This window comes from Ornithorhynchus anatinus, chromosome 1, assembly GCF_004115215.2.
Source record: "Ornithorhynchus anatinus isolate Pmale09 chromosome 1, mOrnAna1.pri.v4, whole genome shotgun sequence".
In the NCBI taxonomy this organism is placed as follows: Eukaryota; Metazoa; Chordata; class Mammalia; order Monotremata; family Ornithorhynchidae; genus Ornithorhynchus; species Ornithorhynchus anatinus.
The window spans coordinates 89,857,229-89,929,317 of NC_041728.1; the positions used below are offsets into that span (position 1 = coordinate 89,857,229).

The 72,089-nt window shown below is 44.1% G+C and overlaps 1 protein-coding gene, 1 long non-coding RNA gene and 1 other non-coding gene across 3 annotated transcripts; 2 read left to right on the forward strand and 1 right to left on the reverse strand.

Annotated features, from left to right (window-relative positions):
* Positions 1 to 12,641: 12,641 nt before the first annotated feature.
* On the forward strand, positions 12,642 to 24,631 carry LOC120638421. The gene is made up of 3 exons (XR_005660080.1): positions 12,642 to 12,720; positions 14,593 to 14,675; positions 24,191 to 24,631. It is a non-coding gene; the product is annotated as an uncharacterized LOC120638421 (long non-coding RNA).
* A 1,382-nt stretch (positions 24,632 to 26,013) lies between these two features.
* LOC114817306 lies at positions 26,014 to 26,150 on the reverse strand. The gene has a single exon (XR_003765167.1). It is a non-coding gene; the product is annotated as a small nucleolar RNA SNORA7 (small nucleolar RNA).
* Positions 26,151 to 32,711: 6,561 nt separating this feature from the next.
* On the forward strand, positions 32,712 to 35,642 carry LRATD1 (LRAT domain containing 1). The gene is made up of 2 exons (XM_029068206.2): positions 32,712 to 33,216; positions 34,521 to 35,642. Exon 2 carries the CDS (start codon positions 34,548 to 34,550, stop codon positions 35,523 to 35,525), a length of 978 nt encoding a protein of 325 aa, XP_028924039.1. The 5' UTR covers positions 32,712 to 33,216; positions 34,521 to 34,547; the 3' UTR covers positions 35,526 to 35,642.
* The last annotated feature ends 36,447 nt before the right edge of the window (positions 35,643 to 72,089 follow it).

Sequence of the window (72,089 nt, forward strand, 5' to 3'; positions counted from 1 at the left end):
TCTCACATATTCAGTCTGTCACCAAACCCCGTCGGTTCCACCTTCACACACTGCTAGAATCTGCCCTTTCCTTCCCATCCAAACTGCTACTATGCTGATCTACATACTTATCCTGTCCTGCCTTAACTATTGCATATCTGTTTCCTTGCTGACCTCCCTGATTTTTGTCTCTCCCCATTCCAGTCCATACGTCATTCTCTTGCTCGGATCATTTTTCTAAAGAAGCAATCAGTCCACATCTTCCCAGTCCTCAAGAACCTCTAGTGACTTCCCATCCACCTCTACATCAAACAGAAACTTCTTACCATTGGCTTTAAAACATTCAATCTGTTTGCCTTCTCTTACTTTACCTTACTGATCTCCTACTACATCCCAACTCATTCACTTGGCTCCTCTAGCACCACCTTGCTCACAGTGCCCTGATCACAACTATTTTTCTGCTAATCCCTATCCCACATTCTCCTCTGGCCTGAAACTTCCTCCCCAAGATGTATGCTAGACAACCACTCTCCCCTCCTTCGAAGGCTTATTATGGTCACATCTCCTCCCAGAGTCCTTCTCCAATTAAGCCCTCTTTTCCCTGATTCCCTCGCCTTTCTGTGTCTCCTGTGCACTTGGACTTGTTCCCTTTGTCTACTTGATAGCCACCCCACCCTCAGCCCCCAGCACTTATGTACCTATCCTTAATCAATTCATTTATGTTAGTGTCTGTTTCTCCCTCCAGACTGTAAGTTCTCTGTGGACAGGAAATATGTCTACCAACTCTGTTGTACTGTACTCTCCCAAGTGTTTCATACAATGCTCTGCAAACAGTAAGCACTCAACAAATACCAATGATGGTTATTGCATTTATTAAGTGCTTATTATATGCCAAGCACTGGGAAAGAGACAATGCAATCACATAATAATGTTGGTATTTGTTAAGCCCTTACTATGTGCAGATCACTGTTCTAAGGGCTGGGGTATATACAGGGTCATCAGGTTGTGCCACATGAGGCTCACAGTCCTCATCCCCATTTTCGGATGAGGTCACTGAGGCCCAGAGAAGTGAAGTGACTTGCCCAAAGTCACACAGCTGGCAAGCAGCAGAGCCCGGATTTGAACCCATGACCTCTGACTCCCAAGCACGGGCTCTTTCCACTGAGCCACGCTGCTTTTGTGTCATATTAGACACAGTTTCTGTCTCATAGTCTACGTGGGAGAGTGAAGAAATACTTTACCCCCATTCTGCAGATGAGGAAACTGAGCTACAGAAAAATTAAATGGCTTGCCCAAATTCATGCAGCTCAAGTGGCAGAGCCAGGATTAGAACCCAGAGCCTTTGATTCCTGGACCCATGCTCTTTCCACTATGCCACACTATGTGATTGTCACCTGGCCTTATCTGGATTCTTAGCTGGCCAGGATTAATCAATCTATTGGTTGATCACTGGTATTTATTGAGTGATGTCATTGGCTTGAGCATCTACTAAATACTTGGTAGAGTATAATGCAATTGGTAGACAAGATGCTGCTGGTAATTATTTCATTTTTTTAAAAAATGGCTCTCATTCTTTTGAATGTCATGAAAATCTCAGAGAAAATAGGTAAACTTTCTTACATTATATTGTAAAGGATGTCCAAAAGGAGGAGAAAGAGCAAGTATAGTTTCCTATAAATGCTATTATATTTAAATAGCATTACTATTCTTTCACTTTGCTGCCGCATTTTTCCTTTTCTCACTGATTATTTGTGATATTGTTTATAAAATGAATTATGTCCTTTAGTAATGATGAAAGAACTAAAACAAAACCATAGTTGTGTCGGTATAGCCCACAAGTCTGTAACCATGGTGTTACCCTCCACTCATGTGTCTCATTCAATGCATAGATTCAGGCAGTAATCAAATCCTGTCAGTTCAACATTCACAGCATTGTTAAAAGCCACCCTTTCCTCTTCATCCAAACTACTACCACGTTAATCCGAGTACTTACCACCCCCCTCCGCCAACCCCCAGACTGTGAACTAGTTGTGGACAGGTAACGTCACTGTTTATTGTTGTATTGTACTTTCCCAAGAGCTTAGTACAGTACTCTGCGCACAGTAAGTGTTTAATACATATGATTGAATGAATTAATTAATTAATTAATTATCCTTTCCTGCCTTGACAGCTTCCTTGCTGATCTCCCTGCCTCCTGTCTCTCTCCATTCAAGCCCATACTTCACCCTGTTGCCTGGACCATTTTTCTACAGAACCATTTCGTTTGTGTTTCCCTGAGCCTCAGTGGTTGCTCATCCACCTCCACATCAAACGGAAAACCTTTCCATAGGCTTTAAAGCACTCAATCACCTTGCCCCCCTCCTACTTGACTTGCATATTTTCCTACTACAACCCAGGTTACACACTTTGTTCCTTTAATGCCAACCTACTCATTGTACTTTGATCTCATCTATTTCACATTCGTCCTGCCTCCGGCCTGAAATGCCCTCCCTCTTCATATCCGACAGACAATCACTCTCCCCACCTTATTAAAACACCTCTCCTCCTCCTTCCACAACTAAATCCTTATTTTCTCTTCTCCCACTCCCTTCTTCACTGTTCTTGCACTTCACCCCTCCCTCAGATCCACAGCCCTTATATACATAGCAGAAATTTATATAAATGTCTATTTCCCCCTCTAGACCGTGAGCTTACTGAAGACAAGGAACTTGTCTACCAACCCTATTATACTGTACTCTCCTAACTGCTTACTACAGTGTTCTGCACATAATAAGTACTTAATAAATGCAGTTGATTAACTGACTGATCGACCATGAAGAAGGATTTGTAAATCACTGACTTTCCAGAATGAGACAATCCCTAACACTTCCATTTCCCTACTCCAACCCCAATGTGTCCTAAACAATGCCACTCAGATATCAAAATAACTGGGTCCATTAATGTCATCTCTGAATTGGCTTTTCTAGGGTTCATTCCTCCTCTCAGGATAGCATCTAAAGACTATTTTACCAAGTCTTGGCTATGGGAAGGAGAGTCAAGCAGAGACATACCCACCCATTTCTAGCTTGGGCAGTGGCTAGCAAGTGGAAGGCAATCTGCTATAAGTCAAAACTCACTTGAGTTGGGTAGCAGTGGCATGGGAGAGATTCAACGGTGGAAACTCAAGTTTACTGCGTAGAAAAAGGTAATGGTAAACCACTTCCATATTTTTACTAAGAAAACTCTATGAATACACTACCAGAATGATTGCAGGTAGAGAGGGAGGGAATTCTGAGAGAGATGTGTCCATGAAATCTCTATGGGGTGGAAATGACTCAGCAGCATAAGACAAAACAAGGGTTTATTATCATTCTGCTTCTATTCTACTTAATCTATGTGACTTTCATATCAAAAGATCATGTATCCTCCCCTCACATACCTATTGGTATTTTGAATTGTACTTTCCAAGGGCTTAGTACAGTGTTCTGCACACAGTACGCTCTCAATCAATATGATTGAATGAATGAATGCATATTGGTAATTGGATATTTTTCTCACCAATATGAATTGCCATATGATGGACATAGGACTTTCATGGGTATACAGCCCACAAACAGAAACACTATAACGAGGCTCCAAATGTGAAAAACTCAGCTATGTATCTTGATGCAATAACAGAACATTAAGGGGACAGGGGGGAATAGAATGCATGCTAAAGATTTTCAAATGAACCATATGGCTGGTTTGGATTTTTTTGTTCACATATTAAGTTTAAACAAATTATCCCCCACAGTATCATTCTGTTCCAAAACTACAACAACTCCTTGCTCAGTAGGGAAAAAAATCCACCAGCGTTAAAAGGATGAACAATGCATACAGTACAAACATTTCAATAAAATTGAAGAAGAAAGAAAATCTGTTTAAAAAAGTAGGAAAGTTTAAATATAAAGGCATAGAAAGTGTGGATTAATTTTTACTACCTCAACACTATTAACAGTCTTCAGGGCCTAGTAATTCTGCATATTTGATTCTGAAAGAGAGGGATTCACCTTATTAAGCAACTCTAGCTGATGTTTTAAAAGCAAACAATATAGTCATACTAGCAACAGATCCCAGCCCTCCCCATAGTCAAAGTCCCCTTAAAATCCTCCCCCAACATGCCTTTTCCAATTTATTCTCCACACTCAAATCATATAAACCTACAAGCCACCTTAATCAATTAAGGATTTATACATTAAGTATTTATTTTGATTACCCTATCTGTCAGAATTTGTATATTTTTCCTGCTCTTAGAGGGTAAGGTCCTTGTGGGCAAGGGACAAGTAGTTTTAAATTTGGGGATTTTATTATAGTGCACTGCAACCAGGTGGGAATTCAAAAATGCCATTACTATTACTCCTGATACTATTAAATTGTAGATTGGAGCCTCTTAGCCTCCGGCCACCCTAGCCTATGTGATGACATCATTCGAAGCCATTCATTAGTTGGACTATTTTCTGGAGCTCTGAGTAGAACAAGGGAACGTATTTCCAAAGAGCAGGGCCAAACGGTAGGAGGGAGAAGAGGAGAAGAACCAAAAGTGAAGATAAAAATAGAGCAGCATACAAAGGAATCATGCTTCTGACACAACGAGCATTTACGAAACCATTTCTTCCCACACCACATCATGGTGTAACTTGGCCATCGTACTTTGTGGGAAGAATGTTCCTTGTCTTGTCTTGTCTTATGCTGTTGAGTCATCTCCGACCCATAACAACTTCATAAATACATCTCTCCCAGAAAGCCCCACTTCCATCTGCAATTGTTCTGGTAGTGGATCAATAGTTTTCTTAGTAAAAATATGGAGGTAGTTTACTATTGCCTTCTTCCATGCTTTAAACTTGAATCTCCACCTTTGACTTTTTCCCATGCCATTGCTGCCCAGCATAGGTGAGTTTTGACTAGTAGCAGATTGCCTTCCATTAGCTAGCCACTGCCCACATTAAGAATGGACTGGGCATGCCTCTTCTTGACTCTCCCTCCAATAACCGAGACTGGTAGACTACTGAAAACTCTCCAGATGCTATCCTGACAGGGGAGAATAGAATAGAGTTCCATTCTATTCACAGTGTGTGATGAAAACAAACATCCAGTGAGAACTGGCTGCATAATGCATAGTAATTGCCATAATACAAATGATAATAGACCATTACCATCAAGAGTGCTTTCGAGTGCTCCAATCAGCACAACTGTGCCCGTGGTCCTAAATTTTCCTAATTTTTAGGATTCGATTAGTACAGGCATGGTCTTGAATAAGGCAAAATTGATATTAACTAGAACAAAGATGTTATTTCTGAAGGCTTACAGAACTACCAGCCCATGAAACTCTGCAGAGCCAAATTTTCCTTATTCTTTGAAACTGGGAAGAATTGAGGGTATTCGGATCACTAAAGGACTGTGTGTCACAATTTGCCTTGTTCTTTGTACTATAGGGACTCTCACACATTTAGAGGATAGGATCCCATTCTGTTGCACTGGCAAAAGTAAGGATGATTTTCGCTAAGGGGGCTGGAGACACTATCATTCACTGCTGAAGGGGAACTGCTCAATTAAACACTCACCCTAAAAGGGGTGGCCCTGGAGCTCCTTTTTAGCTGAATGGGCCGAGCCAGAGGTGGAGACAAGATAGTAGCCGCTACATATTCATCAGGGCTCACTTTCATCTTCAACCTCTACCTAGAGCCCCACTGAACAAGTCATCTGTACTTTGTAGGATGGGACTTTGACCTACTTACGGAGCTAGGAGAGCAGTGCCCCAGACAAAATGTTTTTGTCCAGGCTGGGTAAAGGGGAGGCTTCAAGTGCAAGTTAGATGAGGTTCCTCTCTCCTAACACTTTCCAGTGTGGACAGGTCACTGGGAAAGTATAATAATAATGATAATGATAATGGTATTTGTTAAATGCTTACTGTGTGCCAAGCACCGTTCTAAGCACTGAGGTAGATACAAGGTCATCAGGTTGCCCCACGTGGGGCTCACATTCTTAATCCCCATTTTACAAATGAGGGAACTGAGCCCAGAGAAGTTAGATGACTTGCCCAAGGTCACACAGCAGACAAGTGGCAGAGTCAGGAACAGGAACAGTAACGTTGCTGTTCACATAGTAGAATTACATAGTGGGAGCACAGGAGATCTGATAGGATTACTATGCCAAAAATCTCATGGCAGTCTCATATTTCTATTCTGCTAATATGCATATGTGTTCATCTGAAAGTGACAGGAGTTGAGTAACTTCAAACCTAATTGTATTCACCTTCTGAGATGCTGTTCTCTCTCTAGCCATCTCTTGCCACTGGCTCTCCTGCTTGGATCAGTGACCTTTGGGCATTTGACATTGACCCCTATGGCACTTATGTATATGTCTACAAATTATAAATTAGTTATTTATATTAATGTCTGTCGCCTTTGCTATATTGTAAACTCAGTTTTTTGTTTGTTTGTTTTTAAACGGTATTTGTTAAGTATTTTCTATAATAATTGTATTATTTAAGTGCTTATTATGTGCTGGGCAATGTTTTAAGCGCTGAAGTGGATACATGCAAATTGAGTTGGACACAGTACCTGTCCTACGTGGGGATCACAGTCTCAGTCCCGATTTTTCAGATGAGGTAACTGAGGCCCAGACAGAGATGTTAAAGTGCCTTGCCCAAGGTCAGACAGTAGACAAGTGGTGGAGCCAGGATTAGAACAAAGGTCCTTCTGACTCCTAGGCCCATGCTTTATCTTTTAGGCAACACTGCTTTATTAAATGTGGGGTTTGTTAAGTGCTTACTGTGCGTCAAGCACTGTACACTTGGGTAGATACAAGACAATCAGGTCTAAGTAGGAGGGAGAACAGGTATTGAATCCCCATTTTTCAGATGAGTGCAACGGAGGCAAAGAGAAGTTAAGTGACTTGCCCAGGGCCGAAGTCAGATATATGGCAAAGTTGGGATTCAAATCCGGGTCCTCTGACTCCCAGGCCCATGTTCTTTCCACTGAGCAAGGAAGGTGTCTTCCAACTCTGTTGTATTGTACACTCCCAAGTGCTTAGTTCAGTGCTCTGCACACAGTAAGCACTCACTAAATACCACTGATGATGATTATGATGTTGATGATGAGGAGGAGGAGGATGATTATGTTGGCTCTTATAGTGAAAGTTATAACCATCACTGTAATAGTGGGAGGAAAGGATGTTCTCCTGTTTTCATTCCTTCTCCTGTTATGGTTGTCTCAAAGCCAGTCAGCTTACTTGTAATTCCTATGGCTGTCCATTCTCCTTGGCCTTCCTACAAAGCCGTGATTGTAAGCAGGATGAACACTGCCTCTGGGTTGAACTGACTGGGACCTCAGAGAACTTCACTTTAAACAGGCACATGCAAGCTATCCTTCCCTCTAACAACGTGTGGTATTTGTAAAGCACTTACTATATGCCAGGCACTATACTAAGCACGGGTGTAGATACAAGGTAATTGGGTTGGACATCGTCCCTGTCCCACTTAGGTTCACAGTCTCAATCCCCATTTTACAAATGAGGTAACTGAGGCAAAGAGAAGTGAAGGGATTTGCCCAAGGTCATCTAGCAGACAAGTGAACAATGGTGCCATTTATTCATTATCTCAGGATCTCCATTTTCTTTTTCCAGGACTAGGCTAGGTTCTTGAAGTTCAATTTTGCCTATTAGCCAAGAGTTCGCACCTTTGCCTCAGAGATTAGATCTTCTCCCCAGTGAGGAAGTCTCTTCTTTTTTATGCCTAGATGCCCTTTTTAATCCTGTCCCATAATCTCTGAAATCTTCTAATGTCATTTCCAATCACTCTAATTTAGTGTTCCTATTTTAGTACCGGGTCTCTGCACTGTCATTTTCAGGGCTGATGAAAGGAAAAGCTAATTCATTCATTCAGTTCTATTTAGTGAGCACTTACTGTGTGCAGAGCACTGTATTAAGTACTTGGAAGGTACAACAAAGAAAAACAATCCGGGCTCATAGCGGGCTCTCAGTCTATAAGGGGGAAGGCAGACATCAAAACAAGTAAATAGGCATCAATAGCATCAATATAAATAGAATTATGTATATATATATATATTAAAACAAGTAAACAGGAATTAATATGAATAAATAGAATTATAGATATGTACATATATGCACAAGTACTGTAGGGGGATGGGGGTAGAGCAAAGAGAGTGAGTCAGGGAGATGGGGAGGGGAAGGGGAGCTGAGGAAAGGGGGGCTTAGTCTGGGATGAAGTTAATAAGTTTGTTTGAACCTGATTTGGTTCTTACAAGTGATCCCTTCACTAGGGCAGTCTGAAGCAAAGATGATGCATTGATGGGTGATCTTGAAGCAATAATGGCAGTGGCTCTGCTTTTGTAACTCCATGAAAACAGCCCAACTTTCCTGATGCTACGCAAATCCAGAAATGCTTAAGCATAAAAGCTCCCCATAGCCGCACTTGATATTGGACATTGAATTTCCTTTGTAGTATACCTAAATCTAGTGGTTAGTTTTGAAGAAGCCACTTTATTGCCAATCTTCCATCCAAATTTGGCAAATACATTTTATTACTATTTTTGATAATAATATTAGCAACAACAATTTTAATGGTTTTCATTAAATGCTTTCACAATATTCCTTTCATTCCTTTTACTGCTTCTGTTCTGAACAGGAAATGTTAACCCCATTTTTTTGCTCTAAATTTTGATGAGGATGTGATCCACGGGCCTCCAGTGACTAAGATGAAGCTAGCACATACATTTTTACTTTTGTCTGAAACTAAAATTGGAAGTCAGATACAAGAGATTTGAGACGAAATATTAAATCACTGTTCCTTCTAGCCACTTGACATTTTGGCTGATGCTAAGAGCAATAGTACATGTAAAATAATAAGGGTAAAACTAGAAGGTCGGGCAGCTGGGTAAACTGTAGATAGAGACACATAGGTATTCTCCTTGCTCTAACACAGGCTCCTGATATGACCTTGGAAAAAAATCACTTAATCTCTCTGTGTCTTTGTTTCCTCACCTCAAATTTGCTCCCTATTTATCTTACCAGAATAAAAACCCAAATATATCTACTTTCTAAAGGGAAGCACCTCATCCCTAGATAATAGAAGACACTGGAAAAGCAGCGATTATGCATTTTAGTGTCACTTTTCATTTATTTTCTGTTTATTTTCCTTTATTTTAAAATTCTCAAATGGTATATTTTCTCAAAATATCAGCAAGAGCAAAGGATTATAAAGACAGGAGACCTGAATTCTAGTTCTATTTTTGCCAATGCTCTTAGGTCAGGCACTTTATTTTCCTTTGCCTCAGTTTCTCCATCAGTAAAATGGGATAACATATGCCCCTTGTAGGAATGTAGTAAAATATAAATGAATAGACCCTTTCTGATCTTTAGAATGTTATCTGAAATATGTGATTAGTTGATTTTCTTTTTAAAATGGGGACTTTCCATATATTATATACATGAGAAGCAACGTTGCTTAACAGAAAGAGCCCAGACTTGGGAGTCAGAGGTTGTGGGTTCTAATCCCGGTTCCGCCACTTGTCAGCTGTGTGCTTTGGGCAAGTCACTTTGGAGTCAGAGGTCATGGGTTCGAATCCCAGCTCTGCCACTTGTCAGCTGTGTGACTGTGGGCAAGTCACTTAACTTCTCTGTGCCTCAGTTACCTCATCTCTAAAATGGGGATTAAGACTGTGAGCCCCACATGGGGCAACCTGATAACCTTGGATCTATCTCAGTGCTTAGAGCAGTACTCGGCACATAGTAAGTGCTTATCAAATACCATCATTATCATTATTATCATTATATACATATATAGCCACAAACAAACACACTCTACACCTATGTTACACCATTCCTGTAAAAGGTTGCAGACACTCCCCTACTTCAGGCCTTACACCTCCCATCATGATGAGATCAGATTTTGCTGGAGCTATTCATGTAGGCACAGAACAAATGTTCTCTGTGTGTATGAGCTCAGCAGAACAAAGCTCCAGCCCCATATGGGTGGGAGGACTTGCAGTGGTCAGCTCACTCTTCTAAGATGCAAATGTCATAGGATATTTTTAAATGAAGGCTAAAATTTCAATACGTTTTTGAAAATGGGTACTGAAAACTGCCCTGACAAGATGGGAATATTTTTCTTGCTTATATTGTAACAGGTGCATTGTTGAGTGCGCATTCCCATCTTTTAAAACAAGTTAAAAAAACCCAAAAACTGGGTAGTTGGCATCAATGTAGATGTGTCCATAATTTAACATAATGTTCACTTCCTGAAGTGTTTATTTACTGTCTGTTATTAACACATGAACACATTCCAGAGTTTTTAGTGTACAATACAAATATAGCACACTATACATATTGTAATAAAGCTAATTCTTGAGCTGTAAATAAAAAAACAGACTCATATAGAGTATATTCATATAGAATACATCCATACAGAGTACACCTGAACTCTGTTTGAGGACATGCTGTCCTATCTGGGATGGAGAAAAATGGGTTCTCCCACATGCACAGAGCAAGCACTGCTTTAATTCAGAGATGTGCACCCTAAAAAAAAAAAAAGGCAGTGTGTAGAACAGGGGAGAAACTGGATAGAGTTCTAGTAATTCTCCTTGAACTCTGGCTGTCTGCTCTGCATTACCTCCTTAAATTGGGGCTATCCAAACTGGGGTGAATCCAGATCCCATTATAGCAAAGGATTATTCAGCTCCCATTCTCATCTTTGCCCAGGTAGAGTTCTAGCAAGGAGAATGCTAAGAAGCAGCAATTCAAGATGATGTAAAGATAGGGTCTTCCTCAGTCCAAAAGAGTCGGATTAAATATGTATTCTGAATACTCCCTCCTTCCCCCTCTCTCTCTATACATATATAGATATAGAGAAGCAGCGTGGCTCAGTGGAAAGGGCACGGGCTTTGGAGTTAGGGGTCATGAGTTCGAATCCCAGCTCTGCCACTTGTCGGCTGTGTGACTGTGGGCAAGTCACTTAACTTCTCTGTTCCTCAGTTACCTCATCTGTAAAATGAGGATTAAGACTGTGAGCCCCACGTGGGACAACCTGATTCCCCTGTGTCTACCCCAGCGCTTAGAACAGTGCTCTGCACATAGTAAGCGCTTAACAAATACCAACAATATTATACAGATAGAAAGATATTGGACTATATAGACTACATATTTATGTGTGTGTATATCTATCTATCTATCTATCTATCTATCTATCTATCTATCTATATATATATAATAATAATGATGACATTTGTTAAACACTTACTACGTGCAAAGCACTGTTCCAAGTGCTGCGAAAGATACAAATTGATCAAGTTGTCCCACGTGGGGCTAACAGTCTTAATGCCCATTTTACAGATGAGGTAACTGAGGCACAGAGAAGTTAAGTGACGTGCCCAAAGTCACACAGCTGACAAGCAGCAGGGCTGGGATTTGAACCCATGGCCTCTGACTCCCCAGCCAGTGCTCGTTCCACTGAGCCACGCTGCCTCTCTCTCTCTCTCTCCCCCCCCCCCTTAGTTTTTTAAAATGATGCTACTGAAGGTGAGATTCTGTTCACATATTGGGTAATGACTGAAAAAAACAAAACTAGGATGGATACTTTTGCCACATTGTTTATATGGAAAATTTAATTATTGCTGGGTTAATGTGTATGCCACACCCTGGGTTAGTTTCCTTTCAAAACTATTTTCTAGCCTCCCAATCTTTATGATGACTTAGCTACAGGAAAGGTGTCCTTCTTGCAATTTCTGGCCCTTAGACTGGAACCGCCACTGCAGTGGTATTTCATTCTGTTGTAGACTAGACTTCATGATCTCTTTAACTTTTTTTTAAAATTCCCTCTGGTATTGTTTCTGCCGATTTTCATTGCCTCATACAGAAGCTGTTTGGATATTCATTCTCTTTACATGCTCCACCCAACAGGGTGTATGTAGCTCACCAGTCTCTTGTGGGTAGAAATCACATTTTCTAACTCTATTCTACTCTACTCACTTTAAACAGGTGCTCAATAATTTATTATTATTAATCATTAATAATTATTAATTGATTCATTCTTTGTAGCACTCAGCAGGAACACTGGGACAGGTCAAGTGTACACTTGCAGCAAGGCATCAAATGATACGAGCTATATGGTACTCCCCCAAGAGCTAAATACAGTGCACTGCATATAGTAAGTGCTCAGTGAATAGCATTGATGATGATGATGTTATCGCCCGATGGGTTTATCATTGGATGGTTGTAATCTGAGCTATGCAGGTGTTATATATGCATGCATGGAAGTCAATGAGGTTTAATAGAAAGATTGACCTTGGATAAGTCCCTTATTGTCTGTACCTCAATTTCCTATCCATGTAATGGGGATAGTAATACCTACCTCTTCCTACCTCACATGGGTTTATAAGAATAAAATAAAATCATTGATGTAAAAATCAGTGCCACATAAATTAAAGATATTATTATTATCAATAGTAATTACTGAAAACAAAGAAATGGAGAAAAGCAAGAAAGCATTTCTGAAAAATATATATTCTCTTACTGAAACTGACACTCCAAATTATCCAAGAGATTATATCAACCAAGTGGGGAAGCTTGAACATTGTACAAACAGCAGGTGTTCCTAGAGATTGAATTTATTTTTTGCTTTTCAGTCACCATGCATGGAGGATTCTTAATACTTATAAAATCATTTTTAGATACAATGTTTGAATTTCATCAAATTCAATAAATAATAAGGTAAGAAAAGATTCTATTACTTATTAAAAACATACGGTTATCGTGTGTGCAGGGGGGTATGTTGCAAGAAGGAAGGCAGAGAGATGGAAAGTAGGGGAAGAGGGAGGGAGGGAAAGAGAAAGAGAGAAAGAGAGAGGTTTCTGAGGTAGCTATCATTTGGGTTTGAAGATGACATGGCCAACAGTGAACAATCGGTGCCACGCCACAACAGAGCTGGAGAATATAAATTTTGTTTGTTATGTGACTGGAAAGGGGCAGGGCCAAGTGATACTGCATTTGGGTAGATTGCTAGCTACCTGAAACATTAAGTGAACATTTTGGGTGTGCCTGGTATGCTCCATACTATAAAGACAAAAGGTAAATGTGGATGCCTTTCCTACCAATTTCATGTTGTGGTTTGAGGGAAAATTGGACAAAACAAGAAGAAACAGCTTACAGACCAAAAAAAAAAACAAAATTGTGCTACCCAGCAATTATTTTTCCACCTGGTTTTATCCCCCGAGTCTCACCAAGAGCATAGGAGAATATGAGCGACATTGCTCACGTGACCTTGGGAGGTTCAGGTTTCAAGGTAGCTCAATTAGTGTTTTCAGTTTTCTAAGTTCCAGCAATATGTTCAGAAGTACAAAAGCCAGAGACACACCTCCTCCTCTGATGGTTTATAATCTAAGGTATGTAGAGGAAAAGGTTTTAAAAATAAGGAAAGAGTTTTCAAGTAAAATGGGAAAAAAAGGAATTCTGTTGGCCAGAAGGGGGATTTACAATTCCAAGGGTCTAAAGGAAACCTGGAATCTGACTAGGATGGGACGAAAGACTATAAAGAGCAATTAGGAGACAGAACAGAGGCAAGGGTAAGCGAGCGTAGGAGGAGGTGCATAAATTATGTCCACTGGCCTGGACAATTTAGAAGCAGAGTTTATTTTAATGGGAGTGATGTTTTAAGTATATGGTTTGAATGAAGATCAACACATAACTAAATGAATGTTGTATCTGTAGCTATTTCCAAATGTAAAACATCTTAAAAGCAGTGTTGCCTAGTGGATAGACCAAAGGCCTGGGAGTCAGAAGGACCTAGGTTCTAATTCCAACTCTGCCACCTGTCTACTGTGTGACCTTGGGCAAGTCACTTCACTTCAGTTCTCTCATTCATTCATTCAATAGTATTTATTGAGGCTTACTATGTGCAGAGCACTGTATTAAGCGCTTAGAATGTACAATTGGGCAACAGATAGGGACAATCCCTGTCCAATGACAGGCTCACAATTTACAGTCTAGATCTGTAAAAATGGAGATTAAGATTGTAAACCCTATGTGGGACAGGAACTGTGTCCAACCCAATTAGCTTGTATCTACCCTAGCACTTAGGACAATGCCTGGCATATAGTAGGCACCTAACAAATACCACAATTATTATTATAATTATTATTATGATGATGATTATCATCCCAATGGGAAAGCAAAAAGGACAGGGGAAGGAGAACATGTTTAATGAATTATCACTGTTCTCACCATCAAAATGATTCTTAGATTCTTGGCTAGCCAGAGGCAATGTGGAAGGGCAGAGGTGGAGTGGGAGAAGGGAGAGGAAGGTGGGGTGTAAAAGGGGGAAGGGTGGGAGAAGTTGGCAGGTCAATATCCCTGGACATGAGCTATAAATTGTGTAGACTCATAATGTATTCAGGAAGCCACTCCTCCACAAATCCAAGATGGATTTATCATAAATGCTCAATATTCATCTTGTTATCTGAGGGTAGGGCTTTTTTCCAAACTCTGTTATAAATATAGAAATACTCTGAGGATAAATAAATGGCTTTTCAGTATACTCAAACAGCGATATTAACTAAATAGAACCAGGACTTATTTAACCCATAGATCCCGCCATCTCTGGCAAAACAAGTATCACTAATAGAATGAAGAAAGTAACATCTGACAGAATATGCAGCAGAACAAAAAAGGTAAAAGCAATAGTATAGGAATGATGCTAAAATATGGTATTTTTATAAAATATGCATCCTTACTTGCTTTTAACTCTGCTCTCTCCTCTCCCTGGCAATATTATTTCTGCATCCCTACTGACTCCCATTCCCACTGGCCATGCCACCTGTTTCAGACTTATAACTCCCTCCAAAAAACCCCTGTCACTCTTGCCTCTATTAAACTGGCCATGTACTCTCTTGATAAATTTGAAACAATCAGGTGTGATCTCCCTAAAATCTTCTCTTCAGTCAATTCTGCCATCCTCCTGCCTCCTCTTCAACTCTCTCATTTCTCCAGGAGTATTTCAGGAGGTCTCCTGCCTCTTTGCAAAATCTACCCCCCTCATGCATCTCTGACCCCATCCCTTTGCACCTTATCGAAACATTTGTCCCCTTCCTTCTTCCCTCCATGACTGCCATCTTCTACCATTCACTTTCCAATGGCTTTTCCCCTATGCTTTCTAACATGCTCATGTAATCTCTATCCTCAAAAAAACCTCTTGATCCCATGGCTCCCTCTAATTATCACTCCTTCTTCCTTACTTTTCCTCCCCAAACACCTTGGCAAATTATCTACACATGCTACCTCCACTTTAGGTCCTCCAATTATCTTCTTGACTTCCAGTAATCTGGCTTCTGCTTCCTTCATTCCATGGAAAAGGCCCATTCTAAGGTCACGAATGACCTCATTCTTGCTAAATCCAGTGGTTTATGCTCCATCCTAATCCTTCTCAGCTGCCTTCAATACTGTGGACCCACTCCTTTTTCCTGGTAACATTATCTAACCTTGGCTTCATTGACACTGTCCTCTCCTGGCTCTCCTCCTATATCTCTGGCTGCCCTTTCTTAGTCTCTTCCTCTAACTGTGGAAGACCCTCAAGGCTCAGTTCTGGGACTCCAGTCCATACTTCACTTTGGGGGCCAAACAATCTGTTTTAAAAAAAAAGCTCAGTCCATGCCTCCCCTTCCTCCAGAATCTCCAGTGGTTGCCCATCTACCTGCACATTTAGCAGAAACTCCTTAACAATGGCTTTTAAGCACTCAATCAGCTCTCCCACTCTCATTTTCCTTCTCTGATTTTCTTCAACTCACCTTGCAAAATTTGCTTCCTCTAGTGCCAACTTACTCACTGTACCTGGATCTTGTCTATCATGCCTCTAACCCCTTGCCCATATCCTCCCTCTAGCCTCTGAACTCCCTCTCCCTTCACATCTGACAGACTACCACTCACCCCACCCTCAAAGAATTGTTAAAATCACATCTCTTCCAAGAGGCCTTCCCCGATTAAGCCCTTGTTTCCCCTACTTCCCCTCCCTCCTACTTCACTTATGTATTTGGATCTGAACGCTTTAAGCACTTGATATTCAACCCAGCCTCAACCCTACAGTATTCATGAACCTCTCCATGATTTATTTTAACGTCTGCTTCCCTCTCTAGACTGTTAGTTCCTTGTGGTCAGGGAATGTGTCTTCTAACACTCCCAAGCACTTAGGACAGTGCTCAGCAGGGAGTAAGCTCTCAATAAATACCACTGATTGACTAAAGGTAACATAAGCCACTGTCCAAATGACAATGTCTATACATACAGTGCTCTGCAGAGAGTAAACTCTCAATAAATACCACTGATTGACTAAGGATAACAAAAGCCACTGTCCAAATGACAATGTTTATACTGTTAATCTAAACTTGATTGATTATGGTCTGGTTTTTCTTTGATCTTAGTGGCAAGAGATTAAATTCCCATCCTTTATATCATTAAAAAAACTAAATAACAACTTTGATGAAAAACAAAAATCGAACAATAGTATTTACTGAGTACTAACTCTGTGCAGAGTACTCTGCTGAATGCGCACTTGAAAAAGTACAAAACAATAGAGTTGATAGATATGAATCTTGCCCTCAAGGAGTTTATAGTCTACAGGGGGAAATGTACATTAAAACAAATTAGAGACAGGGGAAATAGTAGAGTATATGGATATGTAAATGAGTGAAGTGAGGCTCCAGGGTGAGTATCAAAGTGCTTAAGAAGTCCAGGTCTTAGTGCATAAGTGGTGCAGAGGGGAGGGTGGAGAGGGAAAATGCAGGCTTAGTTAGGGAAAGCCTCTTGGTAGAGATATGATTTTAGGAGGTTTTGGAAGGGTGAGACAGTGGTGGACCTGCTGTTTTAAAACAAAAGTAGTTATTAACTGCAATAGATTTTACAAGTCATTTGTTTTTCTTCTTGTATCTATGAATTTAGTGATATTAGATTAGCAGTTCAGAAGAGTTACGCTGTTCAATTGTTTGAGTCCTTTGATAGCTGAGATAGGTCTTCAGCCTCATCAATCCCCAAATTGAAGCATCAGTGTTTCATATGGTGATGGGTACTTTTAGACAGGGTTTTGAAGTTCATATAATTCTGGGTGTCATGTTGCAAGTGATTTAATTCTGAAAACCCCTCCAATCATTCAATCATATTTACTGAGCACTTACTGTGTGCAGAGCACTGTACTAAAGCTTGGGAAGGTACATAATAACAGAGTTGGTAGGTATATTCCCTGCCTTTGAACTCCAAAAGAAGATCCATTTAATTTTGAACTCTGAATTCTGTCATGAGTCTGTTTTTTGAACTCTTAATTTACTACCTTCTGTATAATAATAATAATAATGATGATGGTATTTGTTAAGCACACTATGTGCCAAGCACTGTTCTAAGTGCTGGGGTAGATACAAGGTTATCAGGTTGTCCCACATGGGGCTCAAAGTCTTAATTCCCATTTTACAGATGAGGTAACATTTAAAAAAAATTTTTGACTAAGTTTGGAGCGATATTCAGTGTTCACATTCAGTGTTCATTGCATGATATATGTTTTGCCTCATTATTCAATTTAAAGTTGAAACTATCATTTCCTTTTTGGAGTTTATTGAATGCCTATTGTGTGCAGAGCACTGTACTAAACATTTCATTTACTTATAATAATAATAGTATTTTTAAACGCTTCCTATGTGTCAAGCACTACTTAAGCACTGGGGTAGCTTCGAGTTAATCAGGTGAGACAGAGTCCCTGACCCATACGGAGCTCACAATCTAACTAGGAAGGAGAACAGGTTTTGAATCCCCATTTTACAGATGAGGAAACTGAAGCACAGAGATGTTAAGTGACTATGTGCCCAAGTTCACACAGCAGACCAGTGGCAGAGCTGGGATTAGAACTCAGGTCCTTTGACTCCCAGGCCTGCGTTCTTTCTATTAGGCCATACTGTTTCCTAGTATGAACATTTTAACCTGTAAAATTTGGCCATTCATCCTTCAGCAATCTATCTAAATACCTCTTAAGGGAATTTAAACCAAACCCCAATGTTAATTTTCTATTGTGTCTCAGAACACTGCATCAGTCCTTCATGTCTGTCACATCAGTAAAATTATTGTGATAAGAAGGGAATCTTTAAAAAACATTTTCCTTTAGCAATATTTGTAGTCTCCATGCATTTAAAAATATCATTGCCACTTTAAGTTTAATAAAGGTACCTGATTTTCATAATTGCACTAGACACCCATATGGCGTTGGATCAAGTTTTATTGTGTTCAGAGCAAGAAAAACCTTTCCAAAATTTTAATAGGCCATTTTAATTATCTAAGATAGAGCCTAATGAACAGAGTCTTAGCATCCATTTTATATGGCAAAGGGTTTTAATGAAGACTTTTCAGGATTCTGATAAATTGTAAAACATGTAAGTCTCTTAGGTGATTGTCTAACGAAAATTACAAATTTTTAGATAAAGTCAAGACTATCTCTAACTCCACCAGCTTTATTTGTACAGGTCCAAGTGATGAGATTTAACTAATGAGTCTAATAGTGAACACTGATCTACTTTAATTTTTGCATTAAAGCCTGAGTATGTACTAGGAATAATTAGGAATAATTAGCACCATCAAAACATTACCCTTTCAAGCAAATTGCTTATCAGTTTGCTGAAGCTATCTTTTACAACCCAAAACAGTTTTCAGATCTATCCCAGCTGTGCTGTATAATCTCATAAAATAATCTTATTATCTAACCTTTCTTTGCCAACCAACTTCACGTATATATCTGGTATTTTTTCTTGTAGAGCAATATCCCTGGTTTGATGGATTATTGTGGCAAAGAATAGTGACCTTAATTTTTCTGATGATTTGTCTAATAAACATTTTAGTGGTGACCATTGGCAAAATGCATTGTTAATCACACTTGACAATTGATGAGTTAAAACATTAGCTTGGGAGGAGGAAAGAGTGTGATCTGGGATGTTGAGGGAGGACAGTGGTTAGGGTTACTGAATGATGAGGAAACTAAGTTTTATGTGGGAGAAAATAGATAACCACTGAAGATTTTTGAGATCAATCAATCAATCATATTTCTTGAGTGTTTATTGTGTGCAGAGCACTGCACTAAGCACTTGGGAGAGCACAATAGAACAGTTGGTAGACATGTTCTCTGCCCCCACCGAGCTTACATTCTAGAGGCAGACAGACATTAAAATGAATAAATAATTTACAGATAGTTACATAAATGCTTTGAGGCTGAGGGAGGAATGAATGAAGGGTACAAATTCATTCATTCATTCATTCACTCAATCCTATTTATTGAGCGCTTACTATGTGCAGAGCACTGTACTAAGTGCTTAGAATGTACAATTCGGCAACAGATAGAGACAATCCCTGCCCAATAACGGGCTCACAGCCTAAACAGGGGAGATATAAAGCAAAACAGAACAAAACAAAACAAGTAGTCTGGCATAGATATCATGAGTTTGAATCCCAGCTCTGCCACTTGTCGGCTGTGTGACTGTGGGCAAGTCACTTAACTTCTCTGTGCCTCAGTTCCCTCATCTGTAAAATGGGGATTAAGACTGTGAGCCCCACGTGGGACAACCTGATTCCCCTATGTCTACCCCAGCGCTTAGAATGGTGCTCGGCACATAGTAAGCGCTTAACAAATACCAACATTATTATTATTATTATTATTATCATCAAGATAAATAGAATCACAGATATATACACATCATTAACAAAATATATAGAGTAATAAATAATATGTACAAAGATGCACAGTACTGAGGAGAGGGGATGGGGAAAGAGCAGAGGGCAGGAGAAGGGGGAATGGGGAGGGGAGGAGGAGCAGAGAGAAAGAGGGGGCTCAGTCTGGGAGCCCAAATGGTAACACAGAAGAGAGGAGGAGAAGAAGATATGAGATCCTGGTTAGAGAAGGCCTCTTGGAGGTGATGTGCCTTCACTAAGATGATGAATCTGTCAGATATATAGAAGGAGGGCATTCCGGGCCAAAGACAGGCTGCGGGCAAGAGGTTAGCAGTGAGATAGAAGAGATTGAGGTACAGTGAGTAGGTTGGCATTAGAGAAATGATGGGTGTGGGTTGGGGTGTAGTTGGAAATATGGGAGGCAAGGTAGGAAGGGTTAAGGTGATTGGGTACTTTTAAGTCATTGGTAAGGAGTTTTTGTTTGAGACGAAGATGGATGGGCAACTACTGGAGGTTCTTGAGCGGTGAAATATGGACTGAACGTTTTTGTAAAAACATTATCCGAGCAGCAGAGTGAAGTAAGAACTGGAGAGGGGAGAGATAGGAAGCAAGGAGGTCAGGAAGGAGGATGTTGCAATAGTCAAGCCAGGTTAAGACAAGTGCTTGGATTAACATGGTAGCAGTTTGGAAGGAGAGAAGAAGGTGGATTTTAGTGATGTTGTGAAGGTTTACCCCAAGGATTAGGTGACAGATTGAACATGTGGGTTGAATGAGAGAGATGAGTCAAGGATAATGCTGAGTTTACAGGCTTGTGACACAAGGAGGATGCTGCTGCTGTCTATAGTAACAGAAAAGTCAGAGGAAGGACAGGGTTTAGATGGGATGGTAAGGAGACCTGTTTAGGACATGTTAAATTTGAGGTAATAATAATAATAATAATAATAATGGTATCTGTTAAGTGATTATCATGTACCAAGCAGTGTTCTAAGCACTGAGCACTGTTCTAAGCACTGGTGTTGTCAGGACATCCAAGTATAGCGATGTCCTGAAGGGAGGTGGAAATGAGAGACTACAGAGAAAGAGAGAGGTCAGGGCTGGAGATGTAGATCTGGGAATCATCCCCATAGAGATGGTAGTTGAAGCCATGGGAGCAAATGAGTTCTCCCAAGGAGTGGGATTTCCACTATTAGGGGGTCGGAGGAAGAGGAGGAGCCCACAAAAGAGACTGAGAACAAGTAGCCAGAGAGAGAGGAGGAGAACCAGGAGAGGACAGTGTCAGTGAAGCCGAGGTTTGGTAATATTTCCAAGAGAAAGGGGTGATCAACTGCATCAAAGGCAGCTGTGAAGTCGAGGAGAATAAAGATAGAGTAGAGGCCATTTGATTTGGCAAGAAGATCAGTTGAGCTATCTGAGAAAATGGGTTCTGTGGAGTGAAGGAGATGGAAGCTAGATCATGGGGAGGGTCAAGGAGAGAACTGGAGAAGAACTGGAGATAACAGGTATAGGCAACTTGCCCAAGGAATTTGTAGAGGAATGGTACAAGGGAGAAGGGGTAATAACTGAAGAGAGCTAAGGGACCAAGGGAGGGGTTTTTTTTGTATTTTTTTTTAGGATAGGGGAGAAACAAGCATGTTTGAAAGCAGTAAGGAAAAAGCTACTGGAGAGTGAACTGTTGAAGATACCGGTCTGGGAGGGAAGAAGGAAGGGGGCAAGTGCTTTGATAAGGTGTTTTCGTAACTTATGGAGTCAGAAACGCAGATGGGGATGGCAGGAATTTAGAAAGAAGGCAGATGAGATGAGTGATGTGATCTAAATGGTGTGTTCATTAGAACAGTGCAAGCAGCTGAACGTAGGTTAGAGTGAAGAGGGGAAAAGCTAGTGGCAAGGTGACCTGTGATGAGCTTGGAGCAGCGTGACTTTGTGGAAAGAGTCCGGGCTTGGGAGTCAGAGGTCATGGGTTCAAATTCTGGCTCAGCCACTTGTCTGCTGTGTGACCTTGGGCAAGTCACTTAACTTCTCTGGGCCTCAATTCCCTCATCTGTAAAATGGGGATTAAGACTGTGAACCCCATGTGGGACCACCTGATTACCTTGTATCTACCCCAGTGCTTAGAAAAGTGCTTGGCACAGAATAAGTGCTTAACAAATACCATTATTATTATTATTATTATTGGAGATGATGAGGTCTTTATGATGGTGGTCTTTATGATGGAGAGGAAGAGTTGGATCTATGACATATTACAAAGGAACAACTTTACTGATTTGCTGCTATAGCCCAGTCTGCACACTTAATTCTTCTAACACCAACCCACTCACTGTAGCTCAATCTCATCCATCTTGTCCATGACCCCTTGCCTACATCCTCCCCTGGCCTGGGACTCCTCCCCCTCCATATATAACAAACCACCCCTCTCCCCACCTTCAGAAACCTTACTAAAATCACATCTCCTCCAAAAGACCTTCCTCAACTGAGCCCTCATTTCCCCTATTTCCTCTCCCTTCTGCCTTACCTATGCACGGCCACTTGTCAGCTGTGTGACTGTGGGCAAGTCACTTAACCTCTCTGTGCCTCAGTTACCTCATCTGTAAAATGGGGATTAAAGACTGTGAGCCCCACGTGGGACAACCTGATCCCCCTGTGTCTACCCCAGCGCTTAGAACAGTGCTCTGCACATAGTAAGTGCTTAACAAATGCCAACATGATTATTATTATTATTATTATTACCCTTTAAGCACTCTATATCCATCCCACTCTCAGTCCCATAGCATTTATGTAACTTATTTTAATGCCTGTCTCCCTCTCTAGACTGCAGGCTGAGAACATTTCTTCCAACTCTGCTGTACTGTACTGTCCTAAGCACTAGAAAAATGCTCTGAACACAATAAGTGTTCAGTAAATACCATTTTTGCAAATCCCATGTTAAGGACAACTCATTGTACAATACTCATAGTTCTCAATGCCTTTTATATTCAAACACACACACTTGTTCACACACTATGTTTTCTATCAAGCTTCTATGATCAGAGAAACATTCCCTAATCCATAACTATGTTCTAGCCAAAATGCATAGTGAAAACATGCATTATTTTGGCAGAGTTGAGCCTACTAAATGTTTGGGAAAATATAACAAAAGCAAGTGACATGCCACATTCCCAGGGTTCAAAGAGCTCACAATTTAATGGAGAAGACAGGGAGACACAAACTATCTTCAAAATGTGGGAGCAAGAAATAGAACAATGATATAACTGTGTTAGTAGGAGTATGGCAGAATAAATAGATGAGTAAGTGTAGATCAACCCGAGTCAAAATGTATATATAACTGCTAAGGCTAGGGGTAGAAAAATAAGTGTTAAGTGTGGCTGTTCATAATCTGGCAAGGTGGATCTTAAGCAGGCAAGGGCTCCTTTTAGAGCCCCAGAATGGGCATGAATAAAGACTGTGGAAACTGGAAGTGATATGAAGGGACTAGAAAAGACCACGGACATTCTTGGAGCCACCTGAAGAATCTCAAGGCTCCCAAATCACCTAATGGCCAATGAAAAGTTGAGAAACCCATTGCTCAGAGCACCTCTGTGGTCCAGTGTCTGACAGGACAAAATGGAGAAGAAGAAAATAGTTGCATCACTCCATTAGTCTGAAACCTGCTGGGATACCCAGTGTTCCTGTAAACAATATACACTCTCCGCGAGGACATTCATTCAATTGTATTTACTGAGCACTTACTATGTGCAGAGCACCATACTAAGCACTTGGAATGTACAATTCGGCAACAGATAAAGACAATCGCTGCCCAATAACAGGCTCATAGTTTAAACGAAAAAAGAGGTCAACCAGCCAGGCAGGAGTTGAACCTACAACCTTCTGATCCTGGCTTATTGTAGGGGAAAGAGTATGAGACTCAGGATCAGGAGACCTGAGTTCTAGTTTCACTCCGCCCCGGCCTGTTGTGTAACTTTGAGCAAATGACTTAACCTCTCGGTGCCGCAGTTTTCTCATCTGCAAAATAGGGCTTAGATACCCTATTTAGATACCCTATTTAGATACCCTATTAGACACTCGTGCTCAGAGAAGCAGCGTGGCTCAGTGGAAAGAGCATGGGCTTTGGAGTCAGAGGTCATGGGTTCGACTCCCGGCTCTATCACTTGTCAGCTGTGTGACTGTGGGCAAGTCACTTAATTTCTCGGTGCCTCAGTTACCTCATCTGTAAAATGGGGATTAAGACTGTGAGTCTCACGTGGGGCAACCTGAGTACCCTGTATCTCCCTCAGCGCTTAGAACAGCACTCTGCACATAGTAAGCGCTTAAGAAATACCAACATTATTATTATTATGCCAGTTTTCCTCTCCCCACTGCCCCCTGCTTAGACTGTGAGCTCCATGAGAGATAGGGACTGTGTCTGATCTGATTATTTCACTAACCTCAGTACTTAGTACAGTGCTTGGTATACTGAGAGCACTAATAAATACCCATAACTGACTACCGATTTTTTTTTTTGTAGGTTGAAAATGGCCTGGAACTTTGGTAGTCCTTATTAGGCAGGCGACAACAGTTCATTTTGGAAAGTTTTCTTCCAGCTGCCATAACGTCGTCACAGTAGCTGAGTCATTCATCTGAAACCGCTGCTGGTATAATATGATAGCCATATATTCCTGAATCTGCACCTGTATTGTGGAGCCCCTGAATCTGGGCAATTCAGGAGGCTCTCTCAGCCACCTCAGCATGCCTTATGAATTAGGCATGAACTCTTCTAAGATGTGATCAGGAAGAAGGCAGAGGAAAAAATCCTCCTGTGTAATGAAAACAATCACTCCAGCAAGCCTAAGAGCAGCCTCAAGTCTCCACTAAGTTCAGGATGGAGGAACAGATAAAGTGGATGACAATATTGTCAGCTTTGCCGCCTACCTCACCGCAGTTTGAGCTGTTAACTTTAAAATCGGGTTACGCCATTTAAAAACCTTTAAATGGTTAAACAAATGTATAATAAATAATTTAAGTGAACAGGAAGAGAATGGACTGCATTATTGATTAGTTCAATACTGTACCTCGTCCAGCGCTTCATTCAGTGGTTGGGATGTAGTGCTTGGCACATAGGGGAAGCAGCATAGGGGAAGAGCCCAGACCTGGAAAACCAAAGCCCTCGGTTCTAATCCCAGCTCTGCCACGTGTCTGCTTTGTGATCTTGGACAAGACACTTAAATTTTCTTTGCCTCAGTTTCCTCATCTGTACAATGGGAATTTGATCCACTGAATTCAGTTCATACTTGGATCAGATGCCCGGATCACTTTTCCTACAAAAACTCTCAGTCCGTGTTACCCCAATCCTCAAGAACCTTCCATGGTTGCCCAACCACTTCTGCATCAAACTGAAACTCCTTAACATAAACTTTAAAGCACTCAGTCACCTTGACCCTCCCTACTTTACCCCACTAATTCCCTACTATAACCCAGCCTACACAGTTCCCTCCTCTAATGCCAACCTACTCACTAGACCTTGATGTCATCTATGTGGCTGAAGACCCCTCACCCACTTCCTGCCTCTGGCCTGGAACGCCCTCCCTCTTTTATCCCACAGACCATCACTCTTCCCACCTTCAAAACCTTCTTAAAAGCACAGCCCCTCCCAGAGGCCTTCCCCGATTAAGCCCTGAGTTCCGCTTCAACCACTTCCTTCTGTGTGACTCTTGCATTTGGATTTGCACCATTCATTCACAGCCCCTCAGCACTTTTGAATCTATCTGTATTGTAGTTATTTATCTTCATGCCTGTCTCTCCCTCTAGACTCACCGTGAGCAGGGAATCTGTCTATCCATTCTGTTACACTGTACTCTCCCAGGCACTTAGTACAGCACTCTGCACAGTGTTGTGCATCGTGTTTTATGCCCTCAAATCATCTCTGACACAGAGCGACACCATGGACACATCTGTCCCCGAACGCCCCACCTCAAAAGAGCCCGGGCTTGGGAGTCAGAGGTCATGGGTTCTAATCCCGACAAAGCCGCTTGTCAGCTGTGTGACCATAGGCAAGTCATTTAACTTCTCTGTGCCTCAGTTACCTCATCTGTAAAATGGAGATGAAGACTGTGAGCCCCACTTGGGAGAACCTGATTACCTTGTATCTACCCCAGAGCTTAGCGCAGTGCTTGGCACATAATAAGCACTTAGTAAATACCAACATTATTATTATTTTTATTAGTGGATCCATAGAATTTTTGTGGTAAAAATATGGAAGTGGTTTATCACTGCCTCCTTCCATGCAGGCAATTTGAGTATCCACCCTCGCGTCTCTCATGCTGCTGCTGCCCAGCACAGTTGATCTTTTTGACTTGTAGCAGATTGCCTTCCACTGCTAGCCACTGCCCAAGCTAGGAATGGAATGGGTAGGCCTCTGCTTGACTCTCCCTCCCATAGTTGAGACTGGCAGAGTATTGGAAACTCTCCAGGTGTGACCCTGAGAGGGGTTGCACATAGTAAGCGCTCAATAAATATGATTGACTGGTTGATGATTAGATACCTGTTCTCCCTCCTAGACTACTTATCTTATATCTAACCCAGTGCTTAATACAGTATTTGACACATAGTACACAATTAACAAGTACCATTGAAAAAAATAGTGAATGCTTAAATACTATTAGTATTATTATTACAATTCTTTTATTTCAATGAAGTGTTAATCCATAAGAAAGAGCCTGGCCTAATAGAAAACACTAGGAAAGAAATGGTTCTAATCCTAGATCTGCCACTTGTCTATGTGACCTTGGGCAAGTCTTTTAATCTCTTCATGCCCTAGTTTCTTTATCTGTAAAATGGGGATTCAGTATCTGTTTTCCATCCCTCATTAGACAGTGAGCCCATGTGGACAGGGGTAGTGTCTAACCTGCTTACCTTCTATCTACTTGTAGAACAGCTCTTGACAAATACTACGTGCTTAACAAATGCCGTAACAAACAAAACAAACTGACTGACCTGCTTGCATTATATCTTCCCTAGCCCTTAACAAAGTGCTTGACACATCTGAGCACTTAACAAATACCACAATTATTACTGTTTTAGTAAAGTGAAGCAAAGGTTAGATCTATCAATCAAGCAAAGATACCTATCTAGTCAACACTGTGTGCAGAGCACTAAAGTAATTGCATAGGAAAGTACTATAGAAGCAAAAAACCTGATTTATGCCTCTGGGAGTGAACAAAATACATAGGCAAAATGAAGTTGAAAGTTGAGGCAATTTTCTGAGCATTTGAGAAAGAAAAAGAGCTATTTAGAAAATGGAGTATATTTCATTGCTGAATGTGTTAGTTGAACAAATTTACTAACAATTGTCCAGCTTTTCACATCACTTCATCTGTGAAGACAGAACAAGAATGATCGAGTCATTATTAGGATTAAATTTTGCCTTTTTAAGGAGACATAGCACAGTCATGAATATCTCAACTAAAATATGTGCTAGCTAAATATTTAGAAGAAGAGTAGACAATGAGCTTCCCCTCCTAGCAAATGAGTATTTATATTCTTCTATATTTTAAATATCTTAGGGGAATTTCTACTCATAAATACCCAGTGGAAATGCTTATTTGAGAGCTGAGGACCACCTCTGGTTGGAGATTCTACTCCCCACCCCTGACACACTCTCCTTTTTGTTGGTATTTGTTAAGTGCTTACTAGGTGAGAGGGCTCTTCTAAGTGCTGTGGTAGATATAATTGAATCAAGCCAGTTGCAGTTCCTGTCCCCCATGGGTCTCCCAGTCAAGTAGGAAGGAAAACAGGTATTGAATCCCCATTTTGCAGCTGAGGAAACTGAGGAACAGGTCACTCAGCAGGCCAGCGGTGGAGCTGGCATTAGAACTCACATTTTCTAGCTTCCAGGCCCATGCTTCATGCACTAGGCCATGCTCCTTCTCTCTTGATGAAAGCTAGCAGTGGACCCAGAGTCGGGAAGCATTTGAGGCAGGGTGGCAGGAGAGCTCAGGAAGATCCAGCCTAGGGGAACTGTGAAGAATTTGTTGCTCCCGGGGGCTAAGCCTCTTCCCAGCCTTCCTGTGTCTCCTTCTCCAAGCTCTCCTAGCTCTCTCTCTCTCTCCAGTCAACTCTGTCCCTGCCACTGTCCCTGCTGCTGGTACAATTGTTCACTCACCACCCTCACCCTCTCCTCCTTCTCCCTTCCCCTTCTCCCCCCACCCGCACCCTCTGCCCTCCCCCCTTCCCCCCAGCACTGTGCTTATTTATTACCCTATTTTGTTAACGAGGTATCTATCTCCATTATTCTGTTTATCTTGATGATGTTGTCTTATTTTGTTTTGCTCTGTTTTGCCTTGCTGTCTGTCTCCCCTGTTGAGACTGTGAGCCCGTTATTGGGCAGGGATGGTCTCTATCTGTTGCCGAATTGTATATTCCAAGTGCTTAGTACAGTGCTCTGCACATAGTAAGCGCTCAATATATATTATTGAATGCATGAATGAATGAATGAATCTGGCCGCACCCTTGACTGGAGGGATGTGGAGGAGTCAGTTTTTCCTTCAAGAATGGCTTAAGCATCAGTCTTAGTTCAACGACTTCTAGGTCCAATTTTTTACCACAGTTCAATCACAGTTCCACATGACAACAAGGAGATATGAGCTTTCCTCTTACCTCCAAATTATTTTCTTCTCCAGAAATCAGAGACACAATATGTTCCTTCTTGCATGATCTGTCACATGGATCTATTGATCTTGAGATCCTCAAAACTCAGTCGCTGGCAAAAATCCCCACTATGATCCCTTCTCCAGTGCATATGTTCATTTGAGCTCCAAATTCTATTAGGTTTAACTTTCATTACTTACTCACCACTGAAATATACTCATCGCCTGTGAAATTGGCATGAACAAAGAACAAAAGCTCCAGTGGAAGGAGTGTCAAGGAAATGGTAGTACAATACCGAACAGATTTCTCAGGACAAAGTGTTTCCAGCAAATAGCTCGGAATTACTTCTTCAAATATGACTCTGATCTCAAGGATGTAAGAAAAGAGTTGTTGGGGTCAAGCAGCTGGCTCTTTGTTAAAGAAGTTAATTTCAGGTACCAGTAATGAACTCCTCAAGATACCCTTCATCCCAGAAACCACTTAATCCCAGTTCATTACTAAACCAATAAATCATTTCTGGGTCCTAGAAAGCTCTTATTTAACCCCGTGGTCCATACAACCAAAGCTGAGCTGTTCGTCATTAAAAGTCTGTAATTACACCACCAGCTTTTGTTGAGTCAATTACACTTTTTGTAGAAGAGGAATGTTAATTGATTCCCAAGTTGGATAAATCTTAGTGTTATTTCCCCTAATATCAGTGTCAGGGAACATTCATTCAATCACTGAATTCCTACCCAACCATCAGATAGCATTTATTCCAGACCCGGAGGGTTCCCAGCACTGTATTTGAATGTGAATGAAGATGCAGTCTTGATTAATTAGCCCATTTTATGGATTTCACAAACTGATGCACCAGAAGGGAAAACAATTTTCAAAAACTCACATGGCAAATTAGTGTTCTAATGGGCAATGGGATTGTCAACTACTGAATTTTCAGGCTCGTTTTTAGTTCATTGAACCCCTCTCTAGAGTTTTAAATCTCCAAGGGTGAAACCTCAGGCTGGTGGCTTGTCTGACACTTGACTGAAAGTGAAGGTTGGAAAGCCTGGGGAGGGAAGCTGGCTTCCAAAACAGTACCAGGGATTCCTCTTTCAGGCGCAATGGGAGACCCACTGTGCATAGGGGGTAGTTGCCTCTTTTTCCCCAGTGCTTAAAAAATGTTGAAATGTAGTCGAGTGTTGGGTCAAGTGACTATGAGCTTACGTGGGGGACACAGAAACTGATAATGATCCCTTTCAAGTAAATTAAAAGGAATCTAGCCAAAGAACCTAAACCCCTTGAAGGAAATGTCTAATGCCGGTAAAGAACAAGAAATGCTGCAATTTAGGACAGTGCTTTGCCCACAGTAAGTTTACAGTAAATATAATGGAATGATTGAATGAATGAACTACCATTCTATATGGCTGATTCTCATATCTACATCTCCAGTCCCGATCTCTCCCCTTCTCTGCAGTCTTACAATTCCTCCTGCCATCAAGACATTTTTACTTGGGGTGCCCCACCATCACCTCAAACTTAAGCTTAAACTGCCCAAAATACAACTGCTTATCTTCCCACCCAAACCCTGCCCACCCCCCTGACTTTCCCATCTCTGTTGATGGCACCACCATCCTTTCGGTCTCACAAGTCCATGACCTTGGCATTGTCCTTGACTCCTCTCTCTCATTCAACCCACATATGCAATCTATCAAAAAATCCTGTCTGTCTAACCTTCACGACATCACTAGAATCCGCCCCTTCCTCTCCCTCCAAACTGCTATCACATTAACCCAAGCACTAATCCTATCTCACCTTGATTACTGTATCAGCCTTCCCGCTGACCTCCCGGCCTCCCATCCCTCTCCACTCCAGTCCATACTTCACTCTGCTGCCTGGATCATTTTTCTGCTAACAATACTCAGTCTGCCTTTCCCCACTCCTCAAGGACCTCTAGTGGTTGCCCTCCCACTCCCAAAACAAAAAGAAACTCCTTAACCATCAGCTTTAAAGCACTCAATCAGCTTGCCCCCTCCAAACTCACCTCACTACTCTCCTACTCTCCAGCACACACATTCACTTTGCTCCTCCAATGCTAGTCTACTGACTATACCTCCATCTCGACACCCATCTCTAGCCCACATCCCTGCTTCTCGACCGTTAATACCATCCCTCTTCATATTCGACAATTACTCCCCCCATCTTCAAAACCTTCCTGAAAGCACAACTCAATAAGCCCACATGTCCTTTTCTCCCCCTCCCTTCTGCATCATCCTGATTTTCTCCCTTTAGTCACCCTCCCTCAACCCCAAAGCACTTATGTTGTTAGACTGTGAACCCATTGTTGGGCTGGGATTGTCTCTATCTGTGGCCGAATTGCACATTCCAAGCGCGTAGTACGGTGCTCTGCACATAGTAAGCGCTCAATATGATTGAATGAATGAATATCTGTGATTCAGAGAAGCAGCATGGCTCATTGGAAAGAGCCCAGGATTGGGAGTCAGAGGTCATAGGTAAAAACCCCGGCTCCGCCGCTTGCCAGCTGTGCGACTTTGGGCAAGTCATTTCACTTCTCTGTGACTCAGTTACCTCATCTGTAAAATGGGGATTTAAACTGTGAGGCCCACGTGGGACAACCTGATCACCTTGTATCCCCCCGGAGCTTAGAACAGGGTTTTGCACATAGTAAGCCCTTAACAAATACCACCATTATTATTATTTATTTATAGAAATGTCTGTTTCCCCCTCTAGACAGTCTGTTCTTTGTAGACAGGGAATTGTGTCTGTTATATACTCTCCCGAGGACTTAATACAGTGCTCTACACATAGTAAGGGCTCAATGAATATTCATTCATTTAATCGTATTGATTGAGTGCTTACTATGTGCAGAGCACTGTACTAAACTTAAAGAATGTTCATTCATTCAATCGTATTTATTGAGCGTTTACTATGTGCAGAGCACTGTACTAAGCTCAATGAATATTCATTCATTCAATCGTATTTTGACTATTGAATGTACAAATGCTTGGAATGTACAAATCGGCAACAGATAGAGACAGTCCCTGCCCATTGACGGGCTTACAGTCTAATTGGGGGAGACAAACAGACAAAAACAATAGTAACAGATAGAATCAAAGGGATATACATCTCATTAACAAAATAAATAGGGTAATAAAAATATATACAAATGAGCGGCGGAGCACAGTGCTGAAGGGAGGGGAAGGGAGAGGGGGAGGAGCAGAGGGAAAGTGGGGGGGGAAAGGGGGCTTAGCTGAGGGGAGGCGAAGGGGTGGGGTAGAGAGGCAGCAGAGGGAAAAGCGAAGCTCTGTCTGGGAAGGCCTCTTGGAGGAGGTGAGCTCTAAGTAGGGCTTTGAAGAGGGGAAGAGAGTTAGTATGGCGGAGGTGAGGAGGGAGGGCATTCTAGGACATAGGGAGGACGTGGGTCACGGGTGGACGGCGGGATAGGCGAGAACAGGGGACGGTGAGGAGGTGGGCGGCAGAGGAGCGGAGCGAGCTGGGTGGGCAGTAGAAAGACATAATGGAGGAGAGGTAGGAGGGGCCAAGGTGATGGAGAGCCTTGTAGCCTAGATCTTCAGGGCACTGTACGAAGCGCTTAATATGATTGACTGATGAGTGTAAGAGGTGGGAAAAGTCGTGCAGAAATAAGGACTGAAGATCAGTCACCTTCCCAATTAAACGGAAACCACCACAGTTCTATCCTCCGTGAAATTTTGCTTAGAATGATGACATTACACGTCGATCAGTCAACCGCCGGGATTTATGGAGTGCTTAATGTGTGCAGAGCACTGGGCTAGTCGCACCGCGTGCCGAGCAGAGCAGTAAGTGCCGGGGAGGGCGCAATCCAACCGTAGACTGCGAGCCCGTTATAGGGCAGGGATGGTCTCTGTTGCTCTGGTGCTCTGCACATCGTAAGTGCTCGATCAATAGGAGCGAATGAATGAATGAGTGGGCCTATTCGTTCCCCGTCCCCCGGGAGCTTAAGGTCTGGAGGGGGAGAGGGACCCTAGAAAAAATGATGGATGCACGCCCAAGTGCTGCGGGGAAAACGCTTTATCCCTCGAAGATGCTCTGTGCGCCGGGGGTAAGGCGTGAGGACGGTACCCCCGTAACCCTTCCCGCTGCGTCCCTAGCGCTTAGCAGAGGGCTCCGCACAGAGGAAGCGCCCAACAAATCCCATTGTAGGGAGGAATGAGGAGACGACGATCAGGGTGTGATTCAAATCCACGACACGGCCTTCCTGCTGTGTCATTTGAGCCAGGCCCCCCCCCCCCACCTCCCTCCCCTCCACCGCCGGAGAGGAAAGGCAGGACGACGGCAGCAACGTCATGGCACGGTGGCACTTCTCCTCGGGCATCTCTGCCCCTCCGCTGGCGCCGGCGGAGGAGCCCGTGGGTGCGGGAAGGGGAGAGGGGAGGTGGGTGGAGGTGGGGGAAGGAGACACCCAAGCTGGACTCCCCTCCCCGCGATTGACACCCCCATCGGCCAGGCCCCGGCTTTCCGAGGGGAGCGCTCCAGCCAATGGGCACCGTGCGGGGCGGGTTTTGGAGCTGGGAGGTGCTGCTACTTAGCATCGCCGCTCTGGTCGGGGCTGGCCGGGGGCGGGGGAGTCCAGTCCAGAGCCGGAGAGGACGTCCAGGGGCGGGGAGAGCGGCCCGCAGAGGACCGGACCGGGGTGCACCGGACAGGGGCGCATCCGACAGGGGCGCATTGGAGAGGGGCGCACCGGAGAGGGGCGCGCCTGGCACCGAAGCCACAGCTCTGGGGGGGCGGAGGCACCCAAGCAGCGGCACCCAAGCAGCAGCAGAAAGAGCCGGCTGAAAGGCCAGGGAGGACTCCTTCACCTCCGCAGGACCGATGGGGACAGGAAGACTTTAAAGGAGTTTGGCGTTGCCAGGAGCGGGGAGATCACCGGTAGGGAGAGGGACTGCTTTGTTCTTTCTGGTTTGTCTCTCCCTCTCCCCTTATGTCGGATTTTTGTGTGTGTGTGTGACCTGGTGAGGGTGGTGGTCATTTCTGCAACCCCCACCCCACCCCAAAAAAGAAGAAAAAATTCCCCCCTTCTTTTTCCCCGTCTCAGGGCCGGGGTGTTTGTGAGCAATGGGCCGGAGGGAAAATGCTCCTCCCTCCCTTGTTAAGCAGCAGGATTTTCTCGTTTTTCGTGCGAAGGAGGCGAGAGGAGTTGGAAGGGAAGGAAGGAGGAGAGCGAGAGGGGCAGGCAGGAGAAAAGGTGCACGTTATAGCCGGGTGCCCGGGGAGCAGGAAAACCCAGAGCTCTGGACAGTTTGGAGTTTACTCTCCACGCGGGGACTTTCCTCGCCCCCCCCCCCCCCCCCATCCCAAGGTGCCCACCTTCCTACCCCCCACCCCTCCTTCCCGCGGACCTCCCACGGCTTTATTTTCCCTTTTTCTTCCCGCAGCTCCGTCTTGGATGGCCAAGGCAGGTGTCACAAACCCGGGAGCCGGCCGCTCCCTGCGCCGCTTCTTCCTTTTGTCGTTGCATTTTCGGGCAGGTTGGACGGTGCCCTCCACCCCGTGCCCAGCCTCCCCCACTCCCCGGCCTCCATCCCCAGCCTCCATCCCCTTCCCACCGGGAGAGCCCGTCACTGGGCAGGGATCGTCTCTATCCGTGGCCGAATTGTACCTCCCGAGCGCTTAGTACAGCGCTCTGCCCAGAGTAAGCGCTCCACAAATACTACTGAATGTAGTGAATGAGAGGCCCGAGAGGCTGGCTGGCGAGGGGCGTGCGGTCTCCCGGCTCAGGCTGGTGCTTCACGGGGGTTACCTTCCTCTTCTTTCCAAGGCCGGGGACGGGATCCCGCCGAGAGAGAGGAGGAAGGGGGCTGGGGGATGGACAGGAGCCCCCTGGCAGCTCGACCTGGGCAAGGTGGGGAGAGGAAGGGAGGGAAGGCGAGGACGGTCGGTCCTTGGTCTGGAGGTCCGATGCAGCCCCAGCGCTGGGCGCGCAATGTCCAGCGCCTTAGAAATGGTCCGCGTTACCATCGCTGTCGGTCGTCAGCGTTGTCCGGAGAGATGCGAGGGAAACTTTTAGTCGGCGGGGAGGGGGGGAAAGGGGGGGGGGAGGTGCGTACGACGGTGATACTATGATTCGGATGATTTTTCCTTGCTTTTTTTTCCCCCTCCCTCCCCCCCCCCCCCCCCGACCCTGTTTTTCCTCCCGCCTCGTCTCCTCGGCCTCCGTGTCCCGTCCTTCCCAGATCCCGGGCCTCCTCGCCCCGGCATTGATGGGCAATCAACTGGATCGCATCACCCACCTGAGCTACAGCGAGCTGCCGACGGGGGACCCCTCGGGGGTGGAGAAGGACGAGCTGCGGGTGGGCGTCGCCTACTTCTTCTCCGATGAGGAGGAGGACCTGGACGAGCGAGGCCAGCCGGAGAGGTACGGCCTGAAGGGCCCGGGCCGCAGCCCCGGCCGCGACCTCCCGGGGCCCCTGCCGCACCCCTGCCACCTGCACCTGCACCTCCAGCCCCCGTTGCACCACCCGCTGCACCCGCTGCAGCAGCTGCAGGAGCAGCTGCACCCGCTGCACCCGCTGCAGGAGCAGCTGCGCCGGCTGGTCCTCGACGAGACCCAGGTCTCGGCCTTCCGGGGGGAGGAATGCATCTTCTCCAAGGCCCAGGGCGAGGCCCTGAGCGTCCTCCCCGCGGCCTCCCTGCCGGCCCTGTGCCAGCCGGGCGACCTGCTGGAGCTGCTGCGGCTGCGGCCGGCGGCGGCGGCGGCGGCGGCGGCCTGCCCCGATGACCCCCCGCACTGGGCCGTCTACGTGGGCGGGGGGCAGATCGTCCACCTGCACCGGGGGCAGATCCGCCGGGACCGGCTGCCCGAGGCCGGGGCGGGCCACGTGGGCCGCGTGGTCACCAGCTGGTACCGTTACCGGCCCCTGGGAGCCGAGCTGGTGGTGCAGAACGCCAGCGGCCACCTGGGCCTCGGCCGACACGAGATCTGCTGGGCCGACTCCGAGAGCTTCGCCGCCTGGTGCCGCTTCGGCAAGCGCGAGTTCAAGGCCGGGGGCGAGGCCCCCGCCGGCGCCCGGCCCCCGAGGCCCCAGTACTGCCTCCAGGTCCAACGGCCCGACGGGCCCCTGCGCACCGCCACCTTCCACAGCCTGGAGGACCTCATCCGAGAGAAGCGCCGCCTCGACGCCGCCGCCCGCCTCGGGGCCCGCAGGAGCCTCGAACAGCTGGGCGACCCCAAGGAGTAGCCGCCGCCCCCCCAGGACTGGCTCGTCCACACCGCCCTGCCGCCCCCTCTCCTCCTCTCCCTCCCTCATCTCCCGTCCGGCTCTCTGACAACCTCCCTCTCTCCTCCTCCCCTTCCCTGATCCCTTGTCCCGCTCCCTGACATCCTCGCTCCCTCCCTCCCTCCCTCTCTCTGACCCTCTCCCTCTCGACCCCTTCCCCTCCCACATCTCCTGTCCCGCTCCCTGACATCCTCCCTCCCTCTCTCTGACCCTCCCCCCTCGCCCCCTTCCCCTCCCACATCTCCTGTCCCGCTCCCTGACATCCTCCCTCCCTCTCTCTGACCCTCTCCCTCTCGCCCCCTTCCCCTCCCACATCTCCTGTCCCGCTCCCTGACATCCTCCCTCCCTCTCTCTGACCCTCTCCCTCTCGCCCCCTTCCCCTCCCACATCTCCTGTCCCACTCCCTGACAACCTCCCTCCCCCTCCCACATCTCCTGTCCCACTCCCTGACAACCTCCCTCCCTCCCTCCCTCTCTCTGACCCTCTCCCTCTCGCCCCCTTCCCCTCCCTCATCTCCTGTCCGGCTCTCTGACAACCTCCCTCTCTCCCCCCCTCACCCTTCCCCTCCCACATCTCCGGTCCACCTCTCTGACCCTCCCTCCCTCCGTCTCTTCCTTTCCCCCTTCTCCCCCATCTCATGTCCAACTCTCCGATAACCTCCCTCCTTCTCCCTCCCTCCTCCCCTTTCCCCTCCCAGATCATATGTCCAGCTCTCTGACAACTTCCCTTCCTCCCTCTGTCCCTCTCCCCCCTCACCCTTCCCCTCCCAGATCTCATGTCCTGCTCTCTGACAACCTCCCTACCTCTCTCTGTCCTCCTCCCCCCTCACCTCTCCCCTCCCAAATCTCAAGTCCAGCTCTCTGAGAACCTCCCTCTGTCCTTCTCCCTCCTCTCCCATCCCCACACCCAATCTCATGCCCAGCTCTCTGACAACCTTCCTCCCTTCCCTCTCCCCACCTCTGCCCCCACCCCCCCCTTGCAGCCTGCTGCTGCTGATCTGGGCCGGTCACTCGGAGGCTGCTCTAAGCGAAGGGGCGACTGGAATGCCCTCCCACCCGTTGAATATTAGGAGCTTGGGCAAGGGAATGTGTCTGTTGCTGGGGGAAAGATGGGAGCAAGGACCAGCACCAAGGTGTGGGGTTGTGTGAGTGTGGGGGTAGGGGCGTGGCAGTGGGGGGAATGAAAGGTGGAGGGCTACTGCCAGCTTCCTTCCCCTAGGAGAGCCCCCTTAGGGAGGTCTACTGTGCCAGCTTCTACAGTCCCAAATTGGGAAGGGTTGGGGGGGGGAGGGGGTTATTGGGGAAGGGGCAGAAAGACACCCGGAGACCCCCAGGGCACCGATCCCGGAGTCCCGTAGGAGAGGGAGGGGGAGGAAGGTGCTGGGGAGGCGCTCAAACAGTACCAAGGAGCACCATGGCCAGCTCCCACATCCTGAGTCCAACGGGCAGGCCTGAGGCCTCCGAAAAAGATAACGGATGGGGGTGGGAGGGGTGGATCTCCCTCCTCCTATCTCCCCTTTCCCTTTCAACCCGCATCCCCAACCCCGTCCTCGATCGAAGAGGCTATCTACAACAAGGGTCATTTCGAATGGGGGCCAAGGAGAGCGTCTCTCCCCTCCTCCCCCCCCCCCCCGCGAACAATTCTATTTTTCAATAAAAGGTCACCGTCCGTCAGGGTGTCGGAGAGCCCGGCCGTCTGGGCTTCTGAGATTTCCTCTAGAACTGTTTTCGTTGTTCGTGTTTTTTTGGTCTGGCTTAGTGTCTGTCTCCCTGGGTTTCCCTCGGATAACTGGGGTACATCCTTTGTTCACCGTGTCGTTTCCCCACCCCCATTGGTTTTCATTCGATCATATTTCTTAAGCGCTTACTGTGTGCAGAGCACTGTATTAAGCGACCGTACTAAGCGCATCTCATCTGAGCCCTGTTCCTCCTCCTCCTCCTCCAGCTCCGCTCCTTGGGTCTCGGTCTCCCATTCCTGGCCCACTTTTCCCCTTCTCTTTCTGCCTCTGTGCCACTGCTCACCCTCTCCTTCAGTGTTCTGCCAAGCCTGGCAGTGCCAGCTCCCTCCCCACCCGCAAGCTCTGGGTCTCAGGATCCATCATTGGTAGTTATTGAGCACTCAATAGCCATATGCAGAGCACTGGGCTGAAAGCTTGGGAGAGTACAGTAGAATAGAGTTGGTAGGCCTGTATTTAAACATGCAACTTTTTCAACCTGTCCCCTCCATCCCGAGCCTGTCGCTCTGTCCAGCGAGGCTTTCCCAGCTCCCTGCTCCTCATCCCAGGTGTGTTCGTATCCCTCTGGACCCTAGACATTCTGCTAATGGCCTCGCTCTCTTTTCCAGGCCGCTGCTGGCACCAGCAGGCAGAACAAGCCGGGGATCTCCTTTTTGGCCAAAGCTTTGAGGTGGGGCAAATTTGGGGGTGGTTTTTTCTTTTTTTCTTTTTGTTGTTGTTGTTTGGAAGGTACTTTGGGGCCCTAATCAGAGAAGCACAATGGCAGTTTCCTCACTGTGCTTCTGGATGGGTTACCTGAGTTCAGATGTCTTTAAGGATGCCGGCCCCGGTTCTAGGGCACAGCCCCTGGACTGAGTTTCAAAAGAAAGGAGATGTGGGTGGAGGGCATGTGTGTGTGGGTGTGGGTGTGGGTGTGTGTTTGTGTGGGTGTGCTGGGGGAGAGGGGGGCGGGGGGAGTCATCGTGGCAACATTCCAGAAACCAGCATTAAAAAGACATTCATTTGTTCATTCAGTCATATGTACTGAGCGCTTACTGTGTGCAGAGCACTGTACTGAATGCTTGGAAAGACATCATAGCCAGTATGTTTAGCTTGTTCTGACATGCAAGTATTAATGGGCTGGGCTGGGCAGGGAGGAGGGAGGGAGGAATAAGGGAGAAAAGAAATTAAAAAAAGAGCAATTTCCAAGTATGTCAACAAAGTCTACAGTGTTGATGTTTATTGACCATCTTAGCAACATGCTAATAAAATTTCAAATTGAAATTTTTATTTTCATGGCTTTAATCCATGATAGTTTAAATACTGGGGGCCATAAAGAATGGATTTAGCTGAGAAGCTAAGTGAACATGCTTTTTTACTCTATTTTCTCAAATCTTCTGGAAGTTCCATATTTGAACAGTGTAGTTTCTTTGGGGCTTTTACCCGTAGTCCTAGTATTGGTGAATTTAATTCATAGGTAAACTATTCAATTTGTCAGTTGAAGGGTTACTGTTACAGCTAACACCGCTTGTGGACTAGATTATTGTCCTCTCACCTATTTCACATTCACATGCTCTTCTTCCGCACAGTGCTGAGTGCTGTTTGTGTTCCATATTTGCATTTAACATTTGCTTTTCTCTACCTCTGATTCCTCCTCTCCACCCCAGCCCCCACTCTTCAAAAGGTATTTAGAGTTGGCAGCTTTTTTTTCTAAGGCAACAGCAAGTCTTCAAGCTAAAAGCAAAGGGAAACCATAAATGATGGGATGGATGCATAATCCCTGTGGTACTGGTCAAGGGCTTAAGGTGTAGGGGCCAAGCGCTATACTATAAGCACTAGGATAGATGCAAGAGAGTCAAATTGGACACGGCCCCCGTCCCACGTGTGGCCCATGGTCTCAGTAGGCGGGTGGAGGATTTGTTTCCCATATTCCACATGAAGAAATTGAGGCAGGGGAAAGTTAAGCGACCTGTCCGAGGTAATGCAGCAGGCAAGAGGCAAGAGCTCTTCTCAGCTCTTCCCTAAAACTGGAGATCAGCTCTTGGGCAGGGGATTGGATGGGCGTGGGAGATCATCAGGGAAGCTAACTGGATTTTGAGTAACGGCTGTGTGCAGAGCCTATTTCGACGCAATGAGAAGTAAGAGGAAGTTAAGGCCACCCAGGCACAGAATGCTCCAGAAATCAAGATGCCAGGCTCAGGGTTCAGGTCTGCACCATGCATTGGCATGCCGTTGCATCCCCGAGTCTGATTCTGAACTCACTGTATTAGTCACAGTACCTTTTGGAGGAACCGGTTATAAGAGCATCTAATTGATCTGGTTAGCAATTTGCTCTATGCAATGGCGGACCAAATCAACACTTCTGATTTAGTGACTTAGTAAAAATACATTTTGATGAGGTTGCTTTCTGCAGTTTCCAAAGGCAATACAATAAAAAAATAGTATCTAAGCAAGGGCAGCTGACCGTAGCAATGACTTCTTCATGTTTAAATGAACTGCTTTTCATAGTCTTAATTTTCGTCCCATTTCCATCCATTGTTTATCCCTAATCTGGGGTCGGAAGTTCTGAAGATGAAGATTGAATCATGTATGGAAATAAGTGTATCTGGAGAATTTCCAAAAATAATTTAAAATGCATATGCCATTTTCTTCTGGTGAACTGCAAAGTTTCTGTCATAATTCACCTTTGGTGAACTGCAAAGTTTCTGTCATAATTCACTTACCTTTTGCATGCATCAGGACCTGAAAGATGTTTGCTTTTTCCCCGCTTCCCTCACTTTTAAGGAACACTGGCAGACTTTAGTCCCAAATCTTTTATTGTACAGGCACAATTACTGTATCTTGGTTCCCTATTTAATTAAACATGATCTTAAACACTTGTTCCAACAGTAACTCCTTTTTAACATCCATATCTGGTTGGTTTCCATCCATGCTAATCTGAGTATGAAATTTTACCAGAAGAAAGGCGTCAAAGTATCTTTTACTGTCTGACTTTGGGCTTTGTTTCCTGTAGTGGAGTATGCTATGACGATGTATTCCCAATAGTACCGCTCTAAAAGAAGGATAGCTATTGTTGGGGATTTTTTTTATATATTTGTTGATCCTGGGCTGGCAATAAAAATACCCATTTTTCAGTCAAAACGTCACTTCTTACTCTAGTAGCCCACTGAGAGATAGTATTAGAGGAAGTGGATACACAAACCTGTCTCCAAATCATTCAGTTTCAAACTGCAGTAGCGTCTTTTCATTTAATGGGAATACTATTGGTGAGATGAGGGCTTGCTTGTTCTTTGTCACGTTAATAAATATCAGATTCATTTTCAGTCACGGTATTATGGACTTAAATGTGAGACCTGTAAATTCACATTGAGAGCACTTTAGTCACCTAACAAGTTTTACGTTCTTGTTTTGCCAGGATGGGATTGTGACCGGATGTTATGTAACGTAAGGCAAAACGAAAAGTGTATTATTCAGCAGAATATAACCACCCACACAGGGAGAGGGTATAAATGCATAGAATTTTCATCAGGAAATGAGTATAATGCCAGGATTTGCTGGGACCCTAAAAGATGTCAGAGTTAGTAGAACATGCTCAAACCGTGCCAAGTAGTGATATGTGAGGAAATTGTGTCTTTGGTTTGAAGGTTTCCTCCACAAGCGTATCCTGCCCTTCCTCCCGTGACGTGCACAGACTGTGGCATGAACTAGGCCCAGTACTGAGTTCCCAGAAGCCGCCACATTTGGGTGTCCACTCGGTGCAGTGCATCATAGTCGGTGCTTGGGAAGAAGAGGATGTGAGTGTGACTTGGTGCCTGCCCACAAGGAGCTCGGACTCTAACGGGGGAGACCCACATATCTACAACTAGAGTGGTCAAGATAAATAATTGAAAACAGAGACACGAGTATTGCATAAGGGCATAAAGAATTTCCCAAGTGGTAGAGCTGGCCACTGGATTCATAGAGTTTAGGGAGCTGGTGAAGTAATCTGGAAGGCTTTATTGGTCGGGGGTGGGATTTTAGGGGGCCTTGGAACGTGGGGAGAGCTGAGCTCCATTTAATGTGGATTCATGAGGAAATTCTAAATCAGGGATAGCACGTGATCAAGGTCCAGCTGGAAACTGGGCTTGGGAGGAGCAAAGATAGCCAGCTGCTGAAAAAGGGGAAGAGAGCAGCTCCTCGGGGCAGGTGGTGAGCCTGGGAACTGATTGTGAGAAGCTTTTTCTTTCCGGCAGAGGGACACAGGAGGCTGCTGGAAGGTTTTGAGGAGGGGAGAGACGTGGGTTAAGAAATGCTTCAGTAAGATGGTCTGCAGCATTTTGTAGTATAGGTTAGAGGAGGAGGAATTTTTAGGCTCTTGACCTTCCCCATTCAGTTTTGGGTTGGCTAGGTCTTAGTCGATATGTGCAGAGCACTGTACTAAGTGCTTGGGAGAGTACAGTGCAACAGAGTTGGTAGACATGTTCCCTGCCCACGGTGAGCATTGGAGCACAGTCTCATCTCAAACCTACCTGGGAGAATTGCAGTGAGGAATTTGAGGCACTTCCACCCACTTCACAAATATTGTAGCTTTCATGGTGGGATCACTCACTATATGTGGATTCCTAGATGTGTGCTCCAGACCCTAATGAAATCTAGGCATGACCCAGAGTAACAGGGTTTGTGGTAACAGATCTGTGGTTATATCAAATGGGAAAGTCTGACCTGTTCAGGACTCTAAGATGCCGTGCCTGGGTAAATGAGAAGTATCCATTTTCAGCTGCTTTTCACTTCCAAAAGTTCAAATTTTAAAGATTTTAAGCAATCACCCTGACCCTTTACCTCTCCACTTGTTGAGGAAGTTCCTCCCTTTTGAAATAGACTTGAAATTGCTTCGAGTCTTTGCCAACATAGCATGAACTGATTTAAAGTCATGGATTGAAGCAGTTGCCTAGTCTATCCCTCAAGAATATTTAGTCTTTAAAATGATTTTATGTGTTTTATGCATCTGAAACCAAAGTCTAGGAGTGGATCAAATCAAGAATGTTTAACCTTTAGCGTTGGAAGTTATAGAATTGACAGTGGATTAAAAAAATGTCCTTTACTTGGGTTGGGAAACAATAATCTTGAACATCAGTAGATATTTGCTTATTCTCTTCTGTGTTTTCTGCAATTTTATTTTAATGATCGCAAGCTTTTTAACATTAATTTTGCTTTGAACCCAACTGTCTTATTTGAATTTTTCAATAAGAGATAATATTAGGAGAAAAAATATTGCCAAAGGCAAGCAATCATCGTGTAGGGATTGAAGAAAATCTCCAATTATTTGAGTGATTAACATTTCCTATGCCACTGACCATGAATCTATGTTTATGGGGGTGCTTTCTTCACCCCAAGAATGTTTTATGAAGCAAGAATGCATTCACCACTAAATTTAAAAAAACAAAACACTTTATTACAGAAAGAGCAGGCCACTTAGAAATAAAAGTTTGTTTTTCAGGTTAAAAATGTTCCGGTTCAGTTCTTGTAGGGTTTTTTTTTTTTTAACCTTTGTAGCAAATCTCAATGTAGAAATTTTACCCTTACTTTCAGAGAACTTCAGATGGTGTTAATATTTTCAATGGAGAGAACCTCAGTTTCCTTATTCTCTTTCAAGACTTGGGGCCTTCTTCTAAAACTAATTATTCTTGATGTGACTAGATTTTTTCTTGGCAGATATCGCCTTCAGGGAACTGATATACAAACTGTATGGTAGGAGATGGAGAATGAACAAGTATAGCAAAGAAGCTAAAGCCTGTAAGCTGGCCATGGGACAGCATCAGAGTGCATAGTTAAAATGAGCCTGATTCTGGAAAGTGCCAATTAGGACTGTCAATATTGTGTGATTTCTGGTTCCACAGACTGCCATGCCCTCTTCCTCTCTTCCCCATTTTCCCTTTCTAACTTAGAATTTTACTAGGAAATTTTCTACTTTCAGGCTACTGATCGTACGAAAGTATACTCAGTTATTCCACAGTGGATAGAACACTGCTAGAGGATTATGAACCATTTTTTCTGACAGTGCACATCTGCCTCGGTAGATGATAGAGTGATTCAGGAAGAAATCATGGTGAACCTCTGTGTAGTGTCAGTTTAGGTGTGTCTATTGCAACAAGAATTCTCCTTACTGTAGGGGTTTTGTCAGGAAGAGAATAATAATTTTGGCATATTTTAAGTGTTTACTGTATGCCAAGCACTGTACTATTAACTTATTATTAACTTGGCTATTAATATTAACTTGTGCTGAGGTAAATACAAGGTAATCAGGTCCCGCCAGTGGCTCACGGTCTAAATAGGAGGGAGAACAGGTATTGAATCCCCATTTTGCACATGAGAGAACTGAGGCCCAGAGAGGTTAATCCATTCATTCATTCAATAGTATTTATTGAGCGCTTACTATGTGCAGAGCATTGTACTAAGCACTTGGAATGAACAAATCGGCAACAGATAGAGACAGTTTGACGGGCTTACAGTCTAATCGGGGGAGACGGACAGACGAGAACAATGGCAATAAATAGAGTCAAGGGGAAGAACATCTCGTAAAAACAATGGCAACTAAATAGAATCAGGGTGATGTACATCTCATTAAGCAAAATGAACAAAATAAACAGGGTGATAAAGATATATACAGTCGAGCGGACGAGTACAGTGCTGAGGGGGTGGGATGGGAGAGGGGGAGGAGGAGAGGAAAAGGGGGGAGAAGAGGGTTTAGCTGTGGAGAGGTGAAGGGGGCGTAGGGGGAGCAGAGGGAAAAAGGGGGGAGCTCAGTCTGGGAAGGCCTCTTGGAGGAGGTGAGTTTTAAGTAGGGATTTGAAGAGGGGAAGAGAATTAGATTGTCTGAAGTGAGGAGGGAGGGCATGTAAGGACCACGGGAGGACGTGGCCCAGGGGTCGACGGCGGGATAGTCGAGACCGATTGGCGGTGAGGAGGTGGACAGCAGAGGAGCGGAGCGTGTGGGGTGGGCAGTGGAAAGAGAGAAAGGAGAAGAGGTAGGAAGGGGCAAGGTGATGGAGAGCCTTGAAGCCTAGAGTGAGAAGTTTTTGTTTCGTGCAGAGGTTGATAGGCAACCACTGGAGGATTTTAAGGAGGGGAGTGACAGGCCCAGAGCATTTCTGCAGGAAGATGAGCCGGGCAGCGGAGTGAAGAATAGACTGGAGCGGGGCGAGAGAGGAGGAAGGGAGGTCAGAGAGAAGGCTGACACAGTAGTCTAGCCGGGATATAACAAGAGCCTGTAGCAGTAAGGTAGCCGTTTGGGTGGAGAGGAAAGGGCGGATCTTGGCGATATTGTAAAGGTGAAACCAGCAGGTCTTGGTAATGGATAGGATGTGTGGGGTGAACGAGAGAGACGAGTCAAAGATGAGACCAAGATTGTGGGCCTGAGAGATGGGAAGGATGGTCGTGCCATCCACGGTGATAGGGAAGTCTGGGAGAGGACCGGACTTGGGAGGGAAGATGAGGAGCTCAGTCTTGCTCATGTTGAGTTTTAGGTGGCGGGCCGACATCCAGGTGGAGACATCCTGGAGGCAGGAGGAGATGCGAGCCTGAAGGGAGGGGGAAAGGACGGGGCAGAGATGTAGATCTGCGTGTCATCTGCGTAGAGATGGTAGTCAAAGCTGTGAGAGCCAATGAGTTCACCAAGGGAGTGAGTGTAAATGGAGAACAGAAGAGGGCCAAGAACTGACCCTTGAGGAACTCCAACAATTAAAGGATGGGAGGGGGAGGAGGCTCCAGCGAAGGAGACCGAGAATGACCGGCCAGAGAGGTAAGATTAGACTGTAAGTCCGTCAAACGGCAGGGACTGTCTCTATCTGTTGCCGACTTGTTCATTCCAAGCGCTTAGTACAGTGCTCTGCACATAGTAAGTGCTCAATAAATACTATTGAATGAACCAGGAGAGGACGGAGTCCGTGAAGCCATGGTGAGATAAGGTATGGAGGAGGAGGAGATGGTCGACAGTGTCAAAGGCAGCAGAGAGGTCAAGGAGGATTAGAATGCAGTAGGAGCCATTGGCTTTGGCAAGAAGGAGGTCATGGGTGACCTTAGAGAGAGCAGTCTCGGTAGAGTGGAGGGGACGGAAGCCAGATTGGAGGGGGTCCAGGAGAGAATGGGAGTATGGGAGTTAAGGAATTCTAAGCAGCGATTGTAGACGACTCTTTATAGGATTTTGGAAAGGAAGGGTAGTAGGGAGATAGGGCGATAACTGGAGGGGGAAGTGGGGTCAAGAGCAGGTTTTTTTAGGATGGGGGAGACGTGGGCATGTTTGAAGGCAGCAGGGAAGGAGCCATTGGAGATTGAGTGGTTAAAAATGGAAGTTAAGCAAGAGAGGAGGGCAGGGGCGATGTTTTTTATAAGGTGAGCGGGAATGGGGTCCGAGGCGCAGATGGAGGGGGTGGTGAGGAGCGAGGAGATCTCATTGCCCCATGTTGCACAGCAGATGAGGGGCAGAGCAGGAATTAGTACCCAGGTCCTCTGACTGCCAGCCCGTCCTCTTTCCAGTAAACCACACCACTTGCACAGCAAGGGGACCTAAGTACTTGGTGCGAGAATTCAGCCTTGGATATTTATTCCTCTCCCCATCCCCGGGCCCACTGGTCTGTATTACAGATTCTTTTCCAGCATATGCTACCACTTAATAATAATTATGGTATTTGTTAAGTTTTTACTATGTGTCAAGTGCTGTTCTAAGTGCTGGGACAGATACAAGGTAATCAGGTTGGATGCAGTCCCTGTGCTATATTGGGCTCACAGTCTTAATCCCCATTTTACAGATGAGGTACCTGAGGCCCAGAGAAGTGAAGTGACTTACAAGGTCACCCAGAAGATGGGGCAGAGCAGGGATTAGAACCCATGTCCTCTGGCTCCCAAGCCCCTGCTCTTGCCACTAATATTCATTCATTCATTCATTCAATAGTATTTATTGAGCGCTTACTATGTGCAGAGCACTGTACTAAGCGCTTGGGATGAACAAGTCGGCAACAGATAGAGACAGTCCCTGCCGTTTGACAGGCTTACGGTCTAATCGGCGGAGATGGACAGACAAGAACAATGGCAATAAATAGTCAAGGGGAAGAACATCTCGTAAAAACAATGGCAACTAAATAGAATCAAGGCGATGTACAATTCATTAACAGAATGAATAGGATAATGAAAATATATACAGTTGAGCGGACGAGTACAGTGCTGTGGGGATGGGAAGGGAGAGGTGGAGGAGCAGAGGGAAAAGGGGAAAAAGAGGGTTTAGCTGCAGAGAGGTAAAGGGGGGGTGGCAGAGGGAGTAGAGGGAGAAGAGGAGCTCAGTCTGGGAAGGCCTCTTGGAGGAGGTGAGTTTTAAGTAGGGTTTTGAAGAGGGGAAGAGAATCAGTTTGGCGGAGGTGAGGAGGGAGGGCATTCCAGGACCGCGGGAGGACGTGGCCCAGGGGTCGACGGTGGGATAGGCGAGACCGAGGGACGGCGAGGAGGTGGGCGGCAGAGGAGCGGAGCGTGCGGGGTGGGCGGTAGAAAGAGAGAAGGGAGGAGAGGTAGGAAGGGGCAAGGTGATGGAGAGCCTTGAAGCCTAGAGTGAGGGGTTTTTGTTTGGAGTGGAGGTTGATAGGCAACCACTGGAGTTGTTTAAGAAGGGGAGTGACGTGCCCAGATTGTTTCTGCAGGAAGATGAGCCGGGCAGCGGAGTGAAGAATAGACCGGAGTGGGGTGAGAGAGGAGGAAGGGAGATCAGAGAGAAGGCTGACACAGTAGTCTAGCCGGGATATAACGAGAGCCCGTAGCAGTAAGGTAGCCGTTTGGGTGGAGAGGAAAGGGCGGATGTTGGTGATATTGTAGAGGTGAAACCGGCAGGTCTCGGTAACGGATAGGATGTGTGGGGTGAACGAGAGAGACGAGTCAAGGATGACACCGAGATTGCGGGCCTGAGAGACGGGAAGGATGGTCGTGCCATCGACGGTGATAGAGAAGTCTGGGAGAGGACCGGACTTGGGAGGGAAGATGAGGAGCTCAGTCTTGCTCATGTTGAGTTTTAGGTGGCGGGCAGACATCCAGGTGGAGATGTCCCGGAGGCAGGAGGAGATGCGAGCCTGAAGGGAGGGGGAGAGGACAGGGGCGGAGATGTAGATCTGCATGTCATCTGCGTAGAGATGGTAGTCAAAGCCGTGAGAGCGAATGAGTTCACCGAGGGAGTGAGTGTAAATGGAGAACAGAAGAGGGCCAAGAACTGACCCTTGAGGAACTCCAACAATTAAAGGATGGGAGGGGGAGGAGGCTCCAGTGAAAGAGACCGAGAATGACTGGCCAGAGAGGTAAAAGGAGAACCAGGAGAGGACAGAGTCCGTGAAGCCAAGGTGAGATAAGGTATGGAGGAGGAGGGGATGGTCGACAGTGTCAAAGGCAGCAGAGAGGTCAAGGAGGATTAGAATGCAGTAGGAGCCATTGGATTTGGCAAGGAGGAGGTCACGGGTGACCTTAGAGAGAGCAGTCTCGGTAGAGTGGAGGGGACGGAAGCCAGATTGGAGGGGGTCTAGGAGAGAATGGGAGTTAAGGAATTCTAAGCATCGATTGTAGACGACTCGTTCTAGGATTTTGGAAAGGAAGGGTAGTAGGGAGATAGGGCGATAACTGGAGGGGGGAGTGGGGTCAAGAGCGCTTTTTTTTAGGATGGGGGAGACGTGGGCATGTTTGAAGGCAGCGGGGAAGGAGCCATTGGAGATTGAGTGGTTAAAAATAGAAGTTAAGGAAGGTAGGAGGGCAAGGGCGATGGTTTTAATAAGGTGAGAGGGAATGGGGTCCGAGGCGCAGGTGGAGGGGGTGGCACTTGCGAGGAGGGAGGAGATCTCCTCTGAGGATACTGCAGGGAAGGATGGGAAAGTTGGGGAGAGGGTTGGTGGGGGGGAGGGGAGAGGCGGAGGGGTGACTTTGGGGAGCTCAGACCTGATTGTGTTGATTTTCGTGAGGAAATAGGTGGCCAGATCATTGGGGGTGAGAGATGGGGGAGGGGGAGGAACAGGGGGCCTAGGGAGAGAGTTAAAGGTCCGGAACAATCGGCGGGGGTGATGGGCATGGGTGTCGATGAGGGAGGAGAAGAAGTTCTGCCTGGCGGAGGAGAGGGCAGAGTTAAGGCAGGAAAGGATAAATTGCTATTTGTTAAGCACTTACTACGTGCCAACCACTGTTCTAAGCACTGGCATGCACCTAAGCAAATCGAGTTTTACACAGACCCTGTCCCACACAGGGCTCACAATCTTAATCCCCATTTTACAGATGAGGTAACTGAGCACAGAGAAGGGTATGTGGCTTGCCCAAGGCCCCTCAGTAGACAAGTGGCAGAGCTGGGATTAGAACCCATGTCCTCTGACTCCCAGGCCTGTGCTCTATCCACTACACCAAGCTGCTTCCCACTACGCCTTGTTGCTTCCCTATAGATGCATAGATATAACCAGTGAAACAATATATGCTTGACAAATATAACATTGGTCCTGCACGGTCATATTGTTCACTACTGAGTTGAAATTAAATTCCAACACTTCATTTATAATGAAGGATTACTGTGATCCTTCAAGATAGCAATTTTATGTTTACTTATATGAAAATTACTTGGGCAAAGCACCAAGGCTTAACCTCAGCATCAGTACATGTACCTGTTTCCGAACAACTACAGTGCAGTACAATCCTGAGACCCTTTCATTCAATCATATTTATTGAGCACTTACTGTGTGCAGAACACTGTACTAACTGCTTGGAAAGTACAATTGGGCAACAGATATAGACAATCCCTATCCAACAACGGGCTCCCAGCCTAGAAGGGGGAGAAAGAAAACAAAACGAATAGACAGGCATCAGTAGCATCAAAATAGATAAATAGAATTATAGACATATACACATCATTCATAAAATAGAGTAATAAATATGTACAAATATACACAAGTGCTGTGGGACAGGGAAGGGGGTAGAGCAGAGGGAGGGAGTAGGAGTGATGGGGAGGAGAGAAGGAGCAGAGGGAAAGGGAGGGCTCAGTCTGGGAAGGCCTCCTGGAGGAGGTGAGCTTTCAGTAGGTCTTTGAAGAGGGGAAGAGAGTTAGTTTGGCAGATGTGAGGAGGGAGGGCATTCCAGACCAGAGGTAGGATGAGGGCCAGAGGTCGACGGCATGATTCCATGTGCTAATTGCTGATGTGGCCCAGGATCTGTAAACACGCCAGACATTCTGACCAATCATTTCAGGGAAGACCGTTCCCATCATACTGGGGACTGTAAGCTCCTTGTAGACAGGTATTGCATCTATGAACTCTATTATACTTTACCTTCCCAAGTACTTTTCAGTGCTCTGAACAGAGTAGACAATAAATGCCTCTGTTAGATTGATCTCCTTTCCTCCTCACCAATTCCCACTTAGTGACATGCAGGTCAGGCTGTGTGCTGAGGGAGATAACCCAAATAAGGTGGTGATGGAAGGGCCAGAAATGTCTTCTCTTTTTTTTTTCTTTTAATGGCACTAATTCAGTGCTTACTATGTGCCAAGCACTGTACTGAGTGCTGGGATAGATACAGGATTGTCAGGTTAGACACATTCCATGTCCGCATGGGGTTTGTACTCTAAGTAGAACAGAGTAGGACTTAATCCCCCTTTTTCAGATGAGGAAACTGGGGCACCGAAAAGTTAAGTGACTTGCCCAAGATCCCACAGCAGACAAGTGGTGGAGTTGGGATTAGAACCCAGGTCCTCTGACTCCCAGGCCCGTGCTCTTCTGTGTTGCTTTCTGCCACAGGGAGAAACCTATCAGCTGCTTTTCCCCTATCCCCTACCCACTTTCAATTGACTAGCTACACCAAGCAGCACTTTCTCTTCCCTCACCCCCAAATTTGTGCTGCTTTAGCAGGGCAGGGGTGGGGAATTTCAATTTCTTACCACAGCCAACAATGCCCCCTGGCTAAGGCAACCCCTGGTTACTGTGGCAACAGAAGCCACCAGATGACTTTTTAGGAGCAAGAAGGAATTTGGAGCCAAGTCTTTACAGCAAGAGAGAACATGATTAGGTGAAACCCAACCAGTTTCCTGCTATTTGGGGTGAGTAGGCGGGGTCAACATTTGGATATAAGCATCAAGATCCAGACTCAGCCTCCTCAACATTTTTCCAGCTGGAAATAGAGTTGCAGCTCATGGCCACTCACATTCCTGGTTTAAAAAAAAAAAAATCAAGGGCCATGTTTGGGGTCATGGGAACCAAGAAAATTCCTTAGGAATGAAGAGTGTCAGGGTGGGAAGTGATCTAAAATGTAATTTTGTACTACCTATAGGGCTTAGTAGTCAGAGAAGCAGCACAGCCTAGTGGAAAGAGCAAAGGCCTGGAAGTCAGAGGTCCTAGTTTTAATCCCAACTCTGCCACGTGTCTGCTGTATGGCCTTAATCAAATCACTTAACTTGTCTGTTCCTTGTTACCTCATCTGTGAAAAGGGTTAAATCCTTCTTCCTACTTTGACTTTGAGCCCCATGTGTGACAGGGATTGTGGTAGTACAGTGCTTTGCACACAGTAAGTGCTCAATAAAGACGATTGAATGATTAACTTTATCTTCTGCAGCATCTTGACACATAGGTGCTTAATGAGTAATGATTAATTATTGTTATTATCATTATTATTATTTCCAATCTAGTTCTGTCACAAGAAAGGAACAAGTTAAGTTTTAATCTGTGGAAACATATCCCACAATACAGTGGGTCACAATGCACCTACTGATTAAAGAACTTATGAATACTTGGCAATGGGTAAACCTTGAGTATCATTTAATGAGTTTTCTCTTATTATTAATAATGTTGGTATTTGTTAAGCACTTACTATGTGCAGAGCACTGTTCTAAGCACTGGGGTAGATACAGGGTAATTAGGTTGTTCCACGTGAGGCTCACAGTTAATCCCCATTTTACAGATGAGGTAACTGAGGCACAGAGAAGTTAAGTGACTTGCCCACAGTAACACAGCTAAGTGGCAGAGCTGGGATTCGAACCCCTGACCTCTGACTCCCAATCCCAGGTTCTTTCCACTGAGCCACACGGCTTCTCTACATAATTGGAATAATTTTCTTTTATGTGATATTAATTTAGAGGTCACTTTCAAATTTAGGTCTCTTTAATATTTTGTGGGGTTAATAGGGAAGAATCAGGAGACTAAATTTTAAAAAGCACAAAACTGTGGGGCCATTCATTTCAATGATAGTTCAATCAGTCTAGTTAGGTTGGGAATTGGTAAGTTAGTGAATAACCTGAACAACTAAAATATGAATAGAACAAGCTGGTTTAAAAAGACCATAGAAAACAATTAAGTGTGATATATGATTGAATGAATGAATAAATGAATTAATAGACTGATAGCCTAAAATTACAATAAAGAAAGGATTTTTTTCAGAAATAAATGAATTTATCCAAATTTCTGAAAGGTGAATAGAACCATGATTTTGTGTGTCAGAATACTAACACAGGTGGCAGGAGTCTAGCCAATTAACATTTGGAAGCAGCATAGTCTATTAAATAGAGCATGTTGGGTTCTAATCCCAGCTCTCCTACTTGTCTTCTGTGTGACCTTGAGCAAGTCACTTCATTTCTCTGTGCCTCAGTTCCCTCATCTGTAAAATGGGGATTAAGACTGGGAGCCCCATGTGGGACAGGGACTGTGTCCAACCTCATTAGCTTGTATTTACCCCAGCATTTAGTAAGCCCTTAACAAACACCATCGTTATTATTATTATTTGGAAGAAAGCTGATCTCTGAAGAGCTTTGAGGAGCATCAGAAAGGAATGGAAATGTGAAACTAAGGGTAGTCCGGTGAGCCCTGCTTTCTGCTGAGCACTCATAACCTCCTGAATTGTCATGGGTTTGATCTTTCTGCCTAGCTCTCTTCCTTGCCTCTGAATCCTTTCTTTTTTAGCAATAATAGTAAGGAGGCATGACCAAGTACTTGTCTGACATGGTCAAGCCCAGTACAGTACAAAAAGAGGAGGGAATGATGCTGGAGAGGCCCAAGCTAAAATAGTTCTGTCTGCTGGGCCACATGAGGGCTGTGTGACCTTGGTCAAGTCTCTTAATTTCTCTGACCCTCTGTGTCATCTGCAAAATGGGGAATAAGACTGTGAGCCCCATGTGGGACAGGGACTATGTCCATCCTGATCAACTTGTATCTACCCCAGCATTTAGAACACTGCTTGACATGTAGCTCCTAACAAATACCATAATTATTATTATTATTATCATTAATATTTTAGATTGACTTACAGATCAGGATTGTTCAATAGCCTGACCTCGGATGAGGACCCCCTGAGACCTGGTCCAAGTTTGCTTTTTCCTTTATGGTTACCATCCTCTTTATTGCCTGAATATCCTCCCCCAAACACTTAGTGCTCTGCATATAGTAAGTGCTCAATAAATACCAATGGCAGTGGTGATGATCTAATTAACTGCCTCAACTCATCATTTGCCCTCCCTGTGTAAATACACTGATTTTTTTTTTTTAAAGGCCAATCCTTTCAGGACAGGTACAAATCTTCCTCTTTTACTAGTAATAAGAACTTACTGAGTGCAGAGCACTGTACTAAGTGCTGGGGAAGAATATGTATTTGGGAATTTGACATGATCCCTGGCTCTTGGCAGGCTCACAATCTTGCCCCTTTTTGGAATTTCAGTCGTTAATTGACATGGAGAAAATAATGACTAATATAGTTGAGAATTGAACCAATTATCAATAACCAAAGCATTTGTCTATTTAGTCATCAAAAAGTAAATCCCAATTGCCTTGCACAATTAGCTTGTTACAGTTAAATCTAAATAAAGCAGCTGTTTTTAAGAATGACCAAAATAAGGACTACAAAACAAGTCCTTTTATATATAACAAATGTCCCTGCTTCTAATTTTTTAAACATCATCAGTGGTTTTTACTGAGTGCTTATTGTGTGCAAAACATCTTACTAAGTGCTTGGGAGAGAGCAATACAACAATACACCAGAGTTGGTAGACAAATTCCTTGCCCACAGTGAACTTACCATATAGAGGTGATGATTCAATAGAACATATTTTTCTATTTGTTTCAAAGTTTCATTTTTCTAATATAATTATATTTGAAATGAAGGATTTTTTACATGAAACTGCATTAAATTTTGAGACAATAATATAAAACTATAAGGAAATAATTAGGAAAAATGAATTCTTTATTCACACTGTATGAAATGACAAAAAACTTACCACAAACATATTCTGTATTTCAACCTAGGTGTTTATCCTTAAAAATGTGGTACCAGTAAAGGTTGTGTTATGGAATAAGTAGTCTCATGAATTTACATCTTATCAATTAGGATCAATGCTAAGTGCTTAGTACAGTGCTCTGCATGAAATACCACTATTGATTCTAGAGCTCCTGAAAAGCATAATGAAAATGCTTCACATGCTATATATTATAGTCATTAGTGAACTTTTGTTTAATATTTATTAACAAAGCACAAGTTCAAAGCACAGTGTCACAATATTAAACGAATGAGGAATTGTAATAGGATTAACTCTTTTAAGAGAAGCAGCCAAAGAAGAAGTGTGCTCAGCTGTGTTCCGGTTTTCAACTTTAGTGAAGAATTTGTTCAATTTGGGATGCAGAGCAGCCTCCTTATTTTCTTCATAAAGGATCTTTTAGTAAGCTAACTCCTTCCAAATAGTCCTGCACTGAACTCTTTGAGGGTCGTCATCTTCAATCGTGTTTATAAAATGATCTGTTCATTTAGAAATAGAAGTCTTGGCATATTCTGAAAGTTCTATCCCGAGATGTTAGTTGTAAATACTATTTATTGTGTCTATATCTTGCAATGATGTCCTAAATTATCAAAGTTTCGTGGAGTCCTCATTAGACAGAAATTCCTCCAAAAGAGATAGAATTATCTTATCAACCCCAGAACCATCCATTTCTAAATCGAGTTTCCTTCTCAGCTCAATAACTTCTTTGGTTTTCTGCCCAGGGGTCTCTGATGCCTTGAATATCTGACATAAACTGTGGGCAGAACTTCCCTGGAGATCCATTCACTGTTTATTTTGTAATCTCAGATCAGGTAGGGAGATTTTTACATGTAGCTGTTTGGGGTGTACACATGGGATAAATATACAGGTTACATTATGGGGTGACATACCTTACCTGAGTAACAAAAAATACTGGCTGTATCTTTGGGGTTGTTGTAATCTGAAATATTAATGTAGAGAATCAAGTGCTAAGTGCATGCTCAATAAACATTTCTCAATGATAACAAAGTAAAAAGAAGAGTTAAGTTGAATCTTCATGGTTAAAGCCTAACTCAGGGTTGAGATGATTTTACAGAAAAAAATTCCAGCCGAGCTACTTTTGGCCTTGAATTATTCAGAAAATTGCCTCGAACATTCCCCAAGTTTGTTTCAGATGGGGAAGCTTGGCTGGCATTTACAATTCAGAGTGTAAATCAATTCATAGCCAGCCCTGGGAATAACTGATAGATAAAGATTAATTTAAAATTTCACCAACTACATGTCCCAAAGGAAAAATTTTGAGAGAACCAGTCCCTTTCAAAGTATGTGCTACTGTCACACACAGCTCCACTTAACCTGGTTTCATGATGTTAATTACAAGTTACAAATGCATGATAGAAATCCAAGAGACCCAACAACATTAAGTTCAATTTTTATTTTGATCATCCAAAGTCGAAATGCACTTGGCATTTATAATCACCTGCCCAGGGTCTATCATGCTCATATGTAATCCTTTTTAGACACTAAATGTATTGCTCTAGGAAGTTCATTTTGTATTTGACTTTATTCTATTAAACAACAGGTCTAGCAAAGAAAAGCTGAAAGTAGGTTATTTGGAAGTACAACATGATGCTTTCTGATTTATTGCTATATGCTCACTGAATAAAAAACAGACAGAAGATTTTGGTGGAAAATTTCAACATGAATGTATCAGCCTAAGAAACTAAATTTGATAAAAAAATAAAACAGTCATAATAAATTCCCAACAATTGCAGAATAATTTAGTTGAGTTTTTTTAACCCAGTGAAAATTCAAATTAAACAAAAATAGTAATTTTAGGGGCAATTTTAGACCACTTCCCATGGAAGTATATAAAGACTGTCTTTCATATCTACAAACTTTGTTATGCTGTACTCTCCCAAGCACTTAGTACAATGTAAGCCCACCACAAGCTGCCTTATTAGAGACTGTAATCCTGAAAACACAAACAAGGAAGAAACCTCTGAAGTCACTGATGGACTCCACCTAAGACAGGTGAGTGCGGGCCTATGAAGTGTGGAGCATGGAGGAGGTGGGGCTTTGTCTCCCTGTTCTACCCGGTAACGGGCCTGGACCAATCAATGACTGCCACATAGAGCCCCCAGCTGCAGCACCTAAGGCAGATAAAAGGCACTCATTTTGAATTGTAAGAAGGCCCAGCTGAAGTGCACAAAGAAGGTAGTATAGATGTAGAAGTCCTTGAAAGGAGCAGTACTTGGAAGCAGAAATAAGAAGTATTGGCAGAATGGGCTTCTTTGGTTACAGACTGGTATTGGACCCTAGGGTGAGTATGTGTTTGTGTTACTCCTTTGTATGCTGGTAAAACTAAGGAAAAACTTTCCACAGTAACCTAGGTGATCGGAAGTGTAGTTTGAATTCTACTATGTGTCACTGAAGCTCTCCCGGTCTAAGGAGGTCCTGCTTGGTACAAACTTGAGCTTGTGACATTATACCCATGGTAAACACTCAATAAATATGATTAAATGATTAAGAGTGGCTTAAATAGTGGACCTACTCTAAAGGGAAGGCCTTCTACTTGGCTCTGAAAAGGGACATATTCATCATTTTGGAATCAATGTGGGTGAGTAAACACACCCTTCATAGATTAGCCAATGAAATCATTGGACTAGCATGATCACTGACATTGCTATCACTAGTATTTATTGCCTATTGAATTCAGAACAGGTGCTTGGGACCATATATTACAAATAGAGTCTTCTAGGGCATGCATTTTCACTCTTCATTTTGAATAGAATGATATCAAAGAACTAGGGAAAGTTCTACTTCAACACTCCCTAGGCATATCTGCTCCACAGGTAAGTCTCTCACCATTTGTGTTCCACAGGAGCAAAGCTCTATTATACTTATATTTGCTCATCATAATAACAAGACCCTCTTAATTACAACACACTAGTGATCTTGCTACCTAACCTGATATAATGTTAGAAGTTGTGCACCTAGCAGAGTGTAAGAGTTACTTAAGCTTCTTCAAGAATATAATTCTTGCAATACAGGAGGACTGTAAAGAGGCATGAAAAAGTTACTATCTCCATTCTAAGCACCTTGTGAGCAGGGAACATGTCTACCAACTCTGTTATATTGTACTTTCCCAAGCATTTAATACAGTGTTCTGTACACAGTAAGCACTCAGTCCCAAGATAGCCAATTCCTTATTAGTCTGCTCACATACCCAAACTGGGTACCCAAGTTGTCACTCATAGTAACTAGAGAAGCAGCGTGGCTTAGTGGAAAGATCCTGGGATTTTGAGTCAGAGGTCATGGGTTTGAGTCCCAGCTCTGCTACTTGTCAGCTGTGTGACTGTGGGCAAGTCACTTAACTTCTCAGTCCCTGTTACCTCATCTATAAAATGGGGATTAACTGTGAGCCTCATGTGGGACAACCTGATTACCCTGTATCTACCCCAGCACTTAGAACGGTGCTCTGCACATAGTAAGTGTGTAACAAATACCAACACTATTATTATTATTATTAATCTCATTACTGGACCTTTTCAGATTTCAAGGGGAGGATTAAATAATTATGGTATTTTGTTAAATGCTTACTATGTGCCAAGCACTATTCTAAGTGTTGGGGTCATTGGGGTTTTCACCCCCATGAGGCTCATAGTCTTAATCCCCATTTTACAGATGAGGTAACTGAGGCACAGAGAAGTGAAGTGGCTTGCCCTGGGTCACACAGCAGGCAAGTGGTGGACCAGGGATTAGAATCCATGCCCTCTGACTCCCATGCTCTTTCCATTAAGCCAAGCTGCTTTTTCTTTGCTCAAATGAGTACCAGGGCCCAAAAATATATGGGAGAAACCATGAATTGAATGGTTGCTAAAGATAACTGGTATCAGGGAAGGCTTTCTGGAGATGGAATTTTAGGAAGGTTTTGAATATGAGGACAACTGTGGCTTGACTAATTTGTGGAGAAGGGTGCTTCAGATCATAGGAGAATATAAGCAAGGCTGGTGGAGGTGGGGAGGAAGGAGGAGCTGGGGGAAGTGAGAAAATCAAATGAAGTGTAATTAAGTGATCCGAGTAATGAATAAAGAGAGCTAATATGTGAGATGAAGAGATGTGGTAGATCCTTGACAATTGTGAAGCATTTTTGCTGGAGATGGTACCTCTTGTTTTCATATATATATATATAAAATCTCCATGGTATTAGCATTTTGAATAGGAAATTTGTCTAGTTCAATCCTTTAGCATATTGAGCTCTTTAGTTGATTTGACATGTCACATTTTCACTGACACTCTGTGATTTTTATGGTGTTTACTGCTTACTACTTGCCAGCACTGTACTCAGCACTGGGGTAGATACAGGTTATTGGACACAGTCCCTATCCCACACAGGGCTTACATTAATAATGTTGGTATTTGTTGGTATTTGTTAAGCGCTTACTAGGTGCAGAGCACTGTTCTAAGCGCTGGGGGAGACACAGGGGAATCAGGTTGTCCCACGTGGGGCTCACAGTCTTCATCGCCATTTTACAGATGAGGGAACTGAGGCACCAAGAAGTGAAGTGACTTGCCCACAGTCACACAGCTGTCAAGTGGCAGAGCTGGGATTCGAACTCATGACCTCTGACTCCCAAGCCCATGCTCTTTCCACGGAGACATGCTCCGTCTCCTTGATCCCATTTTACAGATGAGGTAACTGAGGCACAGAGAAGCTGAGTGACTTGCCCAAGGTCACACAGCAGACAAGTGGGAGAGCTGGGTTGAGTACCCAGAATCTTTATGCGAGGCCCATGCTCTAGGCTGTACTGCTTCTCATTTAGTAAGAAATTCAGCATCAGTTGATAACATCACATGATATCAGTATAACTCTACTTGACTGAAATTAATAACAGAATGAATTGTATTTGTCAATTAGTCACTTCATTCCCTAAAAGTTTCCACTGGAATTAATCTCAAAAATAGCTTAAAAATAATGACTAACATGTGACTGTGGATCCAGGTAAAACACATGGATCCACCCCTACATCTCCGCCCCTATCCTCTCCCCCTTCAGGCTCGCATCTCCTCCTGCCTCCAGGATGTCTCCACCTGGATGTCGGCCCGCCACCTAAAACTCAACATGAGCAAGACTGAGCTCCTCATCTTCCCTCCCAAGCCCAGTCCTCTCCCAGACTTCTCTATCACCGTGGATGGCACGACCATCCTTCCCATCTCTCAGGCCCGCAATCTCGGTGTCATCCTTGACTAGTCTCTCTCATTCACCCCACACATCCTATCCGTTACCGAGACCTGCCGGTTTCACCTCTACAATATCGCCAAGATCTCCCCTTTCCTCTCCACCCAAATGGCTACCTTACTGCTACAGGCTCTCGTTATATCCCGGCTAGACTAGTGTGCCAGCCTTCTCTCTGATCTCCCTTCCTCCTCTCTCGCCCCGCTCCAGTCTATTCTTCACTACTCTGCCCGGCTCATCTTCCTGCAGAAACGATCTGGGCATGTCACTCCCCTTCCTAAACACCTCCAGTGGTTGCCTATCCACCTCCGCTCCAAACAAAAACTCCTCACTCTAGGCTTCGAGGCTCTCCATCACCTTGCCCCTTCCTACCTCTCCTCTCTTCTCTCTTTCTACTGCCCACCCCGCACGCTCCGCTCCTCCGCCGCCCACCTCCTCACCGTCCCTCGGTCTCGCCTATCCCACCGTTTACCCCTGGGCCACGTCCTCCCGTGGTCCTGGAACGCCCTCCCTCCTCACCTCCGCCAAACTGATTCTCTTCCCCTCTTCAAAACCCTACTTAAAACTCACCTCCTCCAAGAGGCCTTCCCAGACTGAGCTCCCCTTCTCCCTCTACTCCCTCTACCACCCTCCCTTCACCTATCTGCAGCTTAACCCTCTCTTCCTCCCATTTCCCTCTGCTCCTCCCCCTCCCCCTTCCCATCCCCTTAGCACTGTACTTGTCTGCTCAACTGTATATATTTTCATTACCCTATTTATTTTGTTAATGAAATGTACATCACCTCGATTCTATTTAGTTGCCATTGTTTTTATGAGATGTTCTTCCCCTTGACTATTTATTGCCCTTGTTCTTGTCTGTCGGTCTCCCCCGATTAGACTGTAAGCCCGTCAAATGGCAGGGACTGTCTCTATCTGTTGCTGACTTGTTCATTCCAAGCGCTTAGTACAGTGCTCTGCACATCGTAAGCGCTCAATAAATACTATTGAATCAATGAATGAACATGTAATGAGGGTAGGTAGGTCAAGACCCAATGCAAGAGGGAAATAAAGTTTTCCGAAAGTTATCCATTAAAAGTAGGTTTTTTATTTTGTGAATTCCTCAGTTTCCTCCATTGCTAACTCTAGCACCTGCTTAAACTGCAGACAGTTTCCTAGCAGCTGCTGAAGCTTGAGTTTAAATCTCTGGGGAAGCTAAATTTAAATTAAGCAGAAACTGGCCAAGACAGCAGGGGGCTGCAGGAGCTGAGTCGGCAGGATACCCACAAGTGAGCTTATTCCACTCTTGTCGGGGAGATCCCTCTGGTAAAATATATTTCCTGAATTTAAAGCAGAGCAGGAATAGCAACAAGGTGATTCCATTGTTGTGTTATTTTGATCAGGACCAATGGAATAGCCATTGATGACACTGGATCATTTGAGACAGCCATCTCCTGACACTCCTCTTTCCACCTCCCAACAACCCTGGCACCCCATGTATGTTTAAAATATTTATCTTTGAAATAATCACATTTTAATGGGCATGATTTATAGCTTATAAGCAGCATGGCCTCATGGAAAGACCTGGAGACTGGGACTGAGAAGACCCAGGTTTCAGTTCATCTCGGTTGGCTGCTGTGTGATCTTAAAATCACTTAAATTCTCTATGCCTCTGTTTACTCACCTGTAAAATAGGAATAAAATAGCTGAATTCTACTAGAGTTAAGCTGTAGATATAGAATATGACATACCCTGTTCTGTCAGCCGCAGACCTTGCTGTGCCCTCATCCAGTTTGTACTACACTGTGGTGATACTCATCTGCTGGATAAATAATAATTATGCAACTTGTTGAACACTATGTGCCAGGCACAGTACTAAGCACTGGGGTGGATGCTAGCAAATAGGGTTGGAATCAGTTCCTGTCCCACCTGGGCCTCACTGTCTCAAATCCCCATTTTACATGTGAGGAAACTGAGTCAGAGTGAAGTGATTTGCCCAAGGTCACACAGATAAGTGGCAGAGCAAGGATTATAACCCATGACCTTCTGACTCCCAGTCTCATGCTCTATCCACTGCAACATGCTGCTTCTCTCAATTGCTGCAGTATTTGTTATGCCCTTACTCTGTGTGAAGCACTGTACTAAGTGCTGGGGGGAGGTACAAGGGTTCCAGGCAGGATTATCATTTTAAACTACTACAAATCTCACAAGATGAGCAGATAAACTGTTGCAGTTTCTTGCTACATTATCCGTCATTTAAGCTGTTTAGCCTATTTGCCAACCTAGTGACAAGAGGCTGGAGCCAGGGAAGAGGGAGATGGTACATTCTGGTGAGCTCGACTTCTGTCTTTCCTAGAGCAGCTGGCTCTAGGGGTGGGGGTTACAGAGAAAATGCCCCAAGCAGGCACAGCAATTCCTGAGGAGCCAGCACAGTGCCACCTGCTTGTTTTCTCTTCATCCCCCAGAGACACAGAAGAAGGGGACAGATTCATAGATCAGGAGGAATAGCTTGGGAAGGAGTATCAAAATGAAGAAGCAAGGCTAAGGTGTTATAGGGTAATGGGGAAGCTTTGAGAAGTTCATGCCTGATATTAATGTATTTAGCACAGGCAAAATTCTTTACTCCACTTCATTAATTACTTAACATCATCTTTAGCCAGGAGACCTCTCACCTGTGCTGAGCAAAGAAACAAAGCCAGAAGGTCAAACAAGCTATAGCCAAACAATTTAAAAGACAGAAATAGCTTATCTACTGTGCTGTTCTCTATTGGCTTGGATCTGGGTCTCTGATGGGGTAGTTAATTAAGTAGGCAGGGTTTCTTGGAGGATGTTGTATTTTAGGAGAGCTTTGAAGTAGAAGGGAATGCTAAGCATGGGAATAGTATGAATTATGGACGGGGGGTAGGAGTGGAGGGGGCGAGGGAGAGAAAGAGACTCTGTTAGAAGGCAACCTTAGGAGCAAATAATTTGAACTGGGAAGTATTGGATGAAAAGACCTGATTTGTGAAGTGGAGAAATCAGGTGGAGAACCTTGAAGCTAATGGTAACAGGTTTCTGCTTGAAACAGAGAAAGATGGGTTATTCCCCTGGTTAGTGTGTTTTGTTGGTTTTACATGAAAATGAGTTGAGAAAGTCCTAGATACAGAAGATGTTTCCCCAGGAAGTAATGGAAAATGCTTAATGAGCACCTGTGATCCAAAAAAAATTGGCCCAAATGATAAATGAATATTAAAAGTAATTACGATTAACTTGCATGATGAAATAGCAATGTCAATATGTACCCATAATACAAGATAATGAATTTAAATTGCCAAATGTTTACATGTACCTGTGGTAAGGCATAACATTCTCCCTGTTGACTCCACCAAGCCAAAAACCTTTTTATCCATCACTTTGACACTAAACTGACATTTCTGCACACTGGCTTTTACTGCCGTACGGCTACAGTGAAAATACATAATAGTTAATATACATTGAGAAGTTTCTTTTTGTGGGGTGGGTGGGGAGGTTACATCAATACAAAGTAACTGCAGTGTGTGAGAGTGCACGGAGCCCCTGGTGAGGCTGAGTGCCCAGCACACAGAAGGCATGTACACTGCTCAGCGTACATGTATTGGAACACATTTGTGAAGTGAGAGAGCACTGTGAGAAACACTGACATTAAATTTCACCAGTGTTACTATGAAGAAATGCTAAAAGAAGAGAGTTGTAAGAGGGATGGCTGGATATGTGTATTTGGTTAAACATATCTGTACAAATACAGCTTTCATTCTGATGTATTCTAATGTATTTGTCCAACTACCTATTGTTTTTCTTTCTCTTGCTCATACTCTCTGTAAATAATTTGACCAACATTCCCTCCCATTACATTAAGCCGCTTGATTATGTTAATGTACCTTCTAGTCTACTCACCCAAGAGCTTAGCACAGTGCTCTTCACTCAATATTTACCCAATCAAATGATTTGGTCCTAGGTAAAAAAAAAAAAAAAAAAGAGTGGAGAGAAAGGGATAATGGACATGGGAAATAAAAATTATTGGACAGTGTCACAATTTTCTCTACCCTATTACCCATCTCTGTGGAATATTTATTTCATCAGATAATTCAGGTTAAATACAAACTCCTATTTGTAGGATAACTTCTCAACAAACATTCCAGAATTCCAGTAGGTATTTACTAAAGGAGATGAATATATTTATCCTGAAGCACGATGTGCAGCTGCCAAAAAATATATGGGAACAATCCCAAACTAGGGGGAATAAGACATTTGGAGACATAAGGCGTGGAGGAGAAAGTTGGGGCTGGAGCCCAGCTCTTGCTATAATCCTCAAAGTCCCATTTCCAGCTCCTTTCTGCTCCATTGTGGGCCTTCAGCTACTTTGTGAAATACCTGCCAAGTTCTACTGAGGTTGCAAAAAAGGGGTGGAATGAATCCCTGGCAATGAGTGAGTAAAGAAATGGGCAGGCTGACCCAAGAGAACTGTGAAGTCAGAGTGGCTCAGTGGAAAGAGCCTGGACTTCGGAGTCAGAGGTCATGAGTTCGATTCCCGGCTCTGCCACTTGTCAGCTGTGTGACTGTGGGCAAGTCAGTTAACTTCTCTGTGCCTCAGTTCCCTCATCTGTAAAATAGGGATTAAAAGTGTGTGAGCCCCATGTGGGACAACCTGATTACCCTGTATCTCCCCCAGCGCTTAGAACAGTGCTCGGCACCTAGTAAGCACTTAACAAATACCAACATTATTATTTTCATTCAATCACATTTATTGAATACTTACCATGTGCAGAAACCTACTAAGTGCTTGGGAGAGAGAGAGCAGACACTTTTCTTGCCCACAATGAGCTTACAGTCTAGAGTTGGGGAGGTAATGATAGTACTTGTTAAGTGCTTACTATGAGCCAAGCATTGTTCTAATAAGCCGTGGAGTAGACACAAGGTAATCAGATTTATGGGGGTGGGGGGAAGGAAAACTAGAGAAAATGTATCATAAAACTGATATATATATGGAATAGAGTGAATGGCTATGATTGTAACAGTGGGTTCCTGGGAAACACTGCTCCTTCCAGGCAAAGAGGAGGAGATAAAAGGGGTATAGCTTTCCTTTATGCTCATTTCCTTAGAAGCAGAAGGGATTTCAAGTGGTCTTTTGGTCCGGCTTTCTGTCTCTAAATTGTTTGTTGTTCCTTCAGGAGTATTTATTGAGCTCTTACTATGTGCAGAGCACTGTACTAAGCATTTGAAGTGTACAATTCAGCAATAGACAATCCCTGCCCAATAACAGGCTCACAGTCTAAACTGGGGACACAGACAGCAAAACAAAACAAGTAATCTGGCACAGACATCATCAAGAGAAATAGAATCATAGATATGTACACATTAACAAAATAAAGAGTAATTAATAATATATACAAATATGCACAGTGCTGAGGGGAGGGGAAGAGCAGAGAGTGGGAGAAGGGGAAATGGAGAGGAGGGGCAGAGGGAAAGGGGGGGGATGTACTCAGACTGGGAAGGTCTCCTGGAGGAGGTGAGCTCTTAATAGGGCTTTGAATAAGGGAAGAGAGTTAGTTTGGCAGATGTGAGGAGGGAGGGCATTCCAGAACAGCAGGAGGATATGGCCCAGGGGTCGACAGCAGGATAGGAGCAAATGGGGGACCATGAGGAGGTGTGTCAGAGGAGTGGAGTGTACAGGGTGGGCAGTAGAAAGAGAGAAGGGAGGTGAGGTAGGAGGGGGCAAGGTGATGGAGAGCTTTGAAGCCAAGAGTGAGGAGTCTTTGTTCCGTGTGGAGGTTCATAGGCAACCACTGGAGGCTTTTGAGGAGGGGAGTGACATGCCCAGAGTGTTTCTGAAGGATGATGATCTGGATAGCGGAATGAAGAATAGACTGGAGTGGGGAGAGACAGGAGGCAGGGAGATCTGAGAGGAGGCTGACACAGTAATCCAGTCAGAATATTATGAGAGATTGTACCAGCATGGTAGCAGTTTGGATGGAGAGGAAAGGATGGCTCTGGGTGATATTTTGAAGGTGAGAAGGGCAGGTTTTGGTGACGGATTGGATGTGTGGAGTGAATGCGAGAGCAGAGTCAAGGATGACGCGAAGGTTGTGAGCCTGTGAGATGGGAAGGATGGTATTGCCGTCCACAGTGACAGGGAAGTCAGGGAGAGGACAGGGTTTGGGAGGGAATATAAGGAGCTCAGTCTTAGACATGTTGAGTTTTAGGTGGAGGGCAGACATCCAGGAGGACATACGAGCCTGGAGGGAGGGAGAGAGAACAGGGGACGAAATGTAGATTTGGGTGTCATCTGCGTAGAGGTGATAGTTGAAACTGTGGGAGGGAATGAGTTCACCAAGGGAGTGAGTATAGATGAGTTTTTTTTTATGTTGTATTTGTTAAGGATGCTAGGTACTGTATTAAGCACTGGGGTAGATACAAGCTAATCAGGTTGGACACAGTCCATGCCCTATATGGGGCTCTCAATCTTAATCCCCATTTGACAGATGAGGGAACTGAGACACAAAGAAGTGAAGTAACTTTTCCAAGTCACACAGCAGATCAGTGGAGAAACAAGGGTTGGAGAAGATTAGCTAGATTACCAGAAATACATGGTTGTCTATTCTTTTCTTTCTTTAAAAAAAAAAATCTTCCTTGATTAAAAGCTCAACAAACTCCCCAAGGTAGTTGGAACATGTTCTAATAATACTACTAGTAATAATTATTGTATTTGTTATGTGACTACTGTGGGCCAAGCACTGTTCTAAGTGCTGGGGCAAATGCAGGATCATCAAGTCCTGTGTGAGGGTCACATTGCGATTAGGAGGAAGAAGAGGTATTGAATCCTCATTTTTACAGATGAGGGAACTGAGTCCTAGAGAAGTCATGACTTTCCCAGGGTCACACAGCAGTTAAATGGTCATTCTGGGATTAGAATCCAGGTCCTCTTACTTCCAGGTCTGTGCTATTTCCACTAGGCTATGCTGATTCCCCAACATTCTATTGTGTAATAACTTTTATAATCAATTGTTGGTCTTTAGGATTTAACCGAAAAATTACTTTTCTACAATGTAAGGACTCCTTGGTGGAAATGTTGGCTATGTGAACAGCTACCTCTTAGCATTTTTCATATTTATGTGTAACTCATTCCTGGCTTTTCTCCTTAAGACTATGATCATTTTCTATCCCTTTAATCACTCTCATTCTTCTCTCTCTCCTGGTTCTTTACCTCATGCCATAGGTTCTTTACCTCATGCCATAGTGTTAACAACAGTGGACATTCTTTTCTAAAGGACGGTCTTGTCAATGCAGAAAATAATTTCCTCCTTCCTTTTACATGCAACATTCCTACTGAAGTTACCCAGTATAATTTGCTCTTTGAACAACAGCATCTTATTGATACTATATATTCAGTTTATAGATGACCATTTCCTCCAAATCTGCCACTAGGTACTTTTCCTAGCAATCTTTTCTCAGCCTTTTATTTGCATGGCTTGTATTTTGCATTATTTAAATAGTAACTCATCATAGAACCAGGGAATTGTTAGATATGCCACCTCTGGAGTATTTCAAGACAGGAGGAAGCAGCATTAATCAATCTCAGTAATATTTATTGAGCAATGACTGTGCACAGAGCACTGTATTAAGCATGTGGGTGATTACGATACAACAGATTTGGTAAATATTCTATCTCCACAAGGACCTTCTATTCTAGAGATCTAGGAGAAAGAGCCTAGGCCTTGGAGTGCAAGGAACCTGGGTTCTAATCCTAACTCTGACACTTGGCTGCAGTGTGACTTTTGGACAAGTCATTTAACTTCCTTGTGCCTCAGTTTCTTCATCTGTAAAATGGGAATTAAATACCTGTGCCCCCTCCTCAATTAGATGCAAGGGACGTATCTACCAACTCATATTCTCCCGAGCATAGTATAGTGCTCTGCACACAGTAAGTGCTCAATAAATGATTGATTATAAGCCACATGTGGGACAGGGATGATTGGGTTGTATTTACCCTAGTGTTTGGACATTGCTTGCCACTTAGTCCTTAACAAATACCATCATTATTATTCTTTGGACACAACTTGAGGCAACTCGAAAAGTGTTTCTAAATATTTGACAGCTGGGCTTTTTTTTTTTTTTTTTTTTTAAGGAAACAATGCCTTACCATCATGTTGACTAATTTCCCTACAACACATAATTGATAAATGTATACATATTCTCTAGACTACAAGCTCCTAGTGGGCAGGGAACATGTCTACCCACTCCGTTGTATTGTACTCTACCAAGCACTTAGTAAAGTGCTCTATGCACAGTAAAAGCACAATAATATGATTTGTTAGTGTTTTTATGGTATTTAAGTGCTCAACTATGTGGCAGACACTCTCCTAATTACTGGGTTAGATACAAGCTATTCATGTTGGACATGGTCTATCTTCTGTGGGGCTCAGAGTTTCAATCCTCATTTTACAGATGAGGTAACTGAGCCAAAGAGAAGTTAAGTGAGACACCCAAGGTGACATAAATGAGTGGTGGAGCCAGAATTAGAACCCAGGTCCTTTGTACTCCCAGGCCATGCTCTGTCCACTGGAACACTCTGTGAAGAACATTGTTCTAGCACTTGGGAGAGTATGATAGTGATGAGATCCAATCCCTACTGTCAAGGAGCTTACAGTGTAATAGCGAAGACTGACAATACAATGTATTGCAAGACACAGAGGCAAAAAAGATGGAGACCTTTAAAGCCAAAGGGTGAGGTGTGTTTTTCTGATAGAGAGGTGGATGGGCAACCACTGGAGACTTTTGAGGAGAGGAGTGATATGTCCTGAACATTTCTGTAGAAAGATAATCCAGTCAGTGGAGTGAAGTATGGTCTGAAGTTGGGAGAGGCAGGAGGTTGGGAGGTCAGAAAGGAGGCTGATGCAGTAACCTAGGCATGAAAGGATGAGTGATTGTACTAACGTGGTAGTGGTTTGGATGGAGAGGAAAGGGTGGATCTTGGCAATGTTGTGAAGGTGAGACCGACATGATATGGTAAGGGATGGGATATGTGGGTTGAATGAGAGAGTGGAATCAAGGGTGATGCCAATGTTATGGGCTTGTGAGACAGGAAGGATGGTTGTGTCATCCACAGTGATGGGAAAGATCAGGAGAGGACAGAGTTTGAAGGGAAGATAAGGAGCTCTGTCTTGGACATGTTGAGTTTGAGGTGGCAGGGGGACATCCAAATAGAGATGTCCTGAAGGCAGGAGGAGATGTGAGCCCAGAGTGATGGAGAGAGAACAGGGGAGGAGACGTAGATTTGGGTGTCACCAGCATAGAGACAGTAGCTGAAGCCATGGGACTGAATGAGTTATCCAAGAGAGTGATAGAAGGGGAACAAGAACTGAACCTTGAAAGACCCCTTCAGTTAGGGGATGAGAGGGGAAGGAGGAGCCTACGAAGGAGACTGAGAAAGAATGGTCAGAGAGATGAGAGGACAGAGTTAGTGAAGCCAAGACTGGATAATGTATTGAGGAGAAGGGGATGTTCCACAGTGTTAAAGGCAGCTGAGAGGTTGAGGAGGATTAGGATGGAGTAGGAGCCGTTGGATTTGGCAAGAAGGAGTACAAGCGAGTACACCACATAAATGAGGGACTAGCTAAAACTTAGGAAGAAAACAGTGATTCTCCTTCCTATTGGACACAAATTTATACAATCCCAAATTTAGCCAGTGATGCCAGATTTGTGTTTTCAGTATCTGTTTTGGACAGTGTGATAGTAAAAGAATTAGAGAATGTTTTGGATATAGCAGGACCTGGTTTTCGAAGAATTAGTTATAAGGTTGCATGAGGCACTGAATATTGGGTAAGAACTAAAATGTGTATGTTCTGGGACATTCTGAAAAGGGTGTCCTCATGGAGTTACTATGGGTCGGAAATGACTAAGTGGCATTTGAAGAAGACTAAAATGGAAGTTTTCCATGATGTGGGATTCTTCAGAAACACAGTCTCCTCATTAAAGGAGAACTGATTGTGTGTACCTGATTTTTATGAGGCCTTTAAGATGTAGAAAATCTAGAACAAGGACAATCAACAATATTTTATGCTGAACTCTGCATAGTTCCACTCTAGACTATGAGCTTATGGATAGGGATCATGCTTACCAATTCCGTTGTATTGAACTCTTCCAGGTGCTCAGTAGAATACTCTGCACATGGTGTTTGATAAATATCACTGATTGATTCATATGGGTAAGAATTGAAGTTTGAAAGGCAAAATGTATATAAACATTTGGAAGTATATATACTCAAGGGAAGAAAGATGTGAATACAGTGCAGGAGTGAGAAACTTTCAGCATATTTTAGTCTTCTGCCTTCTGTGATTTTAATCTTATTTTAAAATGATTCAAGATACTGAAGTGCATCATGAGGGAGAATATGAAAAACAGAATTGACTTCTTGGATGGGGACCATAAGGGACAAGTTGGTCCATGGAAAACAGCTAGATGGTAAAGTGGAAGAAAAATCAAGGATGTGGTAGCAAGTGAGTGAATGGGAGAGCATAAGAAAAGATGTGTAGAGCATTAGAGTGCCTTAGGGACTTGCAGTCAAGGAAAAAAAATTTAAATTTGTTGCAGAAAGTTATGAAACAATAATGAAGGACAAGACAAGTAGGGGGATATAGCATGTTGGGGAAGATTATTTCAGCTAATTATAGGAATATATTAGAGTGGGGAGGTCAAAGAAGGGAAAGTCAGGAGTGAGACACTGTTCCTGGGGGAAGATAAACTAATTTCAGTTATCTCAGTAAGGTAGTGTGCCCCCAGAAATTATCACTATTTTTGAGTACAGTATTTGATAGAAAAAAAAGTCTTTGGTTCATTAGACTTCTAAATACTCTGTCATTTGAAGCAAGCTTTAAGTCACTGACTTAATTTTTTTATTCATTAGCATTTTATTTTTATGACTATTTCCCCATCCCAATATTTGTTTGCCTTTGTATATCTCTAGACTACAAGTTCATTGTGGGCAGGGGATATGTCTGCCAATCCTGTACTGCACTCTCCCATGAACAGCACATTGCTTTGCACATAGGCACTTATTAAATACGATTGTTGATGTTGAACAGGTCCACTGTGTTTATAGTTCCTTTAGATGTATGAAACTTAATGTGTGACTAAGTTAAAATGAAAAATTAAATATGGTTAGTATTTATGGACCCTTATAAAAACTTATCTCTATATTGTAATAATAATAATAATGTTGGTATTTAAGCGCTTACTATGTGCAGAGCACTGTTCTAAGCGCTGGGGTGGACACAGGAGAGTCAGGTTGTCCCACGTGGGGCTCACAGTCTTAATCCCCATTTTACAGATGAGGGAACTGAGGCACAGAGAAGTTACGTGAATTGCCCACAGTCACACAGCTGACAAGTGGCAGATGCGGGATTCAAACCCATGGCCTCTGACTCCAAAGCCCGCGCTCTTTCCACTGAGCCACGCTGCTTCCCATATTGTAAACTCATTTTGGGCAGGGAACTTGTCTGCTAATTCTATTGTACTCTCTGAAGTGCCTAGTACCACTCTATTCACATAGTAAGCACTCAATAAATATGATTGATTATAAAAATAAGTGCTTTTCAAAAGCTAATAGAACTTGGCAATTGTTGAACAAGTGGCATGTCACAGGTGATATTTTAGGGAATGTACATATCACTTTGACAGGAAGATAATTACCAAATGCAGCAATATAAATGGAAGAGGGAAAAAAATAGCCTTGAAATTGACCATGTGACTGTCCATATATTATACATAGGACTTTGTACAGGTTGACAAAAAGATGGGTTTCCTGAGTGCCCCTCTCAATGGTGTTGGGTGAAATTTCTTAATATCTATTGGTATATTCAATTGTATACATTTTCATTCCCCTTAAGTAGAGAAGCCTACTCTTTTAGTCACAAAATCAATTATTTTCAGCACTGGGATTAAACACAGATGCGTGTGATTTGAAAGACTGATGGGGCCGCTTGGCTGATTCATCCCGAATAAGGATTAAAAATAATAGTAATAATGATAGTGATAATAATAGTCCTTGCTCTTATATCAGCCCACTGCAGAGGAAAAGAGAGAGAGCAGGGAGTTTAGTACAATCTATTTGCAAGTGGTACAAATGCCCCAGCAGTTGTGACTGAACTAGGTTCCTAAATAGATGACAGAAGTAAAGATTTAAGGAATACGACAAATTGGGAAGAATTAATTCATTCAATCATTCATTGAATGCTTAATCTGAAGGACTCACAGATTAAGATTTGTAATTGTATGTTCAAGGATTATTGAAGAAATACAAACAACTTTCATATATGCTTGGAGCAAAATCTCCAGTGCAAGGTCATCTTAAGCCCAAGACTTTTACTCAGAAAAGGGGGTCAAAAAGGTGTAAAACTAAAACAACTTTGTGTCATGATGCCCTGAAATCATCTTCTCTCAGGATCTCAGGCAGGAAATGATCAGGTTACCTGGGAGGAAAAGAGCCCCAGAAAGAATTTCTTTTTTTTTTTTTTTTTCTCCTGCTTAGGGTTCCTCAGGAAAGCCTCAGAGGCCTCTGGGAAATTAAGGCAATTTAGACTGCCCTTTTGATTCCTGGATCCTGAATGGATTTTTTTTTCCTCTTCCCTTCCCTGCAATTCCCTTGTCCACTTTCACCCAGATCTGTTGGGAGGGTTTGAAAGCCCATAGAGTCTACTCAAGAGAATGACTGTGACCAAGCCATCTTAACCCTTGATACGGGGCTCCATATTGAATACATTAACCAAGTTCATTTGTCCAGTAGTAATAATTACGGTATTTAAGTGTTTACTATGTGCCAGGCACTGCACCAAGCACTGAGTTGAATACAAGCAAATCAGGTTGGACCACAGTCCCTGTCCATTATAAAGCTCACAGTCTTAATCCCCATTTTACAGATCAGGTAACTGAGACCCAGAGAAGTGAAGGCCACACAGCAGACAAGTGGCAGAGCTGTGATTAGAACCCATAATCATCTGATTCCCAGGCCCCTGTTTTATCCACTATACCATGTAGTGTTTATGGAACACTTTAGGTAGAGCACTGAATTAAACCCTGGGGGAACATTCAAGGGTGAGAATTAAGCATAATTACCCTTGCCATCAGAAATGGTCTCTTATAAAGGCATTCACTGAAGCATATGAGCAGCGTGGCTCAGTGGAAAGAGCATGGACTTGGGAGTCAGAGGTTGTGGGTTCTAATCCCACCTCTGCCACTTGTCAGCTGTGTCACCTTGGGCAAGTCACTTAATGTCTCTCTGCCTCAGCTACCTCATCTGCAAAATGGGGATGAAGACTGTCAGCCCCACATGGAACAACCTGATTA

Excerpts from the sequence above, each read along its gene's own strand:
- LRATD1 (XM_029068206.2), top strand. The coding sequence starts at position 34,548 with ATGGGCAATCAACTGGATCGCATCACCCACCTGAGCTACAGCGAGCTG.